This window comes from Lygodium microphyllum, chromosome 26, assembly GCF_053477565.2.
Source record: "Lygodium microphyllum isolate KBCC chromosome 26, Lygodium_microphyllum_v1.1.10, whole genome shotgun sequence".
In the NCBI taxonomy this organism is placed as follows: Eukaryota; Viridiplantae; Streptophyta; class Polypodiopsida; order Schizaeales; family Lygodiaceae; genus Lygodium; species Lygodium microphyllum.
The window spans coordinates 33,391,676-33,463,764 of NC_141160.1; the positions used below are offsets into that span (position 1 = coordinate 33,391,676).

A 72,089-nucleotide genomic window follows, 5' to 3' on the forward strand; every position below is an offset into this window, starting at 1 on the left:
TCTTCCATCTTCATTCTGTAAATCTTGGACACGACCACCTGCCTTGCCATCAAACACAAGTCCAAACCCTAAGCCATCTCTATAGTCAAATCCCAACATTTCTAAACTTCCTGCCATTACCAATAATATATCTAAAGCAAAACCCATAGTTTGTTACAAATGTCATCAACCTGGACATCTAGCAACAAATTTTCAATCCAAAAAGCCATTTGTCCATATCAATTATATGGGAGCAATAGAAAATGAAGAATGTGAAGAGATGACGATATTGGTACTACTTCTGATACTTTGCCAAGTATGCCAACTCCCCATTCCTTATTAACAATGAAATGTTTTGTGCATGGTAAAGAAAACACTATTTTACATGATGATGGGAGCACACATGACTTTATTTCTGCAAAATTGGTCAAAGAATTGAATTTACAAACTATTTCTACACATTGTTGCATCAAGGCTGCATTCCTAGGTACGAGATATAATGGAACACAAGAGGTGCATAATTTAGCAATTAAAATTGGTGATTATATTGAACGAAGAAATTTTTTAGTTGTACCTTTGCAGTCTAGTGACATTATCTTAGGAATGCCTTGGCGTCATCAATACAATCCTGATATAGATTATTCTACAAATTCCATTAAAATTTATTTTCAAGGAAAACAAATCACACTACATGGTATGTACGCTTCCAATCATTTTCCATTGCTTACTCATACTCAGGCTAAACGTGCATTACGTAAAAGTATCAAATCCTATTTAATATGGGTGAATGAAATTCAAACTAAGGAAAAACAGATGCATCCTCGGCATGCACAATTTCTTGCCCAATTCTAAGATTGTTTTGCTTGCTGATTTACCACCTGGATTACCACTTCACGTCTTGAAGATCATAAGATAGATTTAATTCCTGGAACACAACCACCATGTAAAGCACCCTACAGACATAACCAAATTGAATAGAAAGAAATTCAAAACCAAATAGAAGAATTGCTTAACAGAGAATTAATTAGACCTAGTAGTTCTCCATTTGGTGAACCTGTTTTATTAGTGAAAAAGAAAAATAATACTTATCACATGTGCATTGATTATCGTGCCCTAAATAAAATTACTGTTAAGAATAGATACCCGATTCCTAGGGTAGATGATCTTATGGATAAGCTACAAGGATCTGCCATATTCAGTAAGATAGATCTTAAATCTAGATATCATCAAGTAAGATTGGACAAATCTGATATATTCAAAACTGCATTTAGAACACAATTTGGACACTATGAATTTCTCGTTATGCCTTTCGGTTTAACTAATGCACCAGTCACATTCAGTTGTATGATGAATCGCATATTTTTGAAACATCAGCATTGTGTCATTGTTTTCTTTGATGACATATTAGTTTTCAGTAAAAATGAGAATGAGCATTATGAACATTTGTCTTTAGTTTTTAAGTTATTAAAAGACAATCAATTATATGCTAATTCAGAAAAGAGTGAATTCTTCCAAACATAAATTGAATATCTAGGACATATTATTTCATCAGAAGGTATTAAAGTCGACCCTAAAAAGATAGAAGCAATTTTAAATTGGCCCATATCCAAAAATATGCATGAATTATGTTCTTTTCTAGGTCTTGCTAGCTTTTACAAAAAATTTGTGAGGAATTTGTCATTACTTGCATTACCTTTGACCAAACTCTTAAAGAAGGGTATTGTGTATAATTGGTTTAACAATCAACAAAAGTCCTTTGATTTGCTGAAACATGCTTTAACTCATGCTCTTATATTACAATTACCTGACTTCAATAGACCATTTTTCTTAGTAGTTACTGACGCAAGTGGATCTGGAATAAGAGCAATCCTTATGCAAGATGCTCATCCCATAGCTTACTCTAGCTGCAAACTCAAACCATCTGAACTTAGATATTCTACCTATGACAAAGAATTGCTAGCCATAGTACAAGCCTTACGTCAATGGAAACATTACTTAATGGGATCTGAATTCATGATCAAAACTGACCAACAAAGCATTAGACATCTCCTTAGTCAACCACAAATATCTGACCGACACATTAAATGGGCCGCTTTTATTCAAAGTTTTCATCCCCTTATACAATATCAACCTGGAAAAGAGAATGTTGTTGTTGATGCTTTGAGTAGAAGACCACAATTCAAAATATTTCTGTGATATCATTTGATTCCCTTATTCCTATGAAAGATACTTATCATCAGGATCCTACTTTTCAAGCTGACTGGAATAAACTAGTTGCAAATAATTGGATTCCTATTGATTCATTGTCTTACACTAATTATTTATGGATGTCGATTGCCTACACCTATTACATCATTATCAAACAAAATTCAAATTGCTAATGATATTGCTAATATGCATGCTACTATTTTTGATGAAGTTAAAGATATGATTGCCAAAGCCCAACAATCATACACAAAACAAGCAAACAAGAAAAGACAGGCTATGAATTTTAAAGTTGATGATTATGTTTGGTTAAGAATTGAAAAACAAAGATTACAAAGTGTAGATAAACACCCCGTTGTCAAATTAGCACCTAGATTTTATGGCCCATTCAAGATCATACACAAAATCAATGACAATGCATTTAAACTAGAATTACCACAACATTGGAAAATCCACAACACCTTCCATATAAGTTTATTACGACCTTTTAGAGGACAACTACCTGTACACCCTGTCTATGAAAACCCTCCTTTGCTAGATGATGAAACTGAAATCCTTGAGCCTGAAACTATTACAGATACTGATTTTATGACCACTAGAACTGGCCGTAGATATTCTAGATATTTGGTCAAGTTTAAAAACCATCCTATTGAAGAGGCCCAATGGATGCACGCTAGAGACCTAAGTGCTTTCCCCACACTGTTAGCTCCACATGGAGCTAATAGCAATTGAGGACAATTGCTATCCCACCCTGGGGGTATGATGCGAGGAGGCATATTCCACGGTGGATTCCGTGAGGTTTTGCGGAGGATTCCGTAAAATTTTATTTCCGGGGCTCATACACAAGGTGGATTCTTTGTGTGAAAAGTTGATGGGGATGCCTATCCTTTTCGGGCGTTTTGTTAATTTAATGTGTAAGTGGGTGATTCCATAGCGGTTGATTCCGCAAAATACATATTTAAATTAATAAACGTTTATGAGTTTAGAGTGCGCACTCGTAATAAATTAAGGTTAGGATTGATTTCTAACCAATTTATTTTTGTAGGTGAAGACTACTAGATATTCACTTTTGTCGGTTTAATTGTATTATTTTTCTAACAATTGTGAATGCTTCAGTTGATGGGTAGAGCAAGCAGGGGTGGCATTGGGAAGCATTGGAGGATAGCGTGTATTCAAATTATCATCAATTTTTGATGGGCGCGTATCTTAGGCATGGCGTCCATATTTTATCGCGCTTATTTACTAAAGCACTTGATATTTATTAATTATTTTTGTATGCGCAGGGGTGCACGATTTAAATATTTGTATTGGACACTGTATTTGGATACCGCCTGACTTCTTGGGCGCCTAATAGCTTTAATTCTTTAGTGGCACAAAAGCAAACACAAAAGCAAAAGCGTGCTAATTGTAAATTGTGCTATTTCTTGAGCTTGAAGATGAATAATATATAAAATACATGCTTTGTGGAGCACTCACACAAGGCATGGGGGTAGATTGCACCCAATTTGTCTCTTGTTCATGTCGTGCAAGCTTTCTTCATTGTTTTTTGTGCAAAAAGTAGAGTTCTTTTGTTCTTGGGGACCTTCTGACTCTCACTACACACGCATACGGCATCCGATCTGTGCACCAATTTAGGACTTTCACCCCAAACCGAATAGCATACATATTCCCATCTGCCTCGTCTTGGCCAACAGCCCATCCAATGCCTATAGGACTAGTATCAACAGTAAGAACAATAGGTCTCTCACACTTATAATCTATCTTTTGAAGAGTTGGAGCAACTCTCAATAATTTATTCCATTTCCACATGGCTTTAGTTTGTTTTATCTCCCAAGAAAAAAATTGCTCTTTTCTCAAGAGCTGGTAGAGATCATATGCAATATGAGCAAAATGAGGAATCCAAAAAAGATAAAACACACAAGCTCCAAGAAATGTGCAAACCTCCAAAGTAGAAGAGCAAGTTTCCGCAATCTTCTCTATGGCATCATCCTTCGCAGGAGAAGACTTCCTGCCATAATATCCACACATATGTCCAACAATCAAAACTTCTTTGGTACCAAAAATAGACTTCAATCCTAAAAATGTCAAATTCACTTCCTCCAGTCTGCAAAGAATCTTCTCAACATCTCTAATATGTGAAGCCACAAAGAACCTGCATCCATGGTCATCTAAAGAATCATCCGTCTCTTTCTCTAAGCAACCCTTGATAGGTAAGTCATCAATTAAGGGCATAGTAAGCTCATGAATAAAATCTTGTAGAACCTTGTTCATCCGATTCATCATATGGGCAACCAAATTAGTACCTCCTTGTGGAAGCGTACACATTCGGAAAAGGCCTAAAGGTATCTTCATCGTAGTCAAATCTTTGCTCTCAAGGGCAAGCTGGGATTGATCATATCTGGAATAAAGATTACCAAGTGAATATATAGCACGTCCAACAAAAGCTTCAGGAAACTTGTAACATTCCCGATTACCAAGTACGCGTTCATGTAACGTTCCCGTTTACCAAGTACGCATTCTTCGCATGAACCTCCGCTTAATAGGAGGTCATTAATTGAATAATAGCAAAAAAAAATTTATTAATCATCCCTCTCTCCTCCAACCGACTGTCGTGCTGGAGGAGAGGGGAATAGCAAGAGCCATCAAGCTCCTTGTTGCTGGAGCTCGCAAGAGGACGAAGGCATGCGGGATGCCGCGTGGGGGAGGGAGGATCCCCCTCCTCTCACCTATATAAGTGGTAATTGGAGATAGCCAGGAAAAAAGGGAGCCGCATCATCACTGCCGTAGGCTAGAGGGGGAAGGTTGGAGGAAGGAGCCGAGTCTCTACTACCGCTGCCATTGAGAGAGGAGGAGGCATCGAAATGATGAGGATCGCTACCTGCAGCCGTGCAAAACGCTGTCGCTGCTGCCGCCAATTCGAATCCCATTTGGCCTCCATCCACGTGGGCTTCACAGTCTCTAGAAGCTTTAGAAGCTTCTTGGAAGCTTCTAAGGGTGGGCCTTCTAAGCCCCCTTTCATACCCTTTTTTTCCCCCACACAAAGTTCCCTCCTAAGGGCCTTTTACGCCCTTTTTTCCCCTTTTTGCCCACCTAGTGCATCCTAAGACTACCCCCTTGGGATTAAATAAAAAAGCTCCATCCCTGCGGCTTTAATAAGCCTTACTCTCAAAAGGTTTTCCTACCCCCCTTCCTAGGATTTAAAACCCTTCCCGTGGGTTTTTTCCCCCACATATTGCTTTAGGGTCCTTTAAGCCCTTTTCTTTACAAGTCCTTCAAAGGTTCATCTAACCTCCGGGTCCCTTAGAATCCCCTTCCTATTGACCTTCGAAAAACACCCTCTTTTCCCCTTTTTTTTGTATACCACAAAGTTACTTCATTTTCCCCTTTTCCGTGTATACAATTTGCATCGGAGCTTCTACGAAAGGAAGGAAAAATTTTTCATAAAGGACGGTGGAATTACAAAGGGAGTTTCACAAAGCCGCATCCAAGATGGAAAGGCCGCATTCGCGATGGCTCCTAAGAAAGCACAAGGCGCAACCGCAGGAGGATCGTCTCCTAACATCCATGTGGATATTTCACCACAAGTCCAGGTTCTTTTTTCCTAAATTTGATTAACACCGTGATATTTCAATTATGCATGGATCATTTGAGGAATAAGGATGCATGTTTTTTTTCGATTGAAAAAAATACTTTGGCTGATAGATCACAATTGAGGGATTCGGTCATTAGTATTTTCAATAAAACGAACAAAATAAAGTGAGCATGAGATTCCTATGCATTTCTAGCAAGTAGTTTTTATGCATTAATTAGATTAATTATTGGCCATCTTTACAAAACAGAATTATGATAGTACACCTTAATTAAGCATGAAATGAATAAACCGTATATTGCATTATTGAACATCTTTTTTGAAATGATTCTTAAAGAAAGTTACTAGCAACCGTAGAAAATTGCTAGGGCTGTATGAAAAAGATTTAACTCTAAGCAAGTGGCCTAAAAACTTAAATCAATGAAAGGGTGTGTAGGTTCAACATACGACAAATTCATTCGGAAATGAAAGTAGAAAAAGGCTGCATGTTTAAAACTTAAAATCCTAAAGCTTAGTAGCATGAATCTTGTTTGTATGTTATAGGATGATCAATCGGAATTATGCTATAACTTAACCTATGCTTTGATCTTAACCCGAAAAGTTAGGGTTTATAAATCAACTTTTACATAGACAATGAATCATGTGGTTACGGAAATTGTAGCGTAATTATCTTCAAGATTAGACAAGTTAAATTGGTTTAAACCTATGCACCTAAAAACGGTGAGGAAGTCGTTTAGGAAGGGTTAATTCAATGTAACATATCCCAACGAGCTAACTAGGATTTAACACATTGAGGACATGACCTAGTCGCTCGTATTGCCAAAGCTGAAACTCCTATACCCTAAAGACTTGCCCGCATTCACGGAATGTAGGGACATTGGAACATACATGTGAGAAGTGATCTAGGTCTTTTCCTAAGAATCTCTCGCTAAAAAGATGAAACTCGGAACCCTAGGACCGACAATGTCGGCGTAATGCAATCAGGAATGGATTATTATATCTAATCATGATACCATGATTAGAAGACACCGTTGATGGGTAAAATAGTCTCTTAGTTTGATGCGACACTTGTGCAACAAGATCTAGAGTCGCACTATCTTGTGATCTGATCACAAGGGAATGGCAAATTCCTCAGAATGAGATAGGCAGATTCTTACGCACGATCTTGTGATCTGATCACAAGGGAATGGCAAATTTCTCGGAATGAGATTGGCAAATTCCTCGGAATGAGATTGGCATGACCAAGATATGGGGATTAGATATTTACTTGAAGCAAAAGACCAATCAGTGAATTGGAATAACATATTCACCGCTAATAGAACTTAAGATTTTGTTTAGGTCAGGTTAATAGGGTACAACCCTAACCCAATGATATAGGGTTAACAAACAAACCCTTGGAGATCTTGCCAAGTCGCAATTGATCCGGGATCGAGTGCTGGATGCATTCGGAAGGAAGGATTCACTCCTTAGCAGTTGGCCGAAAATAACGACCAATGGAAATGATTGTGCTTGTAACAATTTTAAGAGCACTATTTTGCTTTGTTTGCTCAAAGAATTAAGGGATGAAAAGATATCTAATGCTTCAGGTTGAAGGCCTAAAGGGAGAGGCAGTTTCAGTTACCCCCGATTGCTTGCCTAACCCTAACCAAGGGGGTTGCTAACCGTGCCAGGAAGGTGGACCGAACCCGCCACGAGAGGTCTCTCCGTTGAGCGCTACTTGGAGCAGGAGGATGCTTGGGTGCCAGAGGTGGCTCTGGCCGTAAATCCCTTGCCTCTCGGGCCCTGCACAACAGGCCGACGTGACTCGGGATTGGATCTCAAGGCCCGCATACTAGTCTATGGGTGCAATCTTGGATTAGTAATCCCTGTGGATTGTTGGATAGCCTTCGGGCGGATTATGGATAAGCCTACGGGCTGGACTTTATGTATTTCAAAGATAAATATGATAACATGTTAAAAAGGAACTTGTTTGACATTGTTTTTCTATGTCAAATGCTATGATTACGTGAAGGAACCAGTGCCTAACGGGCTAATTAAGGAAGATGATTGATACATGTCCAACTAAATGTGTTGGGTAATTAAATAACTAAACAACTTGAGGAAAGTGTGGAGGATGGGCCATGGGTCCATCCTATGGATGGGTGGTCCCAGTTGGCCGAGAACTTTTCTCAATCATGATGGATAGCGAGAAGATCATTTCAAAGGATACGAATAGAAAAAGGGGCGCTGACTTGGAGTCTTAGTTATAAATGATCCCGATTTACACTGTTTTAGGGGAATGGAATGGGACTATGCCTTATGGCAGAGAGGTTGAGGTTCGCATCCCTCTCGTTTTCCATTCTCCTTGAACCAAGTGCAGCGTGAATCCACTTCGGACCTAGTGTTTCTACGTAAAGTAGTTCTCTCGGGTTTAACGCTAGTTGTCGTTAGGAAATGACCAATAGGGAAAATCCTAATTCAGGTCGGCGGTCCTAAGTGGGAACGGTCGGAATACTTCCGCTACGTGGCAGACGTGGAAAATCCTAGATCGCAAACCCCGTAACATTCTATGGGAGTGCCAGGCGAGCTTTCTAGACATCCTTTCCGATGGACTACTAAGACGTGTCTTGAAGATAACAGGTGGACATGTTACAGTTGGTATCAGAGCCAACCAACGAAGGATTTGTTTCTAAGAAATCTTAGTAAGATGAAGCAAAGCAAATGTTGTTGTTCCAAACATTTCCTTACTTTCAATGTTGTCTTGCAGAATTATGAAGCATGGAACAAGTTCTTAGTGTTCCAATTCATGTTTATGACTGCAATGCATTCCCCGGATTATCAACAAAGGGTTGGGATGATGAACATCCTAGAGCGTATTTATAATCCATCGCCTTTGTACATGGAATGAAGATGGATGGGCACCTCAGGAATCTACTATATAGCTGCCCACCAGTTTGCATACCTTCAAACCAACCTAAAGAGGATCAAGTGGTTGGAAGACCTGAAAGTCGTGAAGCTGTTCATTTTTGTGAAAGCTCACGTAAATTCGACTTTGCATATTCAAGGTCGGAGGAAGGGGGAAAAGGGGGTGCTTGTGAAGGCTTAAAACTCGGGGTGGGACTTGCTTTGTGTAAGAACGCAAGGGGGGGAAAGGGGGCTTAAAGGCCCCCCCCTTAGAAGCTTCTAGGAAGCTTAGAAGCTTCTAAGGCTTCTGACGATTGGCAGTGGCGGCTCGGTCTTCAGTCGATGGCCTCTCAAATCGATGGCAGCTCCTCCCTCACGGTGTGACACACAACGACGATCCTTCTAGCTCTCTCTCTCCCTTCAGCCTGGCGGCGTCGATTCTCCTCCCTCTCTCCTTCTCAGTCATAGCGTTACACTTTCTCTTCCAGCTCCCCCTCTCCTTCTCATAGCCATGGTTTTTATAGCAAGAGGGAGAGGTTTCTCCCTCCCTCCACGCGGCTAGAGGCATGAGCATTAACCCCCCCATGGCTCCAGCTAGCTACTTATCATAAGCACCTCTCTTCCTCTCCTCCAGCACGATCGTTGGCTGGGGGAAAGAGGGGATAATTTTAAAAAATTTGCCATAATTCCAATCCTTATCCTCTTGACCTCCTCCCAAGAGGAGGTTCATACGAGGATATTCGGTTCCTTTGTTTATGCCAATAGAGATCGCACCGTCCGTTTATACAATGCCGGCATTCCCTTGCGGGTTAGAAATATTTTCAATGGAAATATTACATTCTCTCCCCCTTGGAGGAATCAAGATGTCCTCATCTCAAGATAAACTGGGGATATTGATGGTTGAGAGTGTTTTCATCTACCCAAGTGGCATCCTCCTCGGGATAATCTTTCCACTAGACGAGGAATTCTCTCAAGGTTCTGGATCTCAGTTGCCTCTCCCTAACATCTAAGATCCTGTCAGGCCGTAGTTCAAGACTCCTTGACTAGGCATTACAACTTGTTGGTCATCAAGTACATGACTAGGATTATGTACATACTTCTTCAATAGGCTGATATGGAATACATTATGAACGCTCAGGTTCTCAGGGAGTTACAGTATATAAGCATTAGGTCCTAGGCACTTGAGGATCTTGTATGGTCCACAATACCTTAGACTTAGCTTCTTGCAATCTCCTAAGGATAGGGAACTCTTCTTTGGGCGTACGCGAAATGAAGACCATGTCTCCTTCCTCTAAGGTTCTATCTTGATGCTTCAAATCCAGTATGCCTTCTATCTATCCTTGGCAGCTTGGATGTCGTGTCTTATTGACTTTACTTGGTCATCCATCTCTTCCAACATCTGCCTTGAAGCTTCAACCCTCAAGGTTGGATCTCAGAAGTTTAGGGGACTTCGACAGTCATGACCATACAATGCTTGGAAAGGGGTCATCTGAATGCTTTGTTGGTAAGAAGCATTGTAGGCAAATTCCACCAAAGGCAAGTATTGAATCCACCTTTTTGGTTCACGATAGCAATATGCCCTAAGCATGTCCTCAATGACTTGATTGACTCTCTCTGTTTGGCCATCGGTTTGGGGATGATAAGCTGTACTAAAACAGAGTTGATTTGAGATATCGAGCTCCACTCATGATATGCCACGGTGACCGTTGTGCATTTATGTCACCGACTTGTTAGCTGCAGATGCAGTTGGTACATCGCCCATGAATAATAGCTAGATGACAGCTATCCTTATCTACTCTAGTTTGTGGCTCAGTTAGTATGCCACCTTAGTTAGTTGAGTTTGGTTTGAGACCCATATATAGGGTTCTTGTATTTCTCTATACTAGAGTTCTTTTTTGCCTTACACAACTAAGAAGAGGAAAATTGTTTTCAGCCTCCACCTTTGTGTGTATTTCTCCATTCTGTAAGTGAGAAAGCTACAAGTGAGACTCCTTCCTTCTCTCCCACAATCTTGACATGGTATCAGAGCCTGGTTCATAGTAAGGAGCTCAAGAAAGCAAACCAAGTTCGTGGTGTTCTGGTAAGAGGACTAGTGTTGCTTTCATTTTTCGAGTTTGGGAGCAATTCTCTACAGATAGCACAGCCGGAAAGTGAAAGAGTGCATTGTCTCAGATTGAGACGCCCTTCGCGGTGTAGTAAGAGGGCAGTATATACTATGGGAAAGGGCTATGTTTATTTTATTCGAGGCCATTTTGGGGCCTGTTTTGGAGGCAGAAGTTTTCCACACGCACTCACGAAAAGGCCCTGTTTTTTGCTGTGCAACCACTGTTCTACAGGTCGGTGAAAAGTTACCATAGAAATTGCATCATATACCTGTGTGCAGAGACATTGGGAGTTAGAGAATCATCTTGTTGCCTGTTGATGCAAAATCGTCACTAGGAAGTGACTGTGTGGTCAAATACCACTTTTGTTAGTTTTGCAAATTTGCCCTTGTGAGGCTGAAGCTGTGTTTTTTGCAATGACAGAATTCTTTGCAATGTTCTGTAATGCCGTCTGATTCTCTTTCACAGATTGTCACTGAAAAGCTTGAAAAGAACAACTTCCAAGCATGGAAGTTTAGAATGACTAATTTCCTTATGGGAAAAGGATATTGGGAATTTGTTGCAGGAAATGAAGAAGAACCAGTTCTTCATGATGCTTCCAATCAACAGCAAATGCAGGCATTTAAAGGATGGCATGAGAGAGCCAAAAAAAGTTATGTACTAGCTGTCTATCAGTATTTCAGATTCTATGATTGTGCATATTCAGGATGCAAGTACGCCAAAGGAGGAATGGGATACTTTGTCAAAAATGTATAGCACAAATACGCAAGCTAGGAAAATGCAGCTCAAGCAAGAGTTGCACAATGTGCAAAGAGAAAGTATGAGCATCAATGACTACCACATGAAGGTGAAGAACATTGCAGATGCACTTGCTTCCATTGGGTCGCCAGTGGAAGATGATGATTTAGTTTCTATGACCTTGAATGGTCTAGGAAAGGATTATGCACAGTTCCGAACATCCATTTCCATCCGTGAAAGATTTTCTGATTTTGAGGAGTTGATTGCTCTTCTAATTTCTGAGGAGCAGAGAAATGGTGGTGCATCTTCTTCAGGAACTTAAAAAAAAGTTGTCTTCTACTCAAATGCTGGAAGAGTTAGAGGCAGAGGTAGAGGAGGTTGATCTGGAGGCCGTGGTAGAAATCAGAATATGCAGCAAACTCAAGAAAACCAGTCCTATGGAGGAGGATGTGGTAACTCTAGAGGCAGGGGGAGCCAAAGAGGTCGTGGTGGATGCCAAAGAGGCCAAAATGCAAACAGTAATGTTGAATGCTACTACTGTGGTAAAATGGGTCATATGGCTAAAGACTGCTATAAAAAGCAGAATGACATCATGAATGGAAAATTACAACAAGGGAATTATGCATCTTCTAGTAGACATGGTGATGACAGAAATGAGAATTTGTTTATGGTGCAGCACATGAACAATTCTGTGACAAGTGCAGAAAAAAGCAACGAAGTGTGGTATGTTGACTCAGGTGCATCAAACCACATGACAGGTCATGCAGAATGGATCCATGATGCAAGGAAAATGGAAAAACCAGGATTTGTGGAGACTGGTGATGATACTGCACATCCTATTGTGCAGATTGGAAAAATTCCTTTGTCTATGCAGGATGGGAAAAAGAAATACCTGTCGGATGTATTTCATGTCTCGAATATCACCAAGAACTTGGTTTTTGTTGGTCAAATGTTTGAGCAGGGCTTGTAGGTCAGATTTAATCCTCATGGATGCTTTGTTGAGGATATGAAAAATAAAGGTCGCTTGATAGCCAAAGGAAAGAAGAAGGGCAGAATGTTTACGTTGGATGCAGACATGCCTGAATTGAGTGCAGCAATGTTAGCACATGGGACTGGTGTAGTTGCAGATATTGATATCTGGCATAAACGCATTGGTCATGTTAATATACAACGACTTAAATCAATGTAAGCCCAAAATATTGTTGCAAGATTGCCTAAATTCAAGGTTGCAGAAATGCATAAGGTATGTGAAGTCTGTCAATTTGGAAAACAGGCAAGGAAACCATTTCCTAGACATGTTCAAGAGAGTAACAAGCCATTGGAATTAATCCACTCTGATGTGTGGACTACTAAAGCTGTATCTATTGGAGGCTGTCATTATTTTGTCACTTTTATTAATGACTATAGCAGAAAAGTTTGGGTGTATTTTATGGGAAAAAAAGTGAAGGTTTTGGGCATTTCAAAACTCTTAAAGCTATGGTTGAAAAAGAAATAGGCGTGTAAATAAAATGCCTAAGGTCAGATGGAGGGGGAGAGTACCTCTCAAATGAGTTTGCAAGGTTCTTGCAGGAGTATGGCATAAAGCAGCAATATTCATGTAGTCATACCCCATAGCAAAATGGAATTACAGAAAGAAAAAACAAGCATATTGGAGAGGTATCTCGTACCATGCTCAATGAAAAAGACCTGCCAGAGTTTTACTGGGCTGAGGTAGTCGCTACAACAGTCTACATAATGAACAGGACTCCCACTGCAGCAATACATGGCATGACTCCAGAGGAGAGGTGTACTGGTAGGAAACTAGATATTTCTCATTTGAAAATTTTTGGTTGCATTGCCTATGTTCATGTGCCAGATGAGTTGAGATGCAAGTTGGATCCAAAAGCTGAGAAGTGCATCTTTATTGGCTACTCTCTGCAAGGCAGAAAGGGTATAGTTGCTATAACCCTTCTACTCGTAAGTTTATAGTGAGCAGATATGTTGTTTTTTATGAGATGAGTAGCTGGTATAAACCAGTAAATATGATTGATAATATAGATGCAAAAAATGGTAATGATGCACAGAATTCACAGCAACAGTCACAAGATATTAGTGGACCTGGAGTGTCCTCTAGCAATGGTTCACATTCTTCACCATGAACAGGTAGATTGAGATCAGGAGAATCTCCTCAAAGCAATGCAGATAGTGGTATGCAGGTATCACGAATAGGAGAAGATAAGGTGGATCAGACCATGTTTGTTGTGAATGCAGGTCACTCTTATGTGGATGGTGAATCCAGTGGCTCTAAACAGAGCATTGATGATGAGTTGGGTATTCCTTCTATTGTTACACCTGGAGTAAGGAAGACCAGGGATGTTTTGATAGCCCCTGGGAGTGAACCTACTTTGCACAGGTCTACCAGAGCTAGGTATCATGTGGATAGACTAAAATATGATGGATTTACAACCATTCACTATGCCTATATGGTCAAAGTGATACAAGAACCACAACCCACTTCTTTTGAGCAAGCCATGGGAAAAGAAAAATGGGTGAAAGCCATGGATGAAGAAATGGATACCTTGGAAGCAAATGCTACATGGGAATTGGTACCTTTGCCTAAAGATAAGAATGCAATTGGTTGTAAGTGGGTTTATAAGGTGAAGCACAATGCAGATGGTTCTGTGAACAGATACAAGGCAAGATTAGTAGTCAAGGGGTATGCACAAACATATGGCATTGATTATGAAGAAACATTTAGTCCCGTTGCAAGGATGGCAATGGTAAGAGCAGTCATTGCTATGGCTACATCAAAGGGATGGTCTTTACATCAGATGGATGTAAAGAATGCCTTCTTGCATGGTGATTTGCAAGAAGAGGTCTATATGGAGCAGCCACCAGTTTATGTGCATGCTATTCATCCTAAGTTTGTTTACAGGCTGAAGAAAGCCTTGTATGGCTTGAAGCAAGCACCTAGAGCATGGTCTGACAAGATAGGACAGTATCTTGTCACTATTGCCTTTCAGATTTCCAAGGCAGATTTCTCACTTTATGTGAGAAAAACAGAGAAATGTATTATGCTACTTTTCATTTATGTTGATGATTTGATTATGACAGGTAATAGTGATGAAGATATCCTTCATGTGAAAATGCTATTGAAGCAGAAGTTTGAGATGAAGGATTTGGGAGAGCTGCGTTATTTCTTGGGCATTGAGGTGATTAGATCAGCAAGTGGGATACGACTCTCTTGTAGAGGCAGTACGGATTGGACATGCTATCCAAATATGGGATGACATGCTATAAGCCTATTTGAGTTCCTTTGGAGCAGAATGTGAAGCTGAGTGCAGATGCAGGTGAGCTTCTGGAAGATCCTACTATATACAGATGCATAGTAGGATTAATTTTGATTTATATGACTATTACCAGGTCAGATTTGAGCTATGCTATTGGATTGGTAAGTTAGTTTATGTAGGCTCCAAGGAAACCGCATTTGGATGCGGCTATACGCATACTCAGGTATGTGAAGTCCACATTGCAGTATGGACTATATTATGAGACTGGGGTTCGGATACAGTTGTATGGATACACTGATGCTGATTGGGCTAGTAGTATTTCTTATAGACGATCTACCAGTGGATATGTGTTCTCTTTTGGGAGTGCTACTCATGATATGCCAGTTGTCATTTATTGTGCCAACATGAGTAGTATACACTTGGCAAATAACCTAGTCTATCATGCTAGAACAAAGCACATTGAGGTGCATTATCACTATGTGCAGGAGAGGGTTTTACTAGGTCTTATTGATCTACTTTATGTCAGCACACATGATCATGTAGATGATATATTCATGAAGGCATTGGGCGCAGAGAAGCTGCGCAAATTCAGAAACCTGCTTGGTGTGCACGAATTGGGATTGAGCTCGAGGGGGAGTGTTGAGATATCGAGCTCCATTCGTGATATGCCAGGGTGACCGTTGTGCATTTATGTCACTGACTTGTCAGTTGCAGATGCGGTTGGTATACCGCCCATGAATAATAGCTAGATGACAACTATCCTTATCTACTCTAGTTCGTGGCTCAGTTAGTATGCCACCTTAGTTAGTTGAGTTTGGTTTGAGACCCATATATAGGGTTCTTCTATTTCTATGTACTAGAGTTCTTTTTGGCTTACACAACTAAGAAGAGAAAAACTGTTTTCAGCCTCCACCCTTGTGTGTATTCCCCCATTGTGTAAGCAAGAAAGCTACAAGTGAGACTCCTTCCTTCTCTCCCACAACCTTGACATGGTATCAGAGCCTTGTTCGTGGTAAGGAGCTCAAGAAAGCAAGCCAAGTTCGCGGTGTTCTGGTAAGAGGACCAGTGTTGCTTTCATTTTTCTGTTTTTGGGAGCAAGTCTCTGCAGGCAGCACAGCTGGAAAGTGCAAGAGTGCATTGTCTCAGATTGAGACGCCCTTTGCGGTGTAGCAAGAGGGCAGTATATGCCGCGGGAGATGGCTTTAGCCCTTGGTTGCTCTGTTTTTTTGATTTGAGGCCATTTCGAGGCCTGTTTTGGAGGCGGAAGTTTTCTGCACACACTTAGAAAAAGGCCTTGTTTTATGTTGTGCGACCACTGTTCTACAAGTCGGTGAAAAGTTACCGCAAAAATTGCATCGTATGCTTGTTTGCAGAGACATTGGGAGTTACAGAATCATCCTTGTTTCCTGTTTATGCAAAATCGTCACTAGGAAGTGACTGTGTGGTCAAATACCACTTTCACCAGTTTTGCAAATTTGCCCTTGTGAGAGTGAAGCTGTGTTTTTTGCAGTGACAGAATTTTTTGCAGTGTTCTGTAATGGCGTCTGATTCTCTTTCACAGATTGTAACTGAAAAGCTTGACAAGAACAACTTCCAAGCATGGAAGTTTAGAATGACGAATTTCCTTATGGGAAAAGGATATTGGGAATTTGTTGCAGGAAATGAAGAAGAACCAGTTCTTCCTGATGTTCCCAATCAATAGCAAATGCAGGCATTTAAAGCATGGCATGAGAGAGCCAGAAAAGTTATGTACTGGCTATCTATCAGTATTTCGGACTCTATGATTGTGCATATTCAGGATGCAAGTACGCCAAAGGAGGCATGGGAAACTTTGTCAAAAATATATAGCACAAATACGCAAGCCAGGAAAATGCAGCTCAAGCAAGAGTTGCATAGTGTGCAAAGAGAAAGTATGAGCATCAATGACTACCACATGAAGGTGAAGAAGATTGCAGATGCACTTGCTTCCATTGGGTCGCCAGTGGAAGATGATGATTTAGTTTCTGTGACCTTGAATGGTCTAGAAAAGGATTATGCACAGTTTCAGACATCCATTTCAGTTCGTGAAAGATTTCCTGATTTTGAGGAGTCGATTGCTCTTCTAATTTCTGAGGAGCAGAGAAATGGTGGTGCATCTTCTTCAGGAGGAACTTCAAAAGAAACTGTCTTCTACTCAAATGCTGGAAGAGGTAGAGGCAGAGGTAGAGGAGGCCGATCTGGAGGCCGTGGTAGAAATCAGAATATGCAGTAGACTCAAGAAAACCAGTCCTATGGAGTTAGGACGTGGTAACTCTAGAGGCAGGGGGAGCCAAAGAGGTCGTGGTGGATGGCAAAGAGGCCAAAATGCAAACAGCAATGTTGAATGCTACTACTGTGGTAAAATGGGTCATATGGCTAAAGACTGCTATAAAAAGCAGAATGACATCATGAATGGAAAATTGCAACAAGGAAATTATGCATCTTCTAGTAGGCAAGGTGATGACAAAAACGAGCATTTGTTTATGGTGTAGCACATGAATAATTATGTGACAAGTGCAGAAGAAAGCAATGAAGTGTGGTATGTTGACTCAGGTGCATCAAATCACATGACAGGTCATGCAGAATAGATGCAGGATGCAAGGAAAATGGAAAAACCAGGATTTGTGGAGATTGATGATGATACTGCACATCCTATTGTGCAGATTGGAAAAATTCCTTTGTCTATGCAGGATGGGAAAAAGAAATACCTGTCACATGTATTTCATGTCCCGAATATCACCAAGAATCTGGTTTCTGTTGGTCAAATGGTTGAGCAGGGCTTGTAGGTCGGATTTAATCCTCACGGATGCTTTGTTGAGGATATGAAAAATAAAGGTCGCTTGATAGCAAAAGGAAAGAAGAAGGGTAGAATGTTTACATTGGATGCAGACATGCCTAAATTGAGTGCAGCAATGTTTGCACGTGGGACCGGTGTAGTTGCAGATATTGATATCTGGCATAAACGCATTAGTCATGTTAATGTACAGCGACTTAAATCAATGCAGGCCCAAAATATTATTGCAGGATTGCCTAAATTCAAGGTTGCAGAAATGCATAAGGTATGTGAAGCCTGTCAGTTTGGAAAATAGGCAAGGAAACCATTTTCTAGACATGTTCAAGAGAGTAAGAATCCATTGGAATTAATCCACTCTGATGTGTGGAGTACTAAAGTTGCATCTCTTGGAGGCTGTCATTATTTTGTCACTTTTATTGATGACTATAGCAGAAAGTTTGGGTGTATTTTATGAAAAAGAAAAGTGAAGTTTTTGGGCATTTAAAAACTCTTAAAGCTATGGTTGAAAAAGAAACAGGCTTGCAAATAAAATGCCTAAGGTCAGATGGAGGGGGAGAGTACCTCTCAAATGAGTTTGCAAGGTTCCTGCAGGAGCATGGCATAAAGCAGCAATATTCATGCAGTCATACCCCACAACAAAATGGAATTGCAGAAAGAAAAAACAGGCATATTGGAAAGGTATCTCGTGCCATGCTCAATGAAAAAGACCTGCCAGATTTTTATTGGGCTGAGGCAGTTGCTACAGCAGTCTACATAATGAATAGGACTCCCACTGCAGCAATACATGGGATGACTCCAGAGGAGAGGTATACTGGTAGGAAACCAAATATTTCTCATTTGAAAATTTTTTGTTGCATTGCCTATGTTCATGTGCCAGATGAGTCGAGATCCAAGTTGGATCCAAAAGCTGAGAAGTGCATCTTTATTGGTTATTCTTTGCAGCAGAAAGGGTATAGATGCTATAACCCTTCTACTCGTAAGTTTACAGTGAGCAGAGATGTTGTTTTTGATGAGATGAGTAGCTGGTATAAACTACTAAATGTGATTGATAATGTAGATGCACAAAATGGTAATGCTGCACAGAATTCACAGCAGCAGTCACAAGATATTAGTGGACCTGGAGTGTCCTCTAGCAGTGGTTCACATTCTTCACCATGGACAGGCAGATTGAGATCAGGAAAATCTTCTCAAAGCAATGTAGATAGTGGTATGCAGGTATCACGAAAAGGAAAAGAGAAGGTAGATCAGCCCATGTTTGATGTGAATGCAGGTCATTCTTATATGGATGGTGAATCCAGTGGCTCAGAACAAAGCATTGATGATGAGTTGGGTATTCCTTCTATTGTTACACCTGGAGTAAGGAAGACCAGGGATGTTTTGAGAGCACCTGGGAGTGAACCTACTTTGCACAGGTCTACCAGAGCTAGGTATCCTGTGGATAGGTTGAAATATGATGGATTTACAGGCATTCACTATGCATATATGGTCAAAGTGATATAGGAACCAGAACCCACTTCTTTTGAGCAAGCCATGGAAAAAGAAAAATGGGAGAAAGCCATGGATGAAGAAATGGATGCCTTGGAAGCAAATGCTACATGGGAATTGGTACCTTTGCCTAAAGATAAGAATGGAATTGGTTGTAAGTGGGTTTATAAGGTGAAACACAACGCAGATGGTTATGTGAACAGATACAAGGCAAGATTAGTAGTCAAGGGGTATGCACAAACATATGGCATTGACTATGAAGAAACATTCAGTTCGGTTGCAAGGATGGCAACCGTAAGAGCAGTCATTGCTATGGTTGCATCAAAGGGATGGTCTTTACATTAGATGGATGTAAAGAATGCCTTCTTGCATGGTGATTTGCAAGAAAAGGTCTATATGGAGCAGCCACCAGGTTATGTGCATGCTGTTCATTCTAAGTTTGTTTGCAGGTTGAAGAAAGCCTTGTATGGCTTGAAACAAGCACCTAGAGCATGGTCTGACAAGATAGGACAGTATCTTGTCACTATTAGCTTTCAGATTTCTAAGGCAGATTTCTCACTTTATGTGAGAAAAACAGAGAAATGTATTATGCTTCTTGTCATTTATGTTGATGATTTGATTATCACAGGTGATAGTGATGAAGATATCCTTCATGTGAAAATGCTATTGAAGCAAAAGTTTGAGATGAAGGATTTGGGAGAGCTGCGTTATTTCTTGGGCATTGAGGTGATTAGATCACCAAGTGGGATATGGCTCTTGCAGAGGCAGTATGGATTGGACATGCTGTCGAAATATGGGATGACAGGCTGTAAGGCTATTTCAGTTCCTTTGGAGCAGAATGTGAAGTTGAGCGCAGATGCAGGTGAGCTTCTTGAAAACCCTACTATGTATAGACGGATAGTAGGAAGTTTGATTTATATGACTATTACGAGGCCAGATTTGAGCTATGCTGTTGGATTAGTAAGTCAGTTTATGCAGGCTCCAAGGAAACCACATTTGGATGCGGCTAGACAATACTCAGATATGTGCAGTCCACATTGCAGTATGGACTATTTTATGGGACTAGGGTTCAGATACAGTTGCATGGATACACTAATGCTGATTGGGCTGGTAGTATTTCTGATAGACGATCTACCAATGGATATGTGTTCTCTTTTGGGAGTGCTGCAGTCACTTGGAGTAGTAAGAAACAGCCTACAGTTGCCTTGTCGAGCACAGAGGCTAAGTACAGGGGTGCAGCAATGGCTGCATGTGAGGTAGCTTGGTTGCATAAGCTACTTTATGATATGCATCAGCCTACAGATGGGCCAATTGTCATTTATTGTGACAACATGAGTAGTATACACTTGGCAAATAACCCAGTCTATCATGTTAGAACAAAGGACATTGAGGTGCATTATCACCATGTGCGGGAGAGGGTTTTACTAGGTCTTATTGATCTAGTTTATGTCAGCACAGAGGATGAGGTAGCTGACATGTTCACGAAGGCATTGGGCGCAGAGAAGCTGCGCAAGTTCAGAGACCTGCTTGGTGTGTAGGAATTGGGATTGAGCTCGAGGGGGAGTGTTGAGATATCGAGCTCCACTCGTGATATGCCGGGGTGACCGTTGTGCATTTATGTCACCGACTTGTCAGTTGTTGCATATGCGGTTGGTACACCACCCATGAATAATAGCTAGATGAAAGCTATCCTTATCTACTCTGCTGATACCAAACTTTGCTTCAATCTATCAAAGATGGTTTGTTCGGGAGTTGACCATGCAATAGAAGCAAACATCTATGCAATAGATGTTTGCTGCAATCAAAGCATAGTTTTTGATGAAGATCCTATACCATCTTGTCAATCCAAGAAAACTGTGTATTTCTTTGATAGTTGTTGGTGTTGGCCATTCTAGCACATCTCTGACTTTGGATGGGTCCACTGAGATTCCTTTCGCTGATGCAATGAATCCTAGATATTCAATCTAATGCTTAAAGAATGCACAGTTCTTCATCTTAGCATACAGCTTGTGTGACCTCATTGTCTCAAGGACAATCCGAAGTTGGGGTTCATGATCTTCTTCCCATTTGGAATAGACTAAAGTGTCATCGAAGAAGATGAGTACCTAGTCATCAAGATATGGCCTAAAGATATCCTGCATTAACCTGTTGAAGGTGGTAGGCGCATTCGTAAGCCCGAATGACATAACTAGAAACTCAAAGTGTCCATATCTTGTGTTGAAGGCCATCTTTGGGATATCTTCTTCCTTGATTCTTATCTGATAGTAACCAGACTTGAGATCAGTCTTGGAGAAGTTCTTCGCACCCTTAAGACGATCAAGAAGCTCATCTATTCTAGGAATAGGGTACTTGTTCTTGATAATTGATTGATTCAACCCTTTGTAATCAATACACAGTCGAAGTGTTCCATCTTTCTTTTTCTGGAACAGTACTGGAGCTCCTCGTGGTGAACTGCTAGGATGGATGTAGCCCTGATCTAGCAATTGCTTGAGTTGTTTCTTTAGCTCAATTGCTTCCGGTATGGACATTCTATAGGGTCTCTTGGCAATTGGCGTAGCTCCTGGTACTAGCTTGATCTCATGATCCACTTCTCTTTGCGGGAGTTCGGTCAACTCTTCAGGAAATACGTCCACATTTTCCTTTAGCTAAGAAGGTCCTTCACTAGACTCCTGCTTCTGATCTAACCTGTTGAGCTTAATCAACTAGACACGTAGTCCCTTTCTGACTCCCTTTATAATCCGAGATGCTTCAGCCAATTGAATTTTTGGCTTTCCAGCCTCTCCTTGAGTTGTGACCAATTCCCCTTCAGAGTTTCGAAAGGAAATTTGGCCCTTTCCATAGTGAATGTGGGCATCATTCGGTTTAAGCAAATCCATATCGAGTAGACACTCATGGATACCTAGGTTCATGACTCAGAATTTGACCAAAGTCGTTTTTCCTCCCAGAAAGAATTCCACATTCGTAGTTTGCTTGGTACAAGTGACTTCACGACCATTTGCTAATTCCACAAGCAAGGTAGGTGCTTCTACTATGGTTATTCCTAATCTTTTTGCACAAGCTGGTGAGATAAATGAATGTGTACTGCCATAATCAATCAAGGTCTTGAAAGTTTTACCTTGATAGTTCGACGGTGTCTAAATCATGGTGTAGAGCAGCATGGACTGTCGCCCTTTCAAACTCTACTTCCATGGTTGAATCTTCTTCTTTGCACATTTTCCTATTGGCAACATAGGCGGTTCTTCCTTTGCCTCGGGTAGCGGCTCCTTGGCCACGGCCCGATTCCTTGGAAAAGAGCCTAGCGATGTTCTCCTCCAAGCTTGGGACATTACCTTTTGAAATGACCGGGCTCGTTGTAGTGGAAACAACGGGGGTTTCGGCCATTGCTTTAGGTAGGGACAAAGTTGTTGACATTATTAGTCCTTGCTTTCTTTCTTTGTCCCCGATTCTGACCTTGAAGTCTCTTCATTTGAGGCCTATATGCTCCTCTGTTCGGGTCATTATAGGACCAAGTTTTGTTATCTCTTGGTCTAGCCTGCACCTCCTGAATTATAGGCGCAGTTCGAATGAGTACGTCCTGAAGATCTGATGGGTGCATAGATTCGAGACGGGTATTCGTGGGTTCAAACCAACACAAAATTTTGACACCTGTTGTGTCATGTCCATTTGTGGCGCATACTTAAGAAGTGAGACGAATCTAGATCAGTATGCGTCAAGAATGAGTCCCAGTTGTTTCAGCTCATAGAACTCATTCATTTTCTGCATGCGATACACAGGTGGTAAGTATCTTCCCTGCACAGCTTTCTTTAGCTTTTCCCAGGTAACAGATCCTTCCGCAATCCCTTGATCTCTACACCATTGCTTCCACCAAAGCCTGGCTTCGCCGGTGAGCTTCAGCTTGGCGAGCATAGCCTGGTTGGTGGGTGCAGTACCGGCTACTTCAAAGTAATCCTCCATGGATTCAATCCAAATTTTAGCATCCGCTTGGACGGACCTGCCTTTCCCGTCAAATTCAGGTGGCTTAATCTGCTTGAGAAGAAACTTCTTCTCTTGGATTACGGCAGTACTTGATGTAGGAGGCGAACTGGGAATCTGTACCTGGGGTTGTTCTTGGACAAAGGTTTCTTAACGTTATTACTCGTTAATCATTATGATTTATATTTCATCTCCATTTCAGCTATCAACCAAGCAATCTAGTCACTTAAATTTTTATCAATTCTCATAGACAAACTAACATTGATAAAAAGAAGTCTCGTTCCATTTATATGGGTCTAGCCCTTTCAGAGTACAACATTTCCAGAGGTGATAGAGCAACTGTTTACATTTAGTAAGGGGAGAATAATGTTTTATTACATTTATCTACGGAAACTAGATAATAGTATGGTTTTGGGTCATGGATCTTCAGGAATCGGTAAGTCATTGGAAGATCAGGGTATCCTTTCCTTTGGAACCCATTCTTCTCATAGCGCCCCAACACTTTGATCCTGTCGGCGGGAATTACACGGGTCACTTCCTCATATACATATGAGTTCAGCTCAACCCTTCGACCTCGAATATGTTTTTCATTCCATCCAAGCCCTTTAAAAGCTCATTAAGCCCCTTTTTCCCCCTTGGGTTCCCCACAAGCTCCCATTAGCCCGATTTTCTAAACCCCTTCCTGTGGGCCTTCCCTATTGCCCTCTCAAGCGGGTTCTTATTACCCTGGGATTGAAGCACCCATTTCCTTGCAATTTCCACCTAACCCCCTTTCCTATTGCCATTTAACCCCCGTGATCTTTTAAAATCACCTTTTATTTGCCATCCTAAAGCGATCGTTTTACACCCCTTTTCCCTTGGAGTTTAAGGCCTTTTTCTTCCCTTATATCCCCCAAAAATTAAAACCTTCCGGCCCTTGGTTTCCCCAAAAGACACCATAGCCATGTTCTCTTTTTCCCTTCTTGTGGATCCGAAATAGCCAAGATTAAAACCCCTTTTTTTATTGGCCCTACAAAGCGGTCTTTACACCCTCGGAATTAAGGCCTTTCCCTTGCATCCTCGGGAATTAACATTTTTCCCCTTGCATCCCCCATAAGCCCACTAGCCAGGTTTTAAAGGCCTTTCCCTAGCAATTCCACAAAGTTTTTTTTTTCAACCCTAGTTTCCTTTTAAAAGCCTTCCATTTCAAGTCTTTTAAATCCATTCCCTACTTTGAGGAGGTAGCTTTAAAGCCTTCTAAAGCTCGATTCTCAAAGACGGTGGAATTGATCAAGGAAGCCGAATCACAAAGGGAGTTTAGCGTGCAAAGGAGACGGCCAAGATCATAAATCTACGTCCAAGGCGAAAAGGCCAAATTCGTGATGGGCCCTACAAAGGCACAAGGTGCAACCATAAGAGGATCATCTCCTAACATCCATGTGGACATTTCACCACAAGTCTAGGTTTTTCTTCCTAAATTTTAATTTACGTCATAATATTTCAAATTGTGCATAGATCATTTATGGAAATAAGATGCACTTTTCGATTGAAATACTTGGCTAAATTAAAGAAAATAACTTATGATCAAAGAATTGGTCATTTTTATTAAACGAATGAAAAAGAAGAGCGTAAGATCTCTATGCATTCCTAGCAAGTGGCTTTTATGCATTACAAAGTAACGAATTTAGATTAACTAATGCCCATCTTTACAAGTTGAAATAATTATAGTACACTTCGATTATGCATGGAAAGAATAAATCGCATGTCGCATTATTGGACATCTTTTCTTCGAAATCATTCTTTAAGAAGGTTGCTAACAACCGTAGGAAATTGCTAGGCATGGAAATGACTCTAGGGGTGCATGAAGAAGATTAAACTCTAGGCAATCGGCATAAATCTTGTTTCAATTGCGTAGTTATTAGAGAAGGCTGCATGGTTCAAACATAAAACCCTAAAGCTTAATAGCATGAATTCTGATTGCATGTTATAGAGGGATCAATAGGAATTATGCCATAACTTAACTTACGCATTGATCTTAATCAGAAAAGTTAGGGATTGTAAATCCACTGATACGTAGGCAATAAATCATGTGGTTACTAAAATGGTGTCATAAATATCTTCAAGAATAGACAAGTAAATTGCTTTAATCTAAACACCTAAACCGCAAGGGACTCATTTAGGAATGGTTAAATCGATGCAACATATCCCAAGTGCTAACTGAGATTTAGCACGTTGAGGACGTGACCTAATCGCTCCTATTGCCAAAGCTGAAATTCTTATATCCTAAAGACTTGCCCACATTCACGGAATGTGGGCACAATAGGACATACTTGCGAGAAACAATCTAGGGTTTTTACCCTAAGGATCGCTCGCTAAAAGGATGAAACTCAATTTGAATGTGGAACCCTAGGACCGACAATGTCGACCTAGTACAATTAGGAAAGGATTGTTATGAAGACACCCTAACCCTGTTTCCTATCTAATCATGATTCCGTGATTAGAAGACTCCATTCGATGGGTAAAACAGTTCCATGGTTTTTTATGCGACACTTCTGCAACAAGTTGCAGAGTCGCATGATCTTGTGATTTGATCACAAGGGAAGGGCCAAATTCCTCGAAATGAGATTGGCAGATTCTTGCGCAAGTTTATCTTCCAAGAGGATGAGTAGTCATCCTGACATAACACTTTTCTTGGGAAAAGTGACCAAGATAAGGGAATTAGATAGTTGCTTGGAAGCAAAAGACCAATCAATAAATTGGAATAACATATTTATTGCTAATAGAACTTAAGGTACTGGTTAAGTTGGGTTAATAGGGTATGGCCCTAACCCAAGGATATAAGGGTTAACAAAAAAACCCTTGGGAATCTTACCAAGTTGCAATTGATCCCGGATCAAGTGCTGGATGCATTCGGAAAGAAGGATTCACTCCTTAGCAGTTGGGCAAAAAGAACGACCACTGGAAATGATTGTGCTTGTAGCAGTTGTATAGAGCATTGTCTGCTTTGTTTGCTCAAAGAATTAAAGAATGAAAAGATATCTAATGCTTCAGGTTGAAGGCCTGAAGGAAGAGGCAGCTTCAATTACACCTGACTGCCTGCCTGACCCTAACCAAGGGGGTTGTTAACTGCGCCGGGAAGGTGGACCGAACCCACCGTGTGAGGTCTCTCCATTGAGCGCTACTTGGAGCAGGAGGACACTTGGGTGCTAGGGGGGCTTTGGCCGTAAATCCCTCGCCTTCCGAGCCCTGCACAAGAGGCCAATGTGGCTCGGGATTGGATCTCGAGGCCTGCATACTAGTCTACGGGTGGAATCTTGGATTAGTAATCCCGGTGGATTGCTGGATAGCCTTCGGACAGATTATGGATAAGCCTACGGGCTGGACTTTATAAATTTATTTCAAAGATAAATATGATAAGTTATTGAAAAGGAACTTGTTTGACATTGCTTTTCTATGTCAGTGCTATGATTATGTGAAGGAACTAGTGCCTAACAGGCTAATTAAGAAAGATGCTTGATGCATATCCAACTAAATATGGTAGGTAATTAGAAAACTAAAACAACCTAAGGAAAGTGCGGGGGATGTGGCCATGGGTCCGTCCTACAGATGGGTGGTCCCGGTTGGCTGGGAACTTTTCTCAATCATGATGAATAGCAAGAAGATCGTTTCAAAGGACACGAACAACAAGGGCATTGACCTAGAGTCTAAGTTATAATAATCCTGATTTACATTGTTTTAGGGGAACAGAATGGGGCTATGCTTTATGGCAGAGAGGTTGAGCTTTGCATCCCTCTTGTTTCCCATTCTCCTTGAACCAAGTGCAGCGAGAATCCGCTTCGGCCCTGGCGATTCTACGTAAAATAGTTCGCTTGGGGTTTGACGCTAGTTGCCGTTTAGGAAATGACCATTAGGAAAAACCCTGATTTAGGTCGATCCTAAGTGGGAACGGCCAGAATACTTCTGCTATGTGGCAGACGCGGAAAGTCCTAGATCACAAACCCCGTAACATTCCATGGGAGTGCCGAGCGGAGCTTTCTAGACATCCTTTCCGATGGACTGCTAAGACGTGTCCTGAAGATAACAGGTGGACACGTTACAGTTGGTATCAGAGCGAACCAACGAAGGATTTGTTTTTAAGAAATATTGATAAGATGAAGTAAAGCAAATATTGTTGTTCCAAAAATTTCCTTACTTTTGATGCTGTCTTGCAGAATTATGAAGCATGGAGCAGGTTCTTAGTGTTCCGAGTCATGTTTATGATTGTGATGCATTCCCCGGATTATCGACAAGGGTTGAGATGATGAACATCCTAGATCGTATCTATAATCCATCACCTTTGTATGTGGAACGAAGGTGGACGAGTGCCTCAGGAATCTACTATATAGCTGCCCACCGGTTTGCATACCTTCAGACCAACCAAAAGAGGATCAAGTGGTTGGAAGACCTGAAGGGGAAAGGGGGTGCTTGTGAAGGCTTAAAACCCAGGGTGAGACTCACTTTGTGTAAGAACGCAAGGGGGGGAAGGGGGCTTAAAGGCCTCCCCTCCCTTAGAAGCTTCTAGGGAGCTTAGAAGCTTCTAAGGCTTCTGATGGTTGGCAGCGGTGTCTCGGTCTTCAGTCGGCAGCCTCTCCAATCGGCGGCAGCTCCTCCCTCACGGTGCGACACACAACGATGACCCTTCTAGCTCTCTCTCTCCCTTCAGCCTAGCGGCGTCGATTCTCCATCCTTTCTCCTTCTCAGTTGTAGCATTACGCTTTCTCTTCCAGATCCCCCTCTCCTTCTCATAGCCATGGTTTTTATAGCAAGAGGGAGAGGTACCTCCCTCCCTCCATGTGGCCAGATGCATGAGCATTAACCCCCCCATGGTTCCAGCTAGCTGCTTATCATAAGCACCTCTCTCCCTCTCCTCCAGCACAACCGTTGGCTGGGGGAAAGAGCGGATAATATAATTTTTTTTTCCATAATTCCAATCCTTATCCTCTTGACCTCCTCCTAAGAGGAGAACACCATATTGGGGAATATGGGAATTTCCCATAAGTTTGGGACACGTGGTCAAATCTTTGGATTTGTCATAACTTGAACACTACAACTCCAAATCGAGTGCTATGTAGCTCAATAGATTCCATTTTTCAAGTGCTTTCCAATGATAGGTCACATCATATGCTTTTAAGAAGCTTATGGGCATGTTATCTGGGTTCCACCTTTTTAGTATTCAAAAAATGAGAATTGGGAGATTCCCAAACTCCCTAATATTGTGTTGGAGGTTTATACAAGGATATTCGGTTCCGTTGTTTATGCCAATAGAGATCGAACCATACGTTTCTACAATGCCGGCATTCCCTTGCGGGTTAGAAATATTTTCAACGGAAATATTACACTCTTGCAGCCTTTCGGGGTCTCCTTATGCTCCCTTGTGCCTCCCCATGCCTCATATTTATAATGAATTAGAGAGGAGGGGATAAGTCTGAGAATAAGAGTGGAGGGGCTCTTAGAAGACTCAATGATCTGATGCTCAAATCATAAATCTGATGGTTGCATTGGCTCCAAAAGGGGGGTAAAACTCCAAGACACTTGGTTAGAAAGCTCTTAGTTCACTCCTTTTCTCTGTTCGAAGTGCTGTCTACTGCCTGTAGACTGCGATTGTGGCAGCGCGATTTTGTCAGTCACTTTTCTTTATTTCTCTTTTTATAAAATCTCCAAAACTAACTAAAACATCAGTTGTCTTTTCTTTTAAATAACTTTTAGTTCTATCTTTTTAGGATAATATCTAAAATATAATAGTGTTTTTTTTTCCAAGAATCTAATATTTTTGGACCATTCAAACTATACACATTAATACTAGTGATTAATATGGCTCATAAGTCCCGTTCACATTGTACTTTTCATGAAGGGTGGCTAGGGTCCTTATTGTCAAGATTGTGCGAGAGAAGGAAGGAGTCTCACTTGTAGCTTTCTTGCTTGCACAATGGGGGAATACACACAAGGGTGGAGGCTGAAAACAGTTTTCCTCTTCTTAGTTTGTGTAAGCCAAAAAAGAACTCTTGTACATAGAAATAGAAGAACCCTATATATGGGTCTCAAACCAAACTCAACTAACTAAGGTGGCATACTAGCTAAGCCACAAACTAGAGTAGATAAGGATAGCTATCATCTAGCTATTATTCATGGGCGGTGTACCAACCGCATCTGCAACTGACAAGTCGGTGACATAAATACACAACGGTCACCCTGGCATATCACGAGTGGAGCTCGATATCTCAACACTTATCAATCCGAGAAAAATGTCAGATTTATGACTCTCGAATCTTTTAAATATATTTTTAATGGAATGAAAATTATTAGCTATTAATGCTAGTCAGTTTTTACCTTTGTTAGTCTTTAGTTAGTAATCTTACTAACTTATTAATTGACTAACTAACTTTCAAACTAACCAACTAACTTTTATTGCATGAAAATATTACAATCCAACTATCTTTTATTGGATGAGGATTTTGTAGCCAAGGTCTCAGCTTTTGGGCTTTCTACCCTCATGCCCTGGGAGGAAACACATGTGGTAACGACCATGAGAGGCACATCAGGTTACTTAGCTTCTGAGTGTTTCCATGAGCGGGTAGAGATCTATGCCAAATCGAATGTTTTCAGTTTTAGAAAAGTGCTCATGGAGATACTTGGTGGAAGGAAAAAATTTGATCCCTCCATGGGTGAGGCAGATGAAGTTTACTTGCCGTCTTGGCTCTACCTTCACATGACGCAACACCAAGTAGATGACCAACTATTGCTCAAGAATATCACAAAAGTGGACTCTGTAGAGGAGATAAGGGAAGCACATCTGCTATTGAATACTTCATTCTTGTGTGTTCTGGAGGATCCTGATCCAAGGCCCTCTATGGAGACAGTTGTTGGCATGTTGAAAGGCCATGTTCCCGAATTGGAAGATCTGGATTTGGCAGATGTCTTTTAAGCCCTCCATTTTGCTCTTCGGATGCCATCCCCCAACGTTTTGCAAACTAGGATTGACAAGGCTCTCACCCCCATCTATCAAGTTGCGAATTCTTCCAAACCATGCACCTCGTTACGAGGAGTAATATCTGAGATCTCTGCAAGGTGAGCTCACTCCACCACGCTCATCTCCAAGGAGAAATTATGATCACTATAAGCTAGTTCTTGAAAGAAACTTTCTCCTAGAACATGTAATGTTTTGGATCACATGCTTCTTTATGTACGGCATATTCCAATTAAGATGCGGTAAGACCAAGGTCGGGGGTTACACACCAAATGAGAGATACCCACTTTGAAAGTATTAACCAATCAAAATACTTCTTTAGGGGTTGGGCATTTTCAGTCTTTTCCACAATGTAGAGGACTTGATTTATGGTTTACCTATTAAATAGGTGAACTCCCTGCCCACTTTTGGACAGGGAGTCTCCCTCATGCAGTTTGTAAAGTAATAGACAAGGGTACACTTTCTGTATTTGCAACCAATCAAAAAAATTATAATATGACTATTTTTACTTTTTGTAAAATGTATACTTTTGGTGTGTAAAGGCTTTGTGCCCATGTTTGCACTTAGTTTCAAAAATTGCATGCTCACACTCTGGGTAAAGGTTGGGCATTTGCCATTTGGTGTGTAGCTAGTCGAAGTCAATGTTTTTCTTCAGAAGGTTTTTTTCTACAAATCAAGCATATATTTGACTTCTTTAAGTATACATTTTGTTCCAACAAAGATAGGTATATATGTGTTCTTTCCGACAAAGATGGAATTTTTAAAGATCTTGTTTTCATGAAAGATACTAGAGTTCCATGACATGGGTTGTTTGGGTCCAAAGGACCCGACTTGCTGGGTCCAAAGGGAAATGGCTGATGTTTCTGATTCGAAGTCCACACATGTTTTTTCATACACATCCTCTCTCTCATCAACCATGCTTGCACAAATCCATATATGCAAAGATAGTAAGTATTATTTTGTGTTATTCCTCTTTCTTATACTCTCTTATTCAACCATGAAAACACATTGTATCCCATCTCTAAAGATATTATATAGTAAGTATATGAAAAACTAACATATATATAGTCATCTTCCATATAAACATATATAGTTGTTGGATTGAGAAAGATCCATGTAGGTTTAAGCCTTTGATATCAAGTTTAAGAAAGTGTTAAATTTTGTTTTATAGTGTAAAAAAGTCATAAGATAGTCTATAATGCAGCTAGAAACATTATATGTCTACATCGAGATATACATATGAAAGATTTTGATAAACTCTAGGGGAGTTGAACCCTAAACACACTCAATTAGTGTACCTAGCAATGAGTCTGCGTTGTCGGAGCATTTGGGGTCAAAAGTTTACCATGGGGGTAAGAGATAGCAGGATGAAGGGAGATTCAAGGAGATGAGTAGACAAAAGAGAAGGGGGTTCAAAGAAATAAGAGACATAGAAAAAAACTCATAGAGATGAAGCCTGTCAATTTATTTCTGCATGATGAGAAGATAAATCTCTTGTAGACAAAAAGGTACATAAAACAATACCTTCCTCTATGCTGCTCAGACCGCTAATCTGATGCTTCCATTGGCTATGAAAGGGGGGTAAAATACTAGGACACTTGGCCAAAATTTTGCTAGATCACTCCCACTTTAGAGTGATGTTCACTACCTAAAAACAGCAATCGCGTGTCGCACGATTTTGCCAATCCCTCTTTTTACATAAAATCCTCTCAAAATGGCTGAAAGCTACATGCTTTCTTTTACATGTTATCCTATTCTAGAAGTTTTCTATAGTTCTTGGATTTTTTTTACAAGAGAATATCTAAAAGATCATAAATTGGCTAAACTTGTACAAAAATCTAATATGTTTTTCTTAGGAAGGCTTTTTTCTACAAATCAAGCATATCTTTGATTCAAGGAGAGGAGATTCAAGGAGAGGAGTGGACGGAAGAGAAGGGGGTTCAAAGAAATAGGAGACGTAGATAAAAAACTCACAAAGATAAAGCCTATCAGTTTATTTCTGCATTATGGGAAGATAAATCTCTTGTAGACAAAAAGCTACATAAAACAATACCTTCCTCTATGCTACTTAGACCGCCAATCTAATGCTTCCATTTGCTTTGAAAGGGAGGTAAAATACTGGGACACCTGGCCAGAATTCTGCCAGATCACTCATTCTTCATCTCCCACTATGCAGTGCTGTTCATTGCCTGAAAACAACAACCGCGCATTGCTGATTTCGCCAATCCCTCTTTTTACATAAAATTCTCTCAAAATGGTCGAAAGCTACATGCTTTCTTTTACATGTCATCTTATTCTAGAAGTTGTCTATAGTTCTTGGATTTTTTTTTACAAGAGATATATCTAAAATATCATAAATTGGCTAAACTTGTCCAAAAATCTAATATGTTTGAACCATCCACACTACAGACACTAACATTAATGACTAAAATGGTATTGATTCTCAAGCCGCACTCTAGAGTTTTTTACATTGTGTGAGTGTACTGGCATGACATCCACCCTCTCCTAATCTGCACATCCTCTGGCATGTGCCAAAGTCTTATGGATTTGCAGTGTCAGCTCTGCCATGTCAATGTCTTCATCTTCTACCTCTTCTTCTTCCATATTCTCATGTTCATGCTAAGTATCCAGCTCCTTCAACTCATATGTTGAAGACTCCCTTCATTTAAAGAGCTTGATACGCTTTCCAATCTCACTGGAAGCTTTAGAGCTGTCCCATCCATCTCATTTAATGCATAGGTAGCATTGTCAAAAACAAACCTAACCACGTATGGACCAAACCATTGCTTTGCCATATTTCGACTGGCACTATACCCATTTTCCAAGCTGCTATCATGAACCAGCACATCACCCAGTCCCCTTCTTGTATAGCTCATTGTCGAAGTCTGTGTCACTTGTCAAACCTCTTCTTGTTCTTGATCCTTGCAGTTTTCAGCTTTTTCATGACTGTCTCAATGTCTTGACGCCTTCTTTCTAATTGTCTAATGCGTGGGACCAGCAACTCTTCTCTATTCAAACCCTCTTCCCATGGTAGAACACTCCAAGTAGTAACATTCTCCTCAATAGGCATAATTGGTTATTGTCTATACATTAATTCAGCAGGCATATACCATGTACTGCACTATGAGTGGTCCTATCAGCCCACAAAGAAAAATATAACATTCTTGGCCATTCTTTCATCCGGCCCTTGCATGACTTTGCTAATGCCTTAATGATAGGCTGATGACCTCTTTCACTTTTGCCATTTTCTTCAGGATTGTAGGCTGAAGTTAAAGCCAGCTTGATGCCCCATCATGAAAAGAAGTCACAAGCCTCATCCACATCCAATTCTCCTCTATCAGCAACCACTTTACCAACACAACCATACCTGTAAAAGACTTCTTCCAATAAGAACCTGCAAACTTTCATAAACCTCTAGGCATGGTAACCAAATCAACTACCCATTTGTAATGCATAGACAATGGATAGGTCGGTTGCAACCCATCTCTATGCTTTACCATGGAATACATCTGACAAATTCCACGTGATGCTCCACATATTTGTACATATTCTTCTACCAATGCTTCTCTTTGATCTTGGCAAATGTGCCCCAAACTCCTCTATGTCCAGCCCATAAGCTTTCATGAAACTCTTGCATCGCTTGTTGTTGAGAAGACCTATCTCCCAAAACACGTACTAGATCTTCTCTCTTTTTATTTGCATGCTTCCATAAATATCCATCTTTTAAGAAAAACCTATAAGCTTTTCTTTTAATCCTTTTGAATTTAACTTCAGACCATTCAGCCTCCTTTGTCATGAGGCTGAGATATTAGCCTACTTTTAGCCAATCATCCTCATACAACTCTTCCAAAATTTGTGTTTTCACTGAAGCATAACACTGATGATGCTTTCTCTCTATTTCCCATCTCTTCTTCATGGCAGTAAGTTCTTTTCTTACTACTGAAATCCCTATTATAACAGTTGTACCTGAAGTACTAGCATATTCATTCCCTATTGTTACAAAGTTGTTTTCAGCACCTATCATATCATCCTCTTCATCTTCCATGAGCTCCTCTTCATCTTCAAACCTTGCTCCTGAAAGCATGTCGGCACGGGGTTTTCTCTACCTGCAATATGCTGAAAATCAAGGTTAAGTGACTTTATATATGCAATCCACCATAACATGGCAATATCATGAGTTGAGCAATTTACTATCATGCCCAATAGAGGTAGACAATCAGTCTCTACCACTACATGAACTCCCATAAAATACTCCCTATCACACTTAAGGGCTGTCACTACACCCTAAAGCTCTCTTTTGAATTGAGAATACCGTTGTTGCTGTTCATTGAGGACCTTTGCTCCAAACCGAATGGCATACCTATTCCCATCAGCATCATCCTGACCCACTGTCGACCAACCAATGCCAATTGGGCTTGTATCCACGGTGAGAATAATAGGCTGCCCATTCTCCTAATTTGCCATCTTTAGTGTTTGGGCTGAAATCAATAAGCTCTTTAACTTCTGAACTGCCTTCGTATGTTGTTTTACCCACCAAAACTGTTTCCATTTTCTCAAGAGCTGATATAAACTTTCAGTCACATGAGCAAAATGCGGAATCCATATCAAGTAAAAGATACATGCATCCAAAAATCTTCTTACCTCAGATATATTTGAACATGTCTCCCACATGCTGGTTATGGCATCAATCTTTACTGGTGAGGGTTTTCTTCCATATGGTCCACACATGTGCCCAACATCTAATACTTCCTCCACTCCAAAAATTGATTTTTCTCCTAACAAAGTTAAGTGCACTTCTTCAAGATGGCTCAAAATCCTATCACAATTGGCAATATGATCAGCCACAAATCTTCTACATCCCTACTCATTCAACTCTTCATTCTTCTTATGGATATCATATCCTTGGCACATCATCAAGAAAGGATAAGGTCAACTGAGGAATATACTCCCTCAAAACTTTATGCATAGCATTCATCATATGCGCCATTGAATTGATTGCTCCTTGTGGAAGTGTGCACATCCTAACCAATCCAAGTGGTGTCTTCATGGTAGTGATATCCCGGCTTTCTAATGCAAGCTAGAACTGATGATATCTTGAATATAAATCTCCCATAGAGTAAATTGCCTTGCCTGCAAATGCTTCTGCAAATTCATCCACTATCGGGCCTAATCCAACATTCCTTATGGTGACCTTATTAACTGGCTGTAAGTCCTGTATAAACCTCAAAGAACCATTATTCTTTGGAATAGTAAACCACGGATTCAAATATGGAGGTGAAGAGGGCCCCAAAATCTGCATCCTGATCGTCTCGTTCAAAAGCTCCTACAACTTAGGTAAATATGCTTGAGGTACTAGAATAGGCTTCAAATTCCATGGCACATGAGGTAATGTAAAGATCACCATAGGTGCAACTATGGTCGGGCGGATCAACACATCTAATTTCATCTGCCTCAAATTCAAAGGCTTTCCCATGCCTTGCCAACATCTGCAAGAAACAACCTCTTTCTGCAAGTAAAAGAAAGCTTGTATCACCAATTTTTAGCTTTTGTAAAGTTTCAACTGCAATGCACTCATGGTGTCAAGTGTTTTTTTGAAAACTGAAAAGCCCTAGTCAAACTGTAGTTAGGTTTGATTTTTTCTAGCTTAGTTGTTTGTATGGCAGTTTGTTTTATTATTTCATAGTTGGATTTCTTGTGTTTGTCTAGCTTAGGATTTGTTTCTATCATTTTATTTGATTTGTTGAGTGTGAAACTTGATAGCCTTGATCGAGCTTCGTATTTTTTTGGACTGGATGAAGCTTGTGTTTGCTAATAGCTACTGAACATTGAGGAGCTAGGAATGTTTTCTTGTCGAGACTTTTGCACATCACAGGGATTATGGGTTTACGAGCACTTCACGTTGCACTTGTTGATGCACTGCACTCGAGGGTCATCTCCTGTTCTTATCAAATATTTCCATGCCATGGGTTGGGATGAATCACGTTTTGCATCATCATTGAGCACTAGCATGGCATGAGGTCCGCTGCAGTTATATGCAGTAAGTTTTAGATGCACGCACACATGAGAGAGCACCTGTCATTGAGCACGCACATTTCTTACACGCACGATATTTAGGATGCTCATCACAAAGTTAGGAACCTCTGGTTGAGTGTGTAAGGAAGTTGGGTGAGCTAGAGGGTCGTGAAGGACGCCACCAATTGTGAGATGGGTTGTTCTTATCTGGTCAACATCTTGAGGACCATCATTTTCTAGAGTGATTGTGAGATTTTGGATGGGTGGAGCGGAGATTGATATTTTATTGATGAGAGTTGAGAGGTGAGGATAAGAAGTTTTAAATTAATCAAGAAATTTTTTTTACATTTTGCATGACACATGATCACATGTAGATAGACTAGGCACAACTTTTTTAATGCATACATTATTTTTGTGTGTAACATCGATTGATTGGCTGCATATCATGGATCCAACATTGCATATTTTTCCAAATCATGAATGATTGGGCACAGAGTTCATTTCAAAAAACCATATTCCTGCTAGGGCACATTGTATAAAAAACAGGTTCATATTCAGAGATTGTTTATTTTGAAGACTCAAGGATCAAAGGAAAAGATCGTATGGTTTACATCGTCAGCGAGTATTTCTTGAAGGAAAAGAGGACATTTGTGGTGAAAGTGTGTGCAATTACAAGAACAATAGGCCAAGGAAGGGAATAAGTCGTCCAAGATAAAAGATGGAGAAAAATGATGCGATTTACAAAAATCAGTATCTTTTCCCTTTTTTTATAGATTTTCGTAATTCTGCCCGCGTTGACTTGTCGACCAAATGCATTCCAATTGTTTTGAGTACCGAAACAACTATATTCGGAGTTCAAATGACGAAATTATGATTCAAACAAGTTGCAAACATGCATAGGGTAGAAAAAACGAGAATAGTGAAAAGCAGTAAAAAAGCAAAAGCCAAAAGCTAAAAGCAAAAAGCCTAATGTGTGTGAGTGTGGATAGAAAACTATATAAGGAGATGAGAATGGAGAGTTAAGGGCCTTCTCCCTTGATTACAATTGTATTTTGTGAGAGAGGAGAGTGGAGGGTCGCATGCTAGAGTGAGCTCTTGTCATGCCAATTTGGAAGTCAAAGCTTTTGGGTGTCAAAGCGCCAAGCGTTAGCTCAAGGTTGTTAAGGTATGAGAATATATTTCTCTTGGGTTGTTTTTGAATTATTGGTATTTCCATTGTGTGGTTGTGTGATGCTCTACCCACATACGGGTTTTAAATTTTTTGTGAGCTATAAGAGGCATTGGCTTTAGTCTTGTTTTTTGTGTGGCTTGTGGTGTTTTATCGAATATCTAAAATTTTCAAATTGAGTTGTGCATTTGACAAAGTCAATTACCCCAACTGGCACTTCTTAATGTCTCGTTATCGGGTTGTGAGTGAGGCTTGCTCTTGATCACCGCTCGTGTAACAATAGTTAAGGAATCAATTCTTTCTACTTCCTGCCAAGTTGGCATCTATTGTTGTAACAACAACTATTGTTGTTGTTGTTGCTGCAACAAAGCAATCATCTGTTGTAAAGCATCACCACCACTTGAAGCTACAGAATCCCCCATCTTTACACACTTGCTACCGACTTTTACCTTGGGTTCACCACTGTCGGAGCATTTGGGGTCGAAAGTCTACTACAGGGGTAAGAGACAGTAAGGTGAAGGGAGATTCAAGGAGAGGAGTAGATGAAAGAGAAGAGGGTTCAAAGAAATAGGAGACGTAGAAAAAAACTCACAAAGATGAAGCTTGTCAGTTTATTTCTGGATTATGAGAAGATAAATCTCTTGTAGACAGAAATGTATATAAAACAATACCTTCCTCTATGCTGCTCAGACCACCAATCTGATGCTTCCATTGGCTCCAAAAGGGGGGTAAAATACCAACATGATTGTCCTATCACATCACTCCTTCTTCATCTCTCACTTTGGAGTGCTATTCATTGCCCGAAAATTGCGATCGTACGTCACATGATTTCGCCAATCCTTCTTTTTACATAAAATCCTCTCAAAATGGTTGAAAGATATATGGTTTCTTTTACATGTCATCCTGTTCTAGAAGTTGTCTATAGTTCTTGGATTTTTTTTTACAAGAGATAATATCTAAAATATCATAAATTGGCTAAACTTGTCCAAAAATCTAATATGTTTGGACCATTCACACTACGGACACTAACATTAATGACTAAAATGGTATTGATTCTCTAGATCCATAAGTAAGCCACACTCTAGAGTTTTTTACACTGTGTGTGCATAGCGGCACGAGAGCGTGCATGTTAAAAAAGCAAAAGATCTCTTACAAAGAGATGGTGTGATTGTCTTTGTATGCACAATATTAAACAGGAAAAAGAGTTAGGAATCATCCATACATCTCATACACACTCTCCCTCATGTGAACTTTAAGACAATAAACCTTCCATTCCATACACTCATAACCCCCCACTATTGCCCAAAGTTTATAGGGTCAAAGGGTGTGTTGCTAGGTGGTGCATAGAGATTGAGAGGTCACTTTCCTAGATAAACTCAAATTTAGCACAATTTCCATAGTTAATGTGGACACCAAGGGAGGAGAAAGAGGAAGTAATGCTCCTCAAAGCTAGAATATAAGCCAAGTAGACTATCTGCTTGAACACATAGAGAGTGGATTTACACCCATCTTTGTGTCGTGGCTCTTATTCAAATTCTGATGTGCTTGAAGGCAAGACAATCCAAGGGAGTTTGCATAATCCCATTTGTATTTGCATTCTTTGCTCCCCAATCCATCAGTTTTGCTAAGTGTAGGGTCTGAAATATATGTTTTGTACTAGCAGCCAATAGAAAATGCTAAAGTACTTTACGAGGAGCCTTTCTGCTCATATATTTATAATGAGGTGTTTCATGTTTTGGGCATCTCTCCTCACTCATATCCACCTCTATACATAACACAATCTTGGGGATGTCTGTGTATCATGTTGTATTAGAGTCTAAGCTTGGTCAACATCTTCTTCACCTTATCTCGATGTAGGAAGGACATTATTTGCAAGTATAAGCTTTTGAGATAGTAACTTGTAATGTTTCAAACAAAGACTAAGTTTAGATTTAAGTATTAAAACAATATACAATAATGCAATTAACATTAACAATCAAGAAGTCATGTACTTTAATAGTGCTAAAACAAATACATACTCCAAGAATAACAATTTTGGAGGTTAAGAATAAGAAAACTTGCACTTAGTGGTGACAATTTTGAGCCTTCATAGATTTGATCAAGCATTTTAGTGCTAAGGAAAGTTTATTTGTCAAGCATGCCACTTTCACCATACCAACCATTAATAAAGTCATCCATGACATCATCATCATCAATGAGATCATCCTTGTCATCAATTTGTGAGTCATTTAGTTTCTTTAATTTGGCATAAATGCTTGGATCACTCCTACGAAGGAGTTTCATGCACTCAATTGACATATGAGAGATGCCATAAGAGGGTAGATGTACATCCCTCTCAACATCATAATCCAAAAGCTATCATATTGGCATGATTATGAGCATTTAACATGGAAGAAAGACCATTGATATTTTATAAAAATTGCTTATTCGTTAAACAAGTATACACACACTAGCCTCATATATCCTCTCATCATTTAGACATAAACATAATACATACAAGTGAGAGAGAATCTCCATGGTATCATAGTTTTTATTAGATGTGCATGATTAGACAATTAGATATATAAAAGACATCTCAAAACATGAGTATAAAATCTTGTTCTATATTGGACATTATTTTTGAAAACATCACTCACTTTTTTTCTACAATTGAAAGTAATATTTCAACAAGCTAAATTAGTTGTAATATATTCATCTAAGGGAGCTTCATCCGCATTATTTTGCTTCTAGCTAACACAAATGTAATGGATAGACTAACATTCATAAAGCAATGGAGTTCTAGTTTTTATTCAACTTGTTAGTTTAGTTACTCAAATTAGCCATGTATGTAATTGATGGAAAATTCTAAAGTGATGTTAACTTGATTAATGTAATATAAGCATGCATGAATATGCAATCATAGTATAAAGACATCATAGGAAAATCTTTATTGTTTATAAACTTTGCTATGTGGTGCAAGAAAATTGAAAAACTATTTATAGACATGGACAACCCATGAAAATAAGACCATCATGGGAGAGAAAAACCATCTAAATTTCAGTCTAGAGGTGGAGGTGCTCTTTCAAGCTTATGAAATCCATAGTTCACTAGCTTATCACTAGCATTTACAAGAATATATATTGGGAGATCTTTTCTCATGGATCCTAGTTCATGGCCATTTTATTAGTCCATAAATGCACAATTACTTTTTGCACTCCTTTCTCGACTTCTATTAACTAGATGTGCTATGTTTCCTTATGCATATGGCTTGCCATCTACATAAAGTCCTTGGTCCTATATCTAAGTAATGTCTCTATTTGAAAGAGAGGTTGCATTGAGACACAAACCATAGGTGCTCATGCTAGGGATGTAGCATGTGAGCTAATGCCAAGGACGGCACCCATATATGGGTCTACAGAAGCACATAAGGGTCACCTCTAAATTAGGTGGAACATGGACATCCCTTGCAATGAATAGGCCATGTCCTTTCTGTAGAATACTAGATGGAACCATCATGTATCAAGCTCCCCAAAAGCTAAAAACCTCTCCATCTCTAGGAAGTGATCATCCTTCCTATCCTTTGTAGTGTCGGCAATGTGTATAATAGAGATCACAAAAGATCAGACAATACTTAATCACCATGAGTCTCACTCTCAAGGTCGGGAGGCAAAGGCTATTGCAAGACATCTATTGGGAGTTTGATTGCTTAACGATGTCATGTGTGAGAATGAAAATCATCTTAACCATATATGACATCCTCATCACCATCAATTATAGATGCCCGAAGGCTATCCACCAATCCACAGGGATCACTATTCCAAGTTTCCGCCCGTAGACTAGTATGCGGGCCTCTTGTGTAGGACCCGGAAGGCGAGGGATTTATGGCCAGAGCCCCCCTGGAACCCAAGCATCCTCCTGCTCCAAGTAGTGCTCAACAGAGAGACCTCTCGCGACGGGTTCGGTCCACGTTCCCGCCAACGTGGTCAACAACTCCCTTGGTTAGGGTCAGGCAGGCAATCGGGGGTAACTGAAGCTGCCTCTCCCTTCAGGCCTTCAACCTGAAGTATAGATATTCATTTATCTTTTAATTCATTGGTCAAACAAGTCAAACAGTGCTCTAAAATTTGTAGCAAGCACAAACATTTCCATTGATTGTTTTTTTATTGGCAAACTGTTAAGGAATGAATCCTTCCTTTTGAATGCATCCAGCATTCGATTCGGGATGACTTGCAACTTGGCAAGATCCCCTATATCCTATTAACCCAACTTGGTCAAACCTTAAGGTTCATTGGGTACTCCAGTTTTCTGGTCTTTAATCTTCAATTAATCTTCCTTACTTAAGAAGGATATCAAAGTATACATCCTCTTGCAAGATAAATTGCATAAGGATCCGCCATCCTCGTTGCGAGAATTTGGCCTTCCTTCTTGTGATCCAATCACAAGACCATATGACTCCGTACTTGCTGTGCAAGTGCCGCATCGTACTATGTGATAATGGAGTCATGAATCAATATGTTTCAGGTTCTTTAAGCTGACGTTGTTAGACCTAGGGTTTCCTAGCTTCATTCTTGTAAGAATCTCAGGGACAAACCCTAGTTCCTTTTACGATTACAATGTACTGACCCTACATTCAGGGAATGTGGACAAGTATTTAAGGTATAGACGTTTCTTGGAATTTAAATCATTCCCAACGAATGTTTTGCAGCCTAGGCATTTTTAACTTTATATCAACTTGGTTAACTCTAGAAGGTAATTTCGAGATTACTTCCACATGATTTGTTATCTATGTGTCAATTGACTTTTCAATCCTAAACTTTATCGATTTGAGGTTAGGTTAATTCCAACTAATCTTTCCTTTTCTTTGCGAACAAAACTCATGCTAAATAAGAAACCTTTTTCTTGCTAAGTTATGCAGTTAGCAACGATAATTTCATAGAGTTTATGCATCGTAAGAGTCCTTTCATGATTTGCACTTTCCATGATGATTCATTGTAAAAAGAATAGGGGTTAGTAGTGTGAGATGCAGTTTTATACCTTTAGGCTTGACCGAAGTATACTACTTTAATGGGTAATAATCTAGCTCATAATTCATTTCAATGCATAAAGCTATTTGAAAAAAAGTACGTTTATACTTTATTTATTTTGCATGTTCCATTAGATGTATTAATGACTAAATTCCTTGGTCATGAATAGCTAGGACAAAATATATCCTATTTCTAACAACTAACCTTGCATGATTAAATTACAACGATATAAAATAAAAATTTAAGAAGAAAAAACTTGGGTTTGGGGTGAGATATCCACATGGATACCGGGAGATGACCTTCCCGCACCTGCACCTTGGACTTTTCTAGGAGGCATCACAATTGTAGTTGTTCGGACGTGGAAGCAGCTTTACAATTCTTCTTTGGAATTCACCGTTGCTCCCTTGTACCACCCGTCGATAGTAGTTTTTGGAAGGCTCCCTCCTTAGAAGTCGGGGAAATTCGAAAGGGTATTTCAGAGTCTTCTACGACTAAGACCCATTGAAGCCATGGAAAGGCTTAATGGCCTTTTAATGACTCATTCAAACGAGGAACGAAAAGGGATGGGAAAACACAAGGTGCGGGAGAGAACTCTAACAGGATATAGTAACCGTAAAGGTTATAAGTAAGGTCGAAGGACCTTAGGTCAAACTTGGAGGGAAGGGGTTTCAATATTCCACAAGGGAAGGGCTAGGGAAGGTTTTAACACGGAGGAAAGAGGGGTGGTTCCAAGGAAAAGGGATAGGGGTTCTAAGGGATTAACACGGGAGGTGTGGTTTCAGAATGCCCAAGGGAAGGGTTTAAGGATTAATACACGGGGGGTGTGGTTCCAAGGAAAAGGGGGCTTAAGGAAAGGGCCTAAGTGACTTTTAAAAGCACGGGAGGGGGGGGGGGGGGGGGGGAAGGGGGGGAGGGGGAAGTAATAATAGGACCTCTAAGCCCACTCTTTATTGGGGAAAAAGGGGCTCATGATCCTTTAAACACGAGGGAGGGTGATCCCAAAAAAAAAACATAAGAAGGGGCCTTGGGGGTTTTTAGGACACGGGGGTGAAAGGGGATTTGGGAAGCCACAATCAAGGGGTGAAAGGGGTTTCAAGTACAAGGTGAAATCCCCAAACGCACAGGAAGGGGGGCCTTAAAAGGATTAAAACCGGGGGGGGGGGGGGGGGGGAAGTAGTAATAGAGTATAGGAAGGGGGGTTAAGGAGGCCCCCCCTTTGGAAGTTCTGACTTCCAGAAGATTACGTGGGGGGGTGTGAGCCCTTAGTCGGCGGCAAGAAAAATGGAGGTGGCGCACGGATATGGGCAATGCGAAGCCCTCCCCTTCGTCCTTTCACGGCAGCTGTTGGCATCGTCACGTCTTCTGGGCAGCTGTTGACGACGTCCGTCTTCTGGGCAGCGTCCCTATTTCGGCCGTCCTTTGCTATCTCCCTTGATTGGGGGTTTTTATAGGGAGAGGGAAGAGAACCCTCCCTCTCCTCGTGTCACCATGCATAGCCATGAGGCCGAGAAAGCTCGAGCGAGGAGCTTGCTGGCCTACTAATTCCCTCTCCGTCCTCCAGCAAGATCGATGCCGACGGTGAGAAAATTCTCCCATAAATTTAAAATATTTGACGTATTACATTCTCTCCCCCTTAGAAAAATCGAGATGTCCTCATCTCGAGATAAACTGGGGATATTGATGGTTGATTGTGCCTTCATTTATCCAAGTGGCATCCTCTTCAGGATAGTCTTTCCACTGGACGAGGCATTCTCTCAGGGTTCTGGATCTTAATTGTCTCTCCCTAACATCTAAGATCCTATGAGGCCTTAGTTCAAGGGCTCCTTAATTAGGCATTACAACTTGTTGATCGTCAAGTACATGGTTAGGATTAGGTACATATTTTTTCAATAGGCTGATATGGAATACATTGTGAACCTTTAGGTTCTCAGGAAGTTGCAATTTATAAGCATTAGGTCCTAGGCATTTGAGGATCTTGTATGGCCCACAATACCTTGGACTTAGCTTCTTGCAATCTCCTAAGGATAGAGAACTCTTTTTAGGGCGTACGCGAATGAAGACCATGTCTCCTTCTTCGAAGACTCTTTCTTGACGCTTCAAATCCACGTAGGCCTTCTGTCTATCCTTGGCCGCTTGGATGTCCTCTCTTATTGACTTTATTTGGTCATTCATCTCTTCCAACATCTGCCTTGAAGCTTCAACCCTTAGGGTTGGATCAAAAAAGTTTAGGGGACTTCTGCAATCATGACCATATAATGCTTGATCTGAATGCTTTGTTGGTAAGAAGCATTGTAGGCAAATTCAACCAAAGGCAAGTATTGAATCCACCTCTTCGGCTCACGACAGCAATATGCCCTAAGTATATCCTTGATGACTTGATTTACTCGCTCTATTTGGCCATCCATTTAGGGATGGTAAGCGGTGCCAAAACAGAGTTGCGTCCCAATAGCTTCAAAGACAGCTCTCCAGAAGTGTGATGTGAAGAGAGAATCACGATCACTAATGATTCTTCTGGGTAAACCATGTAGCTTGAATATCTCCTTGATAAAAAATCTTGCAATGTTTGAGGCTTTATAGTTTGTCTTTAGTAGAATAAGGTGTGCAACCTTAGTAAGCATGTCAGCCACAACCATGATGGAGTTGTATCCTCCCTGGACTTGGGGTAGGCCTACAACAAAATCCATACTGATGAATTCCCATTTCATTTGGGGATATCAAGCGATTGCAGTTTCCCTGGCATCATGACGGCTTGATACGTTGGCAAGACAAACACTCTGTGACATATTTGAGAACGTCACCTTTGAGCCTCTCCCAATGGTAGCTCTTCCTAATTGCATTAAGAGTCTTAGCATAGCCAGGATGTCTTGCGAAAGGAGAATCATGAGCTTCCCACAATATCTTCTGCTTAAGTGACTAGCTTGCTGGTATACACAACCTTGTTCTATAGTAGACAACTCCACTATTAATGGAAAATTCCTAATACTTAGCCTTCAACTTTTGGTTCTGATCCTTGATAGAGATCTCCTTTAGCATTGTTTGGTAGGCCGAATCATGGCATGCTTCCTCTCTAGCTAACTCAAGTATAGGGTTGTTTGGCATAGATACTTTTATAGCTAGAGATCTGGCTGTTGATGGATTCTGCAAGATTAGGGAATTTAGGAATGCCTTGCGACTAAGTGCATCAGCAACTACATTCTCTTTCCCTGGTCGGTACTTGATTTCAAATTCATATTCCTCCAACACTTCAATCCACCGACATTGCCTCATGTTGAGCTCATTCTGGGTAAAGATCCATTTGAGATTCTTATGGTCAGTTACTAGAGTAAACTTGTTACCCAACAGGTAGTGTCTCCAAAGCTTTAGAGTATGGATGAAAGCTAGCAATTCCAGATCATGCGTAGCATAATTCCTTTCATGACTCTTCAATTTCCTTGAAGAGTATGCTACTGGATGACCTTCCTGCATAAGTACACACACCAAAGCAAGAATGCTAGCATCAGTTACTACCTCGAACTCCTTATTGAGGTCTGGAAGTTTTAGAATAGGTGCTGATACCAAACTTTTCTTCAATCAGTCGAAGCTATTTTGTTCAAGAGTTGACCATGCAATGGAAGTTTGCTTCTTCAGTAAGTCCATCAGAGGTGTTGCAATCAAAGCATAGTTTTTTATGAAGACCCTATACCATCCTGTCAATCCAAGAAAGCTACGTATCTCTTTGACGGATACTGGTATTGGCCACTCAAGCACATCTCTGACCTTGGCTGGGTCCACTGATATTCCTTTTGTTGATACTATGAATCCCAGATATTCAATCTGACGCTTGAAGAATGCACACTTCTTCATTTTAGCATACAGCTTATGTGACCTCATTGTCTCAAGGACAATCCAAAGTTGGGGTTCATGATCTTCTTCCTGTTTAGAATAGACTAAAGTGTCATCGAAGAAGACAAGCACGAAATCATCAAGATATGGCCTAAATATATCCTGCATTAACCTATTGAAGGTGGCAAGTGCATTCATAAGCCCGAATGACATAACTAGGAATTCAAAGTGCCCATATCTTGTATTGAAGGCCGTCTTTGGGATATCTTCTTCCGTGATCCTTATCTGATAGTAACCCGACCTGAGATCAATCTTGGAGAAGATCTTTGCACCTTGAAGATGATCAAGAAGCTCATCTATTCTAGGAATAGGATACTTGTTCTTGATCGTTGATTGATTCAATCCTCGGTAATCAATACATAGTCAGAGTGTCCCATCTTTCTTTTTCTGGAATAGTACTAGAGCTCTCCAGGGTGAGCTACTAGGACGGATGTAGCCCTGATCTAGCAGTTGCTTGAGTTGTTCCGTCAGCTCAATTGCTTCTAGTATGGATATTCTATAGGGTCTCTTTGCAATTGGCGCAGCTCCTGGTACTAACCTAATTTCATGATCCACTTCTCTTTGAGGTGGAAGTTCAGTCAACTCTTTAGGGAATACGTCCGCGTATTCCTTTAGCCAAGAAGGCCCTTCATGAGACTCTTGCTTTTGATCTAATTTGTTGAGTTTGATCAAGTAAATAGGTAATCCTTTTCTGACTCCTTTTATGATCCGAGATACTTTGGCCAATTGGATTCTTGGCACTCCTGCCTCACCTTGAGTTGTGACTAATTCCCTTTCAGAGTTTCGAAAGGAAACTTGACCCTTTCCACAGTGAATGTGGGCGTCGTTAGGCTTAAGCCAATCCATTTCGAGTAGACACTCATGACTGCCACAATCAATCAAGGTCTTGAAACCTTTACCTTGATAGTCCGACGGTGTCTGAATCACTGAGAATTGGCGATTGGGCCCTTTCTTGTGTAAAGCGGCATGGACTGTCGCCCTTTCGAATTCTGCTTCCATGGTCAGATCTTCCTCTTCTTCTTCTTCACACATTTGCCTATTGGCAATGCAGGTGGTTCTTCCTCTTTCTCGGGTAGCGGCTCCTTGACCACGGCCTGATCCTTGGAAAGGCGCTTGGCGATGTCCTCCACCAAGCTTGGGATATTGCCTCTTGAAGTGACCGAGTTTGTTGCAGTGGAAACAACGGAGGTTTCCGCCATTACTTTGAGTAGGAACAAAGTTGTTGACATTATTCATCCTTGCTTTCTTTCTTTGTCCCTGATTATGACCTCGAACTCTCTTCATTTGAGGTCTGAATGCTCCTCTGTTCGGGTCATTATAAGACCAAGTTTTGTTACCCCTTGGTCTAGCTTGCTCCTCCTGAATTATAGGTGCCACTCGAATGAGTGCGTCTTGAAGATCTGATGGATGCATAGATTCGAGATGGGTATTGACTGGTGGATTTAATCCCGCACAAAATTTAGACACCTGCTGTGTCATGTACATCTGCGGTGCATACTTAAGAAGTGAGACAAATTTAGAGTAGTATGCATCAAGCATGAGCCCCAGCTGTTTTAGCTCGTAGAACTCATTCATTTTCTATGTGTGATAAGCAGGTGGTAAATATCTTCCTTGCACAGCTTTCTTCAGCTTCTCCCAGGTAACGGATCCCTCTGTGATCCCTTGATCCCTGCACCATTGCTTCCACCAAAGCCTGGCTTCGCCGGTGAGCTTTAGCTTGGCGAGCATAGCCTGATTGGAAGGTGCAGTACCGGCTGCTTCAAAGTAATCCTCCATGGATTCAATCCAAATTTCAGCATCAGCTTGGACAAATCTGCCTCTCCCGTCAAACTCGGGTGGCTTAATCTACTTGAGAAGGAACTTCTTCTCCTGGATCACAGCAGTACTTGATGTAGAAGGCGAATTAGGAACCTGTACCTGGGGTTGTGCCTAAATAAAGGTTTTCTTAGCGTTATTATATGATAATCATCATTAATTTATATTACATCTTCAATTCCGCTATCATGTAACCAATGTAGCTACTTAACTTTTTATCAACTCTTATGCACAATCACACATTGATAAAAAGAAGTCTTTATTTGTATTTATATGGCCATAATCCTTTCGAATACAACATTTCATGCGATGATAAACCAGCTGTTACATTTAGTTTGGGGAGAACAACATTTTATTACATTTATCTACATGAACTGTATAATAGTAAGGTTTCGGGTCATGGATCTTCAGGAATCGGTAAGTCATTGGAGGTTCATTATATCCTTTCCGTTGGAATCCATACTTCTCATGGCGGCCCAACACTTTAATTCTGTTGGCGGGGATTATACGGGTTACTTCCTTATATACATATGAGTTCATCTCAACCCTCCGACCTCGAATATGTAAAGTTGAGTTTACGTGAGCTTCCACAAAAATGAACAACTTCATGACTTTCAGATCTTCCAACCACTTGATCCTCTTTAGGTTGGTCTGTAGATAAGCAAATCGGTGGGCGGCTATATAGTAGATTCTTGAAGCACCCATCCATCTTCATTCCATGTACAAAGGTGATTGATTATAGATCTGCTCCAGGATGTTCATCATCCCAATCCTTTGTCTATAAAGCGGAGAATGCATTGTAGATGACTTGAAATACCAAGAACTTGTTCCATGCTTCGTAATTCTGCAAGACAGCATTCAAGATAAGGAAATGTTTGGACAGCAACATTTGCTTTTCATCTTATTAAGATTTCATAAAAACAATTCCGTTGTTGATTGGCTCTGATACCAACTTTAACGTGTCCACTAGTATCATTCAGGACACGTCTTAGCAGTCCATCGGAAAGGATGTCTAGAAAGCTCTGCACGGCACTCCCATGGAATGTTACGGGGTTTGCGATCTAGGGCTTTCCGCGTCTACCACGTAGCGGAAGTATTCCGGCCGTTCCCACTTAGAATCGACCTGAATTAGGGTTTTCCTGATTGGTCATTTCCTAACAGCAACTAGCATCAGACCCAAGCGAACTACTTTACGCAGAAACGCCAGGTTCGAAGAAGATTCATGCTACACTGGTTCAAGAAGAATGGGAGACGAGAGGGATGCAAAGCTCAACCTCTCTGCCATAAGGCATATCCCATTCCGTTCCCCTAAAACAGTGTAAATCGAGTTAAAACATAACTCTAGGTCAACGCTTTTGTTGTTCGTGTCCTTTGACGATCATCTCGCTGTTCCTTATGATTTGAGAAAAGTTCTCGGCCAACCGGGACCACCCATCCGTAGGACAGACCCATGGCCCATCCTCCGCACTTTCCTCGAGTTGTTTTAGTTATTAAATCATCTAACACATTAATTGGACATATAACAACCAGCTTCTTTAATTAACCCATTAGGCACTGGTTCCTTCACGTAATCCTATCACTTAACATAGAAAAAAAATATCAGACAAGTTCTTTATTAACAGGTCATCATATTTATCTTTGAAATACAAGGAGTTCCGCCCGTAGGCTTATCCACAATCCGCCCGAAGGCTATCCAGCAATCCATAGGGATCACTATTCCAAGTTTTCGCCCACAAACTAGTATGCGGGCCTCGAGATCCAATCCCGAGTCATGTTAGCCTCTTGTGTAGGACCTGGAACGCGAGGGATTTACCGCCAGAGCCCCCTGGCACCCAAGCATCCTCCTACTCCAAGTAGTGCTCAACGGAGAGACCTCTCGCGGTGGGTTCGGTTCATGTTCCCGACGCGGTCAACAACCCCCTTGGTTAGGGTCAGGCAGGCAGTTGAGGATAACTAAAGATGCCTCTCCCTTCAGGCCTTCAACCTGAAGTATAGATATTCATTTATCTTTTAATTCATTGGTCAAACAAGTCAAACAGTGCTCTAAAATTTATTGCAAGTACAAACATTTCCATTGATCGTTTTTTTATTGGCAAACTGTTAAGGAATGAATCCTTCCTTTCGAATGCATCCAGCATTCGATCCGGGATGACTTGCAACTTGGCAAGATCCCCTATATCCTATTAACCCAACTTGGTCAAACCTTAAGATTCATTGGGTACTCCAGTTTTCTGGTCTTTAATCTTCAATTAATCTTCCTTACTCAAGAAGGATATCAAAGTATACATCCTCTTGCAAGATAACTTGCATAAGGATCCGCCATCCTCGTTGCGAGAATTTGGCCTTCCTTCTTGTGATCCAATCACAAGACCATATGACTCCGTACTTGCTGTGCAAGTGCCACATCGTACTATGCAATAATGGAGTCATGAATCAATCTGTTTCAAGTTCTCTAAGCTGACGTCGTTAGACCTAGGGTTTGTTGAGATAACAAGCTCAACACATGAGAACATTGATGATGGACCGCCTGGTTAGATGGGTCCACAGGTCTACACTTAGCACGTCGGTGGTCATTATGACTCTCACATGGCCACTGACTCATTACTTATTATATTCAGGTTGTTACACCTATTTAAGCTGGCATGGTTATAGCGCCAGTCGACTAGTGTAGTCGGTTATGCATTGTTTGACTTAGTAGGCCACTTTCCTTTATGTTGTATCTTATCTATACTTTGTGTACATTGTAAAGTGAGTGGAAGAAGAAGAAGAAATCAGCAAGAAAACGTTTTGGCCTCCATCTCTCTTCTTGTCTCTTGAGTGAGCTTCTCCTTGTGCATTCTGTGTGTGTTCGGCGCATCATCTCGAGCAAGTTCCCCCACCACGCGATTCTTGACATGGTATCAGAGCCGTATCACTGAGAGAGGCTGATTTTGAAGGCTAAAGCAAAGGAGAAGAAGCAAGGTTTGAGCAAGCAAGCCAAGGGTAAGAAGCTCTCCCATCCTTCCACTCTCTCTCTTGGATAGTGCCTGTGGAGGCACAGGAAGCAGGGCAGAGCAAAAATCTCAGATTGCATTGAGATTGGGTGTGCGCGAAGAGTGCTGTATATTTTGGGCATCTGAGGCCATTTCAGGGCCTGTTTTAGAGCTGCAAGGTTACGGACAGCAGTTTCAAGGTACGCTATGACTTCGACTGTATTGATCGAAAGTGGGTGCACAGGTTACAGATTTTAGATCTATAAGTTCAAAGGTGTTTACAGTGAGTAAACACAAAGTTTATCTACAAACAGGTTGCAGATTGTATGTATTGTTGAGCAGACAGTGAAAAAGGCTGTCTGGTGTATTGCTGTACACTACAGGTCAAGGGTTGCAGAAGATTTACTTGATGTTGGTATTAATTTTGTCATAATGGCAGAGAACAATGGAAGCCCCATCATTGAGAAGCTCGACAAGAACAACTACCCTTCATGGAAGTTCCGTGTCACGAATTTCCTTATTGGAAAATGCCTCTACGAGTTTGTTTCAGGTGAAGAAAAGGAGCTGGAGGTGAGTGATCCTCCAACGGCAGAAGAGACAAAGGCACGGAAGGAATGGAATGCAAAAGATAAAAAGGTCATGTATTGGTTGTATGCAGTAATTGACAATAATATGCTGGGACACATTAGAAATGCAGAGAATTCATATGCAGCTTGGACTATACTTGAAAGTATGTTTTTTGTAAATACAAAGGCACGAAAGATTCAACTCAAGCAAGAGTTGAATACATTGAAGAAAGGGAAGATGTCTATCAATGAGTATGCACTGAAGGTAAGAAGCATTGCAGATGCATTGGCAACGATTGATGCAATGCCCGATGATGATGATTTGGTGTCGTCTACCTTGGGTGGACTTAACAATGAAAAGGCTTGGAAGTCTTTTGTAACTTCTGTATATGTTAGAAAGCCATTTCCAGATTTCGATGAGTTGGTATCCCTTATGATCACTGAAGAGATCAACTTGCAGAGTGAGACATCTGAAAGAAGTGGTGAACAGGGCCAAGCTTTCTACTCCAGTTTAGGAAGGGGACATGGCAGGTTCTCTTCAAGAGGCCGTGGTACAGGACGTGGTAGTGACAACCAGCAAAACATATTGAATCAACAATTTGGCAATATGCAGGTTTTAGGAGGTCATGGTAACTTTAGAGGCAGGGGGAGCTTTAGAGAAAGAGGTGGATGGCAGAACAGAGGCTCTAACAACTCTGGTATTTTGTGTCACTACTGTGGCAAAACAGATCATATTGCAGCCCAATGTTATACTAAGAAAGATGATATTCGCAGTGGTAAGTTGCAGCAAGGAAAATATGCATCGTCTTCACGATAGAATGAAGACAAAAATAAACGTATGTTTGTTATACAGCATATGCTGAATGCTGTTACAGGAAAGAAAACGCATGATGATGTTTGGTATGCTGATTCAGGCGCATCCAATCATATGACTAGCCATGCAGAATGGTTTGGAGAGATGCAGGATTTGCAAAATGCAGGTTATGTGCAGACGGGTGATGATTCATGCCACCCAATTTCACACATTGGAAAAGTTCCCTTGTCCTTGCATGATGGTAAGACAAAGAGTCTTTCAGATGTATTACATGTGCCATCTATTACAAAGAACTTGGTGTCAGTCGGTCAAATGGTAGAGCAAGGGCTGCAAGTCAGATTTAATGCAAAGGGCTGCTTTGTAGAAGACTTCAATGACAAGTGCAGGTTGGTAGCAAAGGGAAGTAGAGTTGGACGTATGTTGCGGGAATTCCTACTATGAATGCTGCTATGTATGCTAAAAGAAAAGGTGTTGTTGCAGATATTGAAATTTGGCACAAACGCATTGGACATGCAAATGTACAAAGGCTGAAATTAATGCAATCTAAAGGGTTGGTTACAGGTTTGCCTACATTTAGAGTTGTAGAATTTCATAAGGTATGCGAAGCATGTCAGTTTGGTAAGCAGGCAAGACAACCCTTTGTCAAGATTATGGGAGAGAAGGAAGGAGTCTCACTTGTAGCTTTCTTGCTTGCACAATGAGAGAATACACACAAAGGTGGAGGTTGAAAACAGTTTTCCTCTTCTTAGTTGTGTAAGCCAAAAGAAGTCTCATACAAAGAAATAGAAGAACCCTATATATGGGTCTCAAACCAAACTCAACTAACTAAGGTGGCATACTAACTAAGCCACGAACTAGAGTAGATAAGGATAGCTGTCATGTAGCTATTATTCATGGGAGGTGTACCAACCGCATCTGCAACAACTGACACGTCGGTGACATAAATGCACAACGGTCACCCTGGCATATCACGAGTGGAGCTCGATATCTCAACACTCCCCCTCGAGCTCAATTCCAATTCTTGCACACCAAGCAAGTCTCTGAACTTGCGCAGCTTCTCTGCGCCCAATGCCTTCGTGAATATGTCAGCTACCTGATCCTCTGTGCTGACATAAACTAGATCAATAAGACCTAGTAAAACCCTCTCCCGCACATGGTGATAATGTACCTCAATGTGCTTTGTTCTAGCATGATAGACTGGGTTATTTGATAAGTGTATACTACTCATGTTGTCACAATAAATGACAACTGGCCCATCTGTAGGCTGATGCATATCATAAAGTATCTTATGCAACCAAGCTACCTCACATGCAGCCATTGCTGCGCCCCTATACTCAGCCTCTGTGCTTGACAAGGCAACTGTAGGCTGTTTCTTGCTGCTCCAAGTGACTGCAGCACTCCCAAAAGAGAACACATATCCACTTGTAGATCGTCTATCAGAAATACTACCAGCCCAATTAGCATCAGTGTATCCATGCAACTATATCTGAACCCCAGTCTCATAAAGTAGTCCATATTGCAATGTGGACTTCACATACCTGAGTATGCGTCTAGCCGCATCCAAATGTGGTTTCCTTGGAGCCTGCATAAACTGACTTACCAATCTAACAGCATAGCTCAAATCTGGCCTAGTAATAGTCATATAAATCAAACTTCCTACTATGCGTCTGTACATAGTAGGGTCTTCCAGAAGCTCACCTGCATCTAGGCTCAGCTTCACATTCTGCTCCAAAGGAATTGAAATATGCTTACAACCTGTCATCCCATATTTGGACAGCATGTCCAATCCATACTGCCTCTGCAAGAGCTGTATCCCACTTGGTGAACTAATCACCTCAATGCCCAAGAAATAACGCAGCTCTCCCAAATCCTTCATCTCAAACTTCTGCGTCAATAGAATTTTCACATGAAGGATATCTTCATCACTGTCACCTGTCATAATCAAATCATCAACATAAATGACAAGTAGCATAATACCTTTCTCTGTTTTTCTCACATAAAGTGAGAAGTCTGCCTTGGAAATCTGAAAGCCAATAGTGACAAGATATTGTCCTATCTTGTCAGACCATGCTCTAGGTGCTTGCTTCAAGCCATACAATGCTTTCTTCAACCTGCAAACAAACTCAGGATGGACAACATGCACATAACCTAGTGGCTGCTCCATATAGACCTCTTCTTGCAAATCACCATGCAAGAAGGCATTCTTTACATCCATCTGATGTAAAGACCATTCCTTTGATGCAGCCATACCAACGACTGCTCTTACGATTGCCATCCTTGCAACCAGACTGAATGTTTCTTCATAGTCAATGCCATATGTTTGTGCATACCCTTTGACTACTAATCTTGCCTTGTATCTGTTCACAGAACCATCTGCGTTGTGTTTCACCATGTAAACCCACTTACAACCAATTGCATTTATAGCTTTAGGCAAAGGTACCAATTCCCATGTAGCATTTGCTTCCAAGGCATCCATTTCTTCATCCATGGCTTTCTCCCATTTTTCTTTTTCCATGGCTTGCTCAAAAGAAGTGGGTTCTGGTTCCTATATCACTTTGACCATATATGCATAGTGAATGTCTGTAAATCCATCATATTTCAGCCTATCCACAGGATACCTAGCTCTGGTAGACCTGCGCAAAGTAGGTTCACTCCCAGGTGCTCTCAAAACATCCCTGGTCTTCCTTACTCCAGGTGTAACAATAGAAGGAATACCCAACTCATCATCAATGCTCTATTCTGAGCCACTGGATTCACCATCCACATAAGAGTGACCTGCATTCACATCAAACATGGGCTGATCTACCTTCTCTTTTCCTTTTCGTGATACCTGCATACCACTATCTACATTGCTTTGAGAAGATTCTCCTGATCTCAATTTGCCTGTCCATGGCGAAGAATTTGAACCACTGCTAGAGGACGCTCCAGGTCCACTAATATTTTGTGACTGCTGCTGTGAATTCTGTGCAGCATTACCACTTTGTGCATCTACATCATCAATCACATTTACTAGTTTATACCAGCTACTCATCTCATCAAAAACAATATCTCTGCTCACTGTAAACTTACGAGTAGAAGGGTTATAGCATCTATACCCTTTCTGCTGTAGAGAGTAACCAATAAAGATGCACTTCTCAGCTTTTGGATCCAACTTGGATCTCAACTCATCTGGCACATGAACATAGGCAATGCAACCAAAAATTTTCAAATGAGAAATATCTGGTTTCCTACTAGTATACATCTCCTCTGGAGTCATCCCATGTATTGCTGCAGTGGGAGTCGTGTTTATTATGTAGACTGCTGTAGCAACTGCTTCAGCCCAGTAAAAATCAGGCAAGTCTTTTTCGTTGAGCATGGCATGAGATACCTCTCCAATATGCCTATTTTTCCTTTCTGCAATTCAATTTTGTTGTGGGGTATGACTGCATGAATATTGTTGCTTTATGCCATGCTCCTGCAGGAACCTTGCAAACTCATTTGAGAGGTACTCTCCCCCTCCATCTGACCTTAGGCATTTTATTTCAGGCCGGTTTCTTTTTCAACCATAGCTTTAAGAGTTTTGAAATGCCCAAAAACTTCACTTTTTTTTTTCATAAAATACACCCAAACTTTTCTGCTATAGTCATCAATAAAAGTGACAAAATAATGACAGCCTCCAAGAGATGCAGCTTTAGTAGTCCACACATCAGAGTGGATTAATTCCAATGGCTTCTTACTCTCTTGAACATGCCTAGGAAATGGTTTCCTTGCCTGTTTTCCAAATTGGCAGGCTTCACATACCTTATGCATTTCTGCAACCTTGAATTTAGGCAATCCTGCAACAATATTTTGGGCCTGCATTGATTTAAGTCGCTGTACATTAACATGACCAATACTTTTATGCCAGATATCAATATCTGCAACAACACCAGTCCCATGTGCAAACATTGCTGCACTCAATTCAGGCATGTCTGCATCCAACGTAAACATTCTGCCCTTCTTCTTTCCTTTTGCTATCAAGCGACCTTTATTTTTCATATCCTCAACAAAGCATCCATGAGGATTAAATCTGACCTGCAAGCCCTGCTCAACCATTTGACCAACAGAAACCAGATTTCTTGGTGATATTCGGGACATGAAATACATCGAACGGGTATTTCTTTTTCCCATCCTGCATAGACAAAGGAATTTTTCCAATCTGCACAATAGGATGTGCAGTATCATCACCAGTCTCCACAAATCCTGGTTTTTCCATTTTCCTTGCATCCTCCATCCATTCTGCATGACCTGTCATGTGGTTTGATGCACCTGAGTCAACATACCACACTTCATTGCTTTCTTCTGCACTTGTCACAGAATTGTTCATGTGTTGCACCATAAACAAATGCTCATTTCTGTCATCACCCTGTCTACTAGAAGATGCATAATTTCCTTGTTGCAGTTTTCCATTCATGATGTCATTCTGCTTTTTATAGCAGTCTTTAGCCATATGACCCATTTTACCACAGTAGTAGCATTCAACATTACTGTTTGCATTTTGGCCTCTTTGCCATCCACCACGACCTCTTTGGCTCCCCCTGCCTCTAGAGTTACCACGTCCTCCTCCATAGGACTGGTTTTCTTGAGTTTACTGCATATTCTGATTTCTACCATGGCCTCCAAATCGGCCTCCTCTACCTCTGCCTCTACCTCTTCCAGCATTTGAGTAGAAGACAGCTTCTTTTGAAGTTCCTCCTGAAGAAGATGTACCACCATTTCTCTGCTCCTCAGAAATTAGAAGAGCAATCCACTCCTCAAAATCAAGAAATCTTTCACGGATGGAAATGGATGTTCGGAACTATGCATAATCCTTTCCTAGACCATTCAAGGTCACAGAAACTAAATCATCATCTTCCACTGGCGACCCAATGGAAGCAAGTGCATCTGCAATCTTCTTCACCTTCATGTGGTAGTCATTGATGCTCATATTTTCTCTTTGCACATTGTGCAACTCTTGCTTGAGCTGCATTTTCTTGGCTTGCGTATTTGTGCTATACATTTTTGACAAAGTATCCCATGCCTCCTTTGGCGTACTTGCATCCTGAATATGCACAATCATAGAGTCTGAAATGCTGATAGACAGTCAATACATAACTTTCCTGGCTCTCTCATGCCATGCTTTAAATGCCTGCATTTGCTGTTGATTGGGAACATCAGGAAGAACTGGTTCTTCATTTCCTGCAACAAATTCCCAATATCCTTTTCCCATAAGGAGATTCGTCATTCTAAAGTTCCATGCTTGGAAATTGTTCTTGTCAAGCTTTTCAGTGACAATCTGTGAGAGAGAATCAAATGCCATTATAGAACAATACAAAAAATTGTGTCACTGCAAAGAACACAACTTCAGCCTCACAAGGGCAAATCTGCAAAACTGACGAAAGTGGTATTTGACCACACAGTCACTTCCTAGTGACGATTTTGCATCAACAGGCAAAAAGGATGATTCTGTAACTCCCAATGTCTCTGCGCACAGGCATACGATGCAATTTCTACAGTGGCTTTTCACCAACCTGTAGAACAGTGGTTGCACAGCATAAAACTAGGCCTTTTCCTGAGTGCGTGTAGAAAACTTCCGCCTCCAAAACAGGGCCCGAAATGGCCTCAAATAAAAAAAACAGGGTCGCCGCGAAGGGCGGTGTTGCTTCCCTCTTGCTTCACCGCGAAGGGCGTCTCAACCTGAGACAATGCACTCTTGCAATTTCCGGCTATGCTACCTGCAGAGATCTGCTCCCAAAACAGAAAAAATGAAAGCAACAATGCTCCTCTTACTAGAACACCGCGAGCTTGGCTTGCTTTCTTGAGCTCCTTACCACGAACAAGGCTCTGATACCATGTCAAGATTGTGGGAGAGAAGGAAGGAGTCTCACTTGTAGCTTTCTTGCTTGGACAATGAGGGAATACACACAAAGATGGAGGCTGAAAACAGTTTTCCTCTTCTTAGTTGTGTAAGCCAAAAGAAGTCTCATACAAAGAAATAGAAGAACCCTATATATGGGTCTCAAACCAAACTCAACTAACTAAGGTGGCATACTAACTGAGCCACGAACTAGAGTAGATAAGGATAGCTGTCATGTAGCTATTATTCATGGGCCGTGTACCAACCGCATCCAACTGACACGCCGGTGACATAAATGCACAACGGTCACCCTGGCATATCACGAGTGGAGCTCGATATCTCAACACCCTTTTCACATGATAGAGATGTAAGTAGAAATATCCTTGATGTTGTGTATACAGACATTTGGGGGCCTACACAAAATGTATCTCTTGGAGGTAGTTCATACTTTGTCACATTCATTGATGATTGTTCTAGAAAGTTGTGGGCATATTTTATGAAGGAAAAGAGTGAAGCATTTGAGCACTTTAGAACTTTCAAGGCTGCAGTTGAAAGAGAAACATGCCTGAAAGTAAAGTGCTTGAGGTCAGATGGAGAGGGAGAGTACCTCTCAAATGAGTTCAGTGATTTCCTGAGGTCTCATGGGATAAAGAGACAGTTCACATGTAGATATACCCCACAGCAAAATGGGGTTGCAGAAAGGAAAAACAGGCATATTGCAGAAGTTACACGCGCCTTGATGGCTGAAAAAAAATATGCCTAAGCATTTTTGGTCTGAGGCTGTTCATACTGTTGTTTATATTATGAACAGAACTCCCACAGCTGCAGTTCATGGTATGACCCTCGAAGAATGTTTTACAGGTAAGAAGCCTGATGTTTCACACTTGAAAGTGTTTGGTTGCATTGCGTATGTTCATGTGCCAGATGAGTTGCGGAAGAAACTGGATCCAAAGGCTGAAAAGTGTGTCTTTATTGGATACTCTTTAGAGCAAAAAGGGTATCGATGTTATAACCATGTCACATGTAAGTTCAGAGTGAGCAGGGATGCCATCTTTGATTAAATGAGTAGTTGGTATGCATCTAGTGGTGATGCATTGGATGATGATGATGCTCATGACACTCATGTGCAGGCTGAAAAGCAAGAATCACGAACTCTTAGTGGACCAGAGACATCATCTGGTAGTCCTTGGTCTGGGAGACTAAGGAGTACCTCTACATCTTCAGGTGCATCTAGTAGCACTACAGGTAAAGACAAAGGAAAGAATAAAGTGTCAGAAGGCATTGATGCAGTTCTTGATGGAGACTCTAGTGGCTCAGAGAGCTTGGATGATGAGCTTGGCATTCCTTTAGTGAGGACTCCAGGTGTGCAGAGAGCATGCAAAGACTCCATTGAGTGATCCAGTGGTACGCAGGTCTAGCAGGGTGAGATACCCTGTTAAAAGATTTGGTTTTGAAGGTTATGCAGCTCACCATTATGCTTATATGGTAAAACTAGTTGAGGATGTTGAGCCCACATGTTTTGAGGAGGCTGTTGGTCATGCTCATTGGGATGCAGCAATGGATGAGGAGATGGATGCATTAGAGGACAATAAAACTTGGCATCTAGTATCATTGCCGAAGGGCAAAAAAGCCATTAGATGTAAGTGGGTCTATAAGATTAAGCACAATACAGATGGTTCTATTAGTAGGTACAAAGCTAGGCTGGTTGCAAAAGGCTATGCCTAGACATATGGCATAGATTATGATGAAACCTTCAGTCCAGTTGCTAGGATGGCAACTGTCAGATGTGTGATTGCTTTGGCAACAGCCAAAGGTTGGAGGTTGCAGCAAATGGATGTGAAAAATGCCTTCTTGCATGGTGATTTGCAAGAAGAAGTGTATATGGATCAACCAGCAGGTTATGAAGATTTAGAGCATCCCACGTATGTGTGCAGGTTGAAGAACGCACTCTATGGGCTCAAGAAAGCACCTAGAGTATGGTCTGACAAGATCAGAGAGTATCTTGTCAATATTGGCTTTTATGTTTCTGATGTTGATCACTCACTTTATGTGAGAAATGGAGATGCAAGTTTGGTCATCATAGTCATCTATGTGGATGACTTGATTATTACAGGTGATAGTGATAGTCGGATTGCTGAAGTCAAGGGCAATTTGAAGAAGAAGTTTGAGATGAAGGATTTAGGTGAGCTAAGGTACTTCCTTGGCATTGAGGTGATCAGATGTGATGATGGTATATGGCTGTCCCAAAGATAGTATGGCTTGGATATGTTGTCCAAGTATGGTATGACAGCATGCAAACCACTTACAGTCCCGTTGGAGAGCAAAATGTAAAGTTGAGTGCTGATGTTGGGGATGAGATAGAAGACCCTACTATGTTCAGGATGATAGTGGGGAGTTTGATCTACATGACCATTACAAGGCCAAACTTGAGCTATGAGAGCGGAATTTAGGTGACGGCAAGTGCTTAAAAATAGCTAAAAATCATGGATATCAAGGGAAAAATATTCAATGTCAAAGGCGGCGGCTCGATCTAGGACGATTTTAAGCATAAGCAGTCGACGGGCGCCCAAGTGACACCTCCGGATTTTTAGTGATTTTTCTATCAGTCAGGACAGGATGTGGGAGCTACAGGCCTGTCCAGGATGCCGAGGCGGACGCCCAGAAATTTACAGCACGTCAATCGGAGTTCGTATGCGGGAGATAGCCCGAAACCGGCCGGGGTGCCCAAAAAGGGGGCCAAATCTGAAATTTGAAAGGGTGTGATTAGTGGGGGGTGCCCTTTGGCCCCTCCACCCCCCTAAATTTTTCGTGGGGGGGAAGGAAGTGTCGTGCAGGCAACGGCGCGAAAAAAACGCGCCCCCCCCAATCATGATGCTGGCTGTCAAGTAAGGCATGCATCCGAAGGCAGAGGGCTTCAACAATCGATCTACGCTGCGCATCGCTTCAATCCCCACAGAGAATGGTGGCCTGTAGAGGGAGAGAGAAAATCAGTCTTTCTCTCTCCTCCCTCTCTCTCTTCTAAGGGGGGATTCATGTGGGAAGAAGAAGGAAGAAGAAAGAATGGTGGAGGCTTGTCCGGCACGGATCGGATTGCTCCACGGGCTGGAAATGGTGATTGGTGATTGTGCTGGAAATGAAGTGCTGCTGATTTTCAAATCTACAGCCATGGACATGAAACCCGAAACACGCAAATAAGCGGTAATTTAAAATTTTCAAAGGGAATTTGAGCTTTTATGGCTTTTGATGGATGAAATGTTGTTCATGTGGGATAAAAATTGTTCATGTTGCTTGTTTCTATGAGTTCTTGCTGGTCATAATCAAAAAATCAGAAAAATATGCATTTTGTGGTTCAAAATAATATGCTAAAACACGTAAAACATGGAAAAACAAGGGAAAATGGGGGTTTTTGGCATAAAAATGGGAAAGTAAATAGGAACATCAACTAAACTTTCATTTTTCTGCAAGAAGGAACTAAGGGCCACAGCCCATAACCTGTTTTGAATTTTCAGTAATTAAATAATGCAAGAAAATAAGGGAAAATACAAGAAAAGGGTGAAAAAACCCTTAAAAATAGGGGAAAAATACATTTTGGGTTCCGAAAAATAATGATAAATAAGAGAAATGTTTGTGGGGACTGAAGCATGAGGATTTGCCTCAGTTCAACCCCACCTTCTTGTGCTAGTGTGTTTTTTTCCGGGTTTTTCACATAAAATGATGGTAAAATACCCTATAAATCCATCCAACGATGCAATATTTAAACGGGGAAGGGTAAGAGCTTAGTAGCACGAGGATCACCTTGGTGCTAGGCCCATGCAACGAAGCACAAACGGTAGTTGGAAACCATTAAAAGAATATTTTCGCACTTGTGTACGATACTGTTTTGCTAAATGTTTGAGCACTAGGCATCCACCAAATGCATGGAGCATGAAAAAGAATTTAAAAGTATCAGTGATCAGCTCCTGGACATGCATTGCAATTGGTTTATTAGAACATGACCTACGAGGAGAGGCAGTGAGGTACCCATGCTGCAGGTAGACGCGGGTCCCAAAGGGGAAATCAAGTAAGGACAATGGTACATTCCTGGACCCGCTTATTTGGTACCTTGAGCGACTTTTGTGCGAAATGTCTATTTGTTGAGCGATGCACTGAGGGGCCAATCCCCAAGGTGTAGGAGAGTCGCAGAGGGTTGACGGCATTTAGCCGTAGGAGGAACCCCATGTGTATGTGATTCGAGCCTTTTGGCTATGTGAAAGGGACTCCCTCTGAGGAGTAATATTGGGTTAGGATCAGTTGGATTACAACGTATTACAAACGCAATGTTTAGGAAGGCAGAGATTTTGATAGACGCTCCTGGCCGTGAGGCCGAGGGGTTGTCTTGTGCGTAGTGACGAGGCCCGGCTAGTGCATGAGCCAGTGCCGGCCCATTTTTAGGTCCATCAGTGGTGCGTCTACCGGGAGCCGCTTAAAAGTGGCGGTTCTCGAATCCTGGTTGTTTAGGGACCAACTAGCAGTTTATGCCAAAGGATACTGAGATTGATCCGTTATTTATTGATAAGCATCGTCTAGCAGAAATCCAAAAGCAAGAAAGAGACGAAAGAGCTAGGCGACGTGCTGAAATTTGTAGGAGATATTCTCCTAAGCGTAGTGGTGCTGAATCCTTACGAGGGAGTGGATCTAGTGGTCTTGGAGCCACAAGCAGTAAGTTAGGAGAAGGTGGAAGCTCTAGTGCTCCCCTTCCTTCTATAAGCCAGTCCACGTCAAGTACGGGAGGTGTAACCCCACCGTCCCCTATTCCTAGTGCAAATCCAATCCTCGTCATGGCGCAACCTATTGCAATTCCAGTGGGAACGACGGATTTGCCGGCTCTAGGTTACCCGCTACCCATTTTTAATGGGTCAGTTGAGGAAGATGCGGAACTCCACATTAGGGAGTTTCAAAAGCTGATGTTTAACTGTCGCATTCAAGAAGAAGGACATTTAATGATGTTCTTCAATATGACTCTCAAAGAAAGAGACGCTATATGGTATCATGGTTTAGAAGCCGGAACCATATTGAACATTGATGCATTTTATGGAGCTTTTCGAAGGGAGTTTTCCCCTGAAAGGGGTGGGCAATATTGGTTGCGTGTACTCAACGTGACCCGCCAAGATCCACACGAGGATATTCGTGCTTATGCGAAGAAGATAAAAGAGGTTTTCCGTAAGTTGGACACCTCTATTCCTATCCCCGCAGCTGCCCAGTTGCAATATTTCCTTCATGGTTTGGACTTTAATATCCAATTGCAGTTGAGTAATGTCCCCTTGGGGGATATAGATACTGCCATTACACGAGCACAAGAGGTGGAATCCCGACTACAAGCAACCTATGCTTCTCGAGGCAATTTGAATATGGGTTTAGTATTGGGAAACAATATGGCAATGGCCAATGGCAGTAGTGGCCAAGGGATAGCGATGGCTAACCCTAATGGGAGAGGAAACATGATGCAGAATGTCCCTTTATTACCAGCTCCTCCTAGCATGTCGATGTGATGCCAGGAGGCATATTCCACCGTAAAACCTCACGGAATCCACCGTGGAATATGCCTATTCCACGGTGGATTCCGTGAGGTTTTACGGTGGATTCCGTAAACTTAGATGACCGGGGCTCATACGCAAAGAGGATTCTTTGTGCGAGAAGTTGATGGGGACGCCTGTCCTTTTCGGGCGTTTCATTAATTTAGTGTGTACATGGGTGATTCCATAGCGGGTGATTCCGCAAAATGCATATTAAATTAATAAACGTTTATGAGTTTAGAGTGCGCACTCGTAATAAATTAAGGTTAGGATTTATTTCTAACCAGTTGATTTATTTATGTAGCTGAAGACTGCTAGGTATTCACTTTTGTCGGTTTAATTGTGTTATTTTACTAACGATTGTGAATGCTTCAGTTGATGTGTAGAGATAGCAGCAGTGGCGGAGGAAAGCATTGGAGTCTAGCGAGTTTCCGACCTTTGGACTATATTTTGATAGGCGCCACGCCTATATTTTGTTATAGAGACATCGATTATTTATTATTATTTTGTATGCGCTTATGCGCTTGGATATGTTATTTCTATTTGGACATTGAGATTGGGCGTGCCAGACTCTATGGGCACCGTCCATTAGCTTTATTTTCCTATTTTTGGTAGAAAGCAAACTCAAAAGCTAAAAGCTTGTCATATTTTTGTAATTGGGCTATTTTTGAGCATAAAGATTGGAAATATACATTAAATACATGCTTTGTGAAGTGCTCACACAAGGCATGGGGGAGATTGAACCCAATTTGTCTCTTGTCTCATGTCGTGCTTGCTTTTACATGGGTTTTTGTGCTAAAAAGTAGAGTACTTTGTTCTTGGGGACCTTTGGGAATTCACTACGTGAGCTACCTGCGTCCGATCTGCGCAACAGTGGTATTAGAGCGGAGCAGAGATCAAGGGCTTCCAATCGCTACCAATCTCGGGCGAAGGCGGAGCTCCAGGAACAAACGGCCTCTACAGTCAATCTCGTCGCGAACCGTCGATACAGGCAGACTTCTGGCGATCAAGAACCCCTATTTCCACTGTCAGATCGCGAAGGACCACTCTCTGTCGGCGGAGGACCACTCCCTCATCTTCATGAACAAGTCGTGATAAACCAGTAAGAGCCATATCTATTTCTTCAAAAAAAAGCTTAGTGTAAAAGCTTAATACAAAGCTTGAGAAGCTTAAAAAGCTTCAAATCAACAAATCGATGCATCCTGGGAGGTCCGAAAATTGCGCGCAGTGAAAACGGCCCCCCCCCTTCCACGAAATCACGACGTGCTGTCCTCTTTCTTAAGCTTAAAGAAGCTTAAGCTTAATTTATTAAGCTTAAGCCATACTATACTCTGCAAGTTCTACTGGGCAGACAAGTCTGCAAACTCTCGGTCACGCACTCCAGAAGACAAGTTCCGTAAGTCACTTGGAATCAAGTCCCGCAAGTTCTGCAAGTCGGCTAAGTCCAGCAAGTCTACAACTCTGCAAGTCTGTTAAGTCTGCAACTCTGCAAGTCAGACTAAATCAGAACTGACTAACGCTCGAAACTCCTAGAAGACTTGTTCGTTTGCAAAAACTCAGAACTGGAAAGTTGTTCGCAGCAAGCTGTTTTACCTATCTACAAGTTCGTTGAAGTACTTTCAGCAAACGGAGACAGAAATATTTCAGAATTTCTGAAAATTGAAGAAGAAAATACCCAAAAATACATAGCCTTGTAACCCCAAATTTGAGCTACGCTCATCCCGCTAACTGATTTTGAGTGAGAAAGGTTTGTTGAGTTTTACAGGATGACTACCCCACATATGGATGATCCTATGGCTGAAGACGATCTACCCGAGCCTACCATGGAACAAAAGCTGGATCTTATCATGCTACAATTGGACGAAGAGCGAAGAGCTAGGCAAGCCTTGCAAGCGCAATTGACAAAGCTACAAGGAGCGTCCACTGATAAAGAAGAACCCCAAGCTGAAGATCTGATTCGCCGTACCATCGACGCCACTCTTGAAGCACAAACCATTCGCAAGGAATCCAAGATAAGTAAACGAAGTTTCAAGTTTCGCACTTTCAATGGCATAAGAGAAGGAAAGACTGTTTTATCATTCATTAGCCAGTTTGATGACTATTTCCATGAGGAAACTTATCCTGAGAAAGATAAAATCAAGTGTGTTACTAATCATCTGATAGATAGAGCATCACTTTGGTGGACTGTCGTCCGCAAGAGCATAGAATGTCCTGCTACATGGGAAGATTTCAAGAAGAAGTTCATGCAAAATTTCCTACCACCGCAATTTCATGAGAAGGCAATCAAGCAATGGAATTTACTTCAACAACGCGACCGTGAGCCTATTCCACAGTATACAGAGCGTTTTTGGAATGCACTCTTACAGCTACGCATGCTTGAAGACGTACCAGAGACGACACATAAGCGGAAGTACATGTCTGGACTACTTGGACATTACTACGCTGAGGTGAATATGTTCAAGCCTGCTACCCTTGAAGATGCCATCTCTTTAGCTCACGACACTGAAGATAAGTTACGTGGAAGAGATCGACGACCACAGCCATTCCAAGCAAACGGTAATTATGGATCTAAACAATTCAATTCAAATTTCAGAAGGTTTAATCCAGGTCGTTTCTCATCACCATCTTTCCGCAAGAATTGGCCTAAACCACCTGCATTACCATCTACTGTCAATCCAAATCCTAAGCCTATCGAACAAGCAAATCCAAATATACCTAGACTCCCAGCCATTGCAAATAATGTGACCAAAGCCAAGCCCATCGTATGCTACAAGTGTCACCAGCCAGGGCATCTCGCAGCAAATTGTCATTCAAAGAAGCCATCAGCACATATCAACTACCTTGGAGCTATGGACGAAGACGAGCATGAGGATATGCCGGATTTCACTGAAGAAGAAGATGATCCTACTACTACTTCCGACACTTTACCAGGTATGCCTACTTTACATTCATTGTTGACTATGAAATGTATGGTGCATGGAAAAGAAAGAACTATATTGCATGATGACGGTAGTACGCATGACTTTATTTCAGCAAAATTGGTAAAAGAATTGAAATTGCATACTGTACCTACGCACTATCGCATAAAAGCTGCATTTTTAGGCACTAGGTACAATGGCACACAAGAAGTTCAAAATTTAGAAATTCAAATTGGTCCATATATTGAAAGAAGAAATTTCTTAGTTGTCCCATTACAGTCTAGCGACATTATTCTAGGAATGCCATGGAGACACCAACATAATCCAAACATAGATTATTCCACACACACAATGAATATTAATTTTCAAGGAAAATCTATTACATTATTTGGTATGCATGCATCTCATATGTTTCCACTGCTTTCGCATACTCAAGCAAAACGTGCACTACGCAAGAATACTAAATCATATCTCATTTGGGTGAATGAATTACACGCAAAAGAAACTCATATGCACCCTAGGCACAAGGAATTTCTTGGATATTTTAAGGACTGTTTTGCAGAAGACCTACCACCAGGTTTACCTCCATCACGTCCAGAAGACCATAAGATTGACCTAATACCTGGCACACAACCACCTTGCAAAGCCCCATATAGGCACAATCAAATAGAGCAAAAAGAAATCCAGACTCAAGTAGAAGAATTACTAAATAGAGGTTTAATTCGACCTAGCAGTTCTCCATTCGGTGCACCTGTGCTCTTAGTCAAGAAAAAGAATAATACTTATCGGATGTGTATTGACTACCGAGCATTAAACAAGATCACTGTAAAGAATAGGTATCCTATACCTAGAGTTGATGACCTTATGGACAAACTGCAAGGATCTTCTATATTTAGTAAAATTGACCTTAAATCTGGATATCATCAGGTGAGGTTAGATAGATCCGACATATTTAAGACTGCATTTAGGACACAGTTTGGCCATTACGAATTCTTAGTTATGCCATTCGGATTAACTAATGCACCTGCCACTTTCAGTAGAATGATGAATCGTATTTTTCTAAAATATCAATATTGTGTGATTGTTTTCTTTGATGATATTTTAGTATTCAGTCAAAGTGAAAAAGAGCATTATGAGCATTTATCATTAGTTTTTCAATTACTGAAAGAAAATCAATTTTTTGCAAATCCTGACAAGAGTGAATTCTTTAAGACAGAAATAGAATATCTAGGTCATATTGTATCAAAAGAAGGAATAAAAGTTGATCCTAAGAAAATTGACGCAATATTGCATTGGCCTATTCCTAAAAATGTACATGAATTACGCTCATTCCTTGGTCTTGCTAGTTTCTATAGGAAGTTTGTACGTAATTTCTCATTACTTGCTTTACCACTGACCAAACTTCTTAAGAAAGGCATTGTTTATCAATGGACTGAAAACCAGCAGAAATCCTTTGACTTACTCAAACGTGCATTGACCAATGCCCCTGTCCTACAATTGCCTGACTTTAATAGACCATTCTTTCTAGTTGTGACTGATGCTAACGGATCAGGAATAGGAGCCGTGTTAATGCAAGACAACCATCCAATAGCATATTCTAGTTCTAAGCTGAAACCCTCTGAGCTCAAATATTCCACTTATGATAAGGAACTCTTAGCAGTTGTACAAGCATTGAAACAATGGAAGCATTATTTAATGGGTTCAAAATTCATGATAAAGACTGACCAGCAAAGCATTAGACATCTACTTAGCCAACCTCAAATTTCTGACCGCCATATCAAATGGGCTTCATTCAGTCAAAGTTTCCATCCTATCATTCAATACCAACCTGGAAAAGAAAATGTAGTTGCCGATGCATTGAGTAGAAGACCTGGAATTCATAACATTTCTATCATATCTTTTGATTCTTTGATTGCTATGAAAGACACATATCACCAGGATATTACTTTTCATTCTGATTGGCAAAAATTAGTTCAAAATAATTTCATTCCTGTTGATTCATTATCATATAATGATGGATTTATGTTCTTTGAAAAGAGACTGTGTGTTACTATTCCATTCCGATCTTTTATTTTAAATGAAATTCATTGTCCCCCATATCAAGGTCATAGAGGTATCATCTCTACATTACGCATGTTAACTGAAGATTTTTATTGGCCGCATATGGATGCAGATGTATCTAATTTTGTTTCTGAATGTCTGATTTGTCAAAGAATAAAAAGACATCATGGTAAACAGTATGGGTTATTAATGCCTTTATCTATTCCATCTAAACCTTGGGAACATATATCTATGGATTTCATTACTGGCTTACCAAATACTAAATCTAACCATGACATGATTTGGACAATTGTAGATAGATTTAGTAAGCAAGCATATTTCATTGCATGTAAGAAAACTTTAACAGCATCACAAGCAGCACAGTTATTTTTGAAAACTGTTTTTACTAACCATGGATTGCCGAAAGTGATTATTTCAGATAGAGATTCTAGATTTTGTAATAATTTCTGGATTACACTGTTTGCAAATCTAGGCACAAAGATTGATTTCTCATCTGCATTTCATCCAGAAACAAATGGACAAACTGAAGCCACAAATAGCACTATTTTGGATCTTTTACGTGCATACACTATCTCTAAACCTCAGACATGGGATACTCACTTACATTTATTACAGTTTGCTTACAATAATACACCGCACACATCTACAAAGAAAGCACCTTTTGAAGTTATTTATGGACATAGATTATCTACACCTGTTGCATCTTTGTCTAATAGAATACAAAGTGCCGATGATATTGCTGTTATGCATAACACTATTTTTGATGAAGTAAAGGATATGATTGCTAAAGCCCAACAATCATATACCAAACAAGCCAACAAGAAAAGACAAGCCATGAATTTCAAAGTTGATGATTATGTTTGGCTTAGAATAGAAAAGCGTAGACTGCAAAGTGTAGATAGACATCCAGTTGTCAAATTAGCCCCTAGATTCTACGGACCATTTAGAATCATTCATAAGATTAATGACAATGCATTCAAGTTAGAACTGCCATCCCATTGGAAAATTCATAATACCTTTCATATTAGTTTATTGAGACCATTTAGAGGACAATTACCTATCCACCCTGTCTATGAAAACCCACCTTTACTAGAAGAAGAGACTGAAATACTTGAACCAGAAGCCATTATAGACACTGACTACATGACCACTAGAACTGGCCGAAGGTACTCTAGATATCTCGTGAAATTTAAGAACCATCCTGTAGAAGAAGCACAATGGATGCACGCTAGAGACCTAAATGCTTTCCCCACTCTGTTAGCTCCACATTGAGCTAATAGCAATTGAGGTCAATTGCTATCCCACCCCGGGGGTATGATGCCAGGAGGCATATTCCACGGTGGATTCCGTGAGGTTTTACGGTGGATTCCGTAAACTTAGATGACCGGGGCTCATACGCAAAGAGGATTCTTTGTGCGAGAAGTTGATGGGGACGCCTGTCCTTTTCGGGCGTTTCATTAATTTAGTGTGTACATGGGTGATTCCATAGCGGGTGATTCCGCAAAATGCATATTAAATTAATAAACGTTTATGAGTTTAGAGTGCGCACTCGTAATAAATTAAGGTTAGGATTTATTTCTAACCAGTTGATTTATTTATGTAGCTGAAGACTGCTAGGTATTCACTTTTGTCGGTTTAATTGTGTTATTTTACTAACGATTGTGAATGCTTCAGTTGATGTGTAGAGATAGCAGCAGTGGCGGAGGAAAGCATTGGAGTCTAGCGGGTTTCCGACCTTTGGACTATATTTTGATAGGCGCCACGCCTATATTTTGTTATAGAGACATCGATTATTTATTATTATTTTGTATGCGCTTATGCGCTTGGATATGTTATTTCTATTTGGACATTGAGATTGGGCGTGCCAGACTCTATGGGCACCGTCCATTAGCTTTATTTTCCTATTTTTGGTAGAAAGCAAACTCAAAAGCTAAAAGCTTGTCATATTTTTGTAATTGGGCTATTTTTGAGCATAAAGATTGGAAATATACATTAAATACATGCTTTGTGAAGCGCTCACACAAGGCATGGGGGAGATTGAACCCAATTTGTCTCTTGTCTCATGTCGTGCTTGCTTTTACATGGGTTTTTGTGCTAAAAAGTAGAGTACTTTGTTCTTGGGTACCTTTGGGAATTCACTACGTGAGCTACCTACGTCCGATCTGCGCACCACGATGCCTATGGGCAGTCAAATGGCTCCAAGTGGTGGAGGCCAGGCGGTCAATTCTAATACCATGCCTGTGGCTCAACAACCAGTGCCTAATCGAATTGTTAGGCCGATGGAACGACATGGTAATGACCAAGGCTATGAGTCGAGTTCTTCTAATGTTCTTGGCGAGGTTAAAGACATGATGAAGCATTATACCGACATGATTACGGAGCAGTATCGGCAAATAGCCGTTGATGTCAACTTCCTTAAAAAACAACAAAATTTGATAGGAAGTAGATACCCAGAGGAGGGTGCACCTTCGAGGTTTAGTTGCAAATGGTGTGGCGGGCAGCACTATCCAAGAAATTGCCCGAATGTTAAGTGCAACATCTGTGGAAAATCCGGCCATTTAGCAGCTACTTTCTGGAGTAAGATCAGTTCCCTCCAGCGAGGAAGTCGGCAACCAGGGCCTGTTAATGATCGTGCCCAAGGAAATGATTCCCAGCGAGAGGACGGGCCTAAACAAATACTTCAACGACCAAAGACTACAGTAGAGGAGCTACCAAGTGGTAGTGGGGTCAGTTTGATCGAGGCTGTACGCGTTAATGATGCTGAAACATCTAATCTGCGAGCTGTCCTTACAAGAGGTCAAAAGGGTAGAGAAGCCGATAAGGATAAGCCTGTCGACGGAAACCCTAAACAAGGCGACAAAGGAACGCAAGTTTTGGATCCTGCCCTGGAAGGGGGACCTTTGAAGCCCGTAGAGAGTGAAGCCGATAAGGAACCACCAAAGAAGAAGGTGAAAGTTAAAAAGGAGGCAATAAAGCCGGTTCAGCGACCTAAAGAGCGGATGGTTTGGCGTGAAAAGCGAGCTCTATCGAACTATCATGAATTCGATTTGGCGAGCTCTCTTTGCGAAGTGAAGCCGGATGTGAATCTTTTACAGCTTATTAAGCTTTCCCCAGGAGTATGCAAGGAATTTAGAAAGATCCTACGTACTGGGTATATCGTAGAACCTTTGGGTATTGCGCGAGTTGGTAATGACTGGTTCGAGCATGCTGAGAAGCATTGTCCAAGGGTTGCAGCCTATGTCGATGGGATATTAGTAGATTATGCCATTGTGGACACGGGATCATCTGTTAACATTATGAGTTCTGAACTGATGGAAAGGTTGGGTCTTGCGATCCAGAAAGATACCTCCACAATTCTCAGAATGGCAGATGATAGTTTGAGACAGCCGGAAGGCTGCATTACTAAGGTCCATGTCACTGTTGCAAACGTAGAATGCCTGTTGGACTTTAGGGTGA

The 72,089-nt window shown here is 41.0% G+C and overlaps 1 protein-coding gene across 1 annotated transcript; it reads left to right on the forward strand.

The window, feature by feature from the left end:
- The first annotated feature begins 29,575 nt into the window (after window positions 1-29,575).
- On the forward strand, window positions 29,576-29,974 carry LOC148013123 (rust resistance kinase Lr10-like). Its single transcript, XM_087667845.1, has one exon. It carries the CDS (start codon window positions 29,576-29,578, stop codon window positions 29,972-29,974), a length of 399 nt encoding a protein of 132 aa, XP_087523971.1.
- Window positions 29,975-72,089: the final 42,115 nt, after the last annotated feature.

What these genes read in the sequence shown, in the direction of transcription:
- LOC148013123 (XM_087667845.1), top strand. Translation starts at nt 29,576, where the DNA reads ATGAGAGGCACATCAGGTTACTTAGCTTCTGAGTGTTTCCATGAGCGG.